At 33.3% G+C, this 69,300-nt stretch overlaps 10 protein-coding genes and 1 long non-coding RNA gene across 20 annotated transcripts; 2 read left to right on the top strand and 9 right to left on the bottom strand.

Annotated features, from left to right (window-relative positions):
* The first annotated feature begins 11,119 nt into the window (after nt 1–11,119).
* LOC107644809 (RHOMBOID-like protein 2) lies at nt 11,120–13,870 on the top strand. Its single transcript, XM_016348736.3, has 5 exons — nt 11,120–11,582; nt 12,036–12,199; nt 12,344–12,507; nt 12,682–12,932; nt 13,567–13,870. The coding sequence occupies exons 1-5, from the start codon at nt 11,248–11,250 to the stop codon at nt 13,679–13,681; spliced, it is 1,029 nt and encodes a 342-aa protein (XP_016204222.1). The 5' UTR covers nt 11,120–11,247; the 3' UTR covers nt 13,682–13,870.
* A 6,368-nt stretch (nt 13,871–20,238) lies between these two features.
* LOC148566371 (uncharacterized) lies at nt 20,239–21,859 on the bottom strand. The gene has a single exon (XM_088487673.1). It carries the CDS (start codon nt 21,857–21,859, stop codon nt 20,348–20,350), a length of 1,512 nt encoding a protein of 503 aa, XP_088343799.1. The 3' UTR covers nt 20,239–20,347.
* A 170-nt stretch (nt 21,860–22,029) lies between these two features.
* Nucleotides 22,030–24,789, top strand: LOC107644808 (cytoplasmic tRNA 2-thiolation protein 1). Of its 3 annotated transcripts, none has more exons than XM_016348733.3 (7): nt 22,030–22,216; nt 22,893–23,486; nt 23,560–23,652; nt 23,778–23,818; nt 23,906–23,972; nt 24,072–24,183; nt 24,495–24,789. In XM_016348733.3, exons 2-7 carry the CDS (start codon nt 22,909–22,911, stop codon nt 24,654–24,656), a joined length of 1,053 nt encoding a protein of 350 aa, XP_016204219.1. In that variant the 5' UTR covers nt 22,030–22,216; nt 22,893–22,908; the 3' UTR covers nt 24,657–24,789. The 3 variants fall into 3 exon arrangements, with proteins under 3 accessions (XP_016204219.1, XP_016204221.1, XP_016204220.1); XM_016348735.3 differs by having other exon boundaries at nt 22,036–22,216; nt 22,898–23,486; XM_016348734.3 differs by having other exon boundaries at nt 22,040–22,216; nt 22,890–23,486.
* A 116-nt stretch (nt 24,790–24,905) lies between these two features.
* LOC107644807 (protein IQ-DOMAIN 24) lies at nt 24,906–29,928 on the bottom strand. The gene is made up of 4 exons (XM_016348732.3): nt 29,194–29,928; nt 26,283–26,480; nt 25,927–25,995; nt 24,906–25,839 (listed from the first exon to the last, which is right to left on the bottom strand). The coding sequence occupies exons 1-4, from the start codon at nt 29,551–29,553 to the stop codon at nt 25,156–25,158; spliced, it is 1,311 nt and encodes a 436-aa protein (XP_016204218.1). The 5' UTR covers nt 29,554–29,928; the 3' UTR covers nt 24,906–25,155.
* Nucleotides 29,929–32,420: 2,492 nt separating this feature from the next.
* On the bottom strand, nt 32,421–32,720 carry LOC107641515 (protein MEN-8-like). The gene has a single exon (XM_016345002.3). The coding sequence runs from the start codon at nt 32,718–32,720 to the stop codon at nt 32,421–32,423; it is 300 nt and encodes a 99-aa protein (XP_016200488.2).
* Nucleotides 32,721–36,234: 3,514 nt separating this feature from the next.
* LOC148566370 (uncharacterized) lies at nt 36,235–38,587 on the bottom strand. 2 transcript variants are annotated; one of them, XR_015883770.1, is made up of 3 exons: nt 38,282–38,587; nt 38,107–38,202; nt 36,235–36,326 (listed from the first exon to the last, which is right to left on the bottom strand). It is a non-coding gene; the product is annotated as an uncharacterized LOC148566370 (long non-coding RNA). The 2 variants fall into 2 exon arrangements; XR_015883769.1 differs by having other exon boundaries at nt 38,107–38,199.
* Nucleotides 38,588–39,069: 482 nt separating this feature from the next.
* Nucleotides 39,070–39,897, bottom strand: LOC148566369 (putative methyltransferase PMT15). Its single transcript, XM_088488990.1, has 3 exons — nt 39,626–39,897; nt 39,457–39,534; nt 39,070–39,313 (listed from the first exon to the last, which is right to left on the bottom strand). Exons 1-3 carry the CDS (start codon nt 39,895–39,897, stop codon nt 39,070–39,072), a joined length of 594 nt encoding a protein of 197 aa, XP_088345116.1.
* A 4,192-nt stretch (nt 39,898–44,089) lies between these two features.
* Nucleotides 44,090–46,878, bottom strand: LOC107644804 (putative F-box protein At5g60060). Of its 2 annotated transcripts, none has more exons than XM_016348727.3 (2): nt 46,520–46,878; nt 44,090–45,495 (listed from the first exon to the last, which is right to left on the bottom strand). In XM_016348727.3, the coding sequence occupies exon 2, from the start codon at nt 45,479–45,481 to the stop codon at nt 44,276–44,278; it is 1,206 nt and encodes a 401-aa protein (XP_016204213.1). In that variant the 5' UTR covers nt 45,482–45,495; nt 46,520–46,878; the 3' UTR covers nt 44,090–44,275. The 2 variants fall into 2 exon arrangements, with proteins under 2 accessions (XP_016204213.1, XP_016204214.1); XM_016348728.3 differs by having other exon boundaries at nt 46,527–46,875.
* Nucleotides 46,879–48,318: 1,440 nt separating this feature from the next.
* Nucleotides 48,319–52,535, bottom strand: LOC107641514 (putative protein phosphatase 2C 30). 6 transcript variants are annotated; one of them, XM_088489170.1, is made up of 9 exons: nt 52,199–52,535; nt 51,856–51,964; nt 51,044–51,080; nt 50,861–50,905; nt 50,438–50,532; nt 50,276–50,345; nt 49,573–49,654; nt 49,362–49,451; nt 48,319–49,038 (listed from the first exon to the last, which is right to left on the bottom strand). In XM_088489170.1, the coding sequence occupies exons 1-5, from the start codon at nt 52,399–52,401 to the stop codon at nt 50,477–50,479; spliced, it is 450 nt and encodes a 149-aa protein (XP_088345296.1). In that variant the 5' UTR covers nt 52,402–52,535; the 3' UTR covers nt 48,319–49,038; nt 49,362–49,451; nt 49,573–49,654; nt 50,276–50,345; nt 50,438–50,476. The 6 variants fall into 6 exon arrangements, with proteins under 6 accessions (XP_088345296.1, XP_088345294.1, XP_088345293.1 ...); XM_088489168.1 differs by having other exon boundaries at nt 50,481–50,532; XM_088489167.1 differs by having other exon boundaries at nt 49,573–50,345; nt 50,481–50,532.
* Nucleotides 52,536–53,468: 933 nt separating this feature from the next.
* On the bottom strand, nt 53,469–55,465 carry LOC107644806 (uncharacterized). The gene is made up of 4 exons (XM_016348730.3): nt 55,174–55,465; nt 54,740–54,817; nt 54,439–54,631; nt 53,469–53,891 (listed from the first exon to the last, which is right to left on the bottom strand). Exons 1-4 carry the CDS (start codon nt 55,377–55,379, stop codon nt 53,718–53,720), a joined length of 651 nt encoding a protein of 216 aa, XP_016204216.1. The 5' UTR covers nt 55,380–55,465; the 3' UTR covers nt 53,469–53,717.
* A 4,734-nt stretch (nt 55,466–60,199) lies between these two features.
* On the bottom strand, nt 60,200–66,101 carry LOC107641513 (putative methyltransferase PMT16). The gene is made up of 6 exons (XM_016345001.3): nt 65,287–66,101; nt 62,044–62,254; nt 61,658–61,943; nt 60,996–61,388; nt 60,826–60,903; nt 60,200–60,672 (listed from the first exon to the last, which is right to left on the bottom strand). The coding sequence occupies exons 1-6, from the start codon at nt 66,028–66,030 to the stop codon at nt 60,444–60,446; spliced, it is 1,941 nt and encodes a 646-aa protein (XP_016200487.3). The 5' UTR covers nt 66,031–66,101; the 3' UTR covers nt 60,200–60,443.
* Nucleotides 66,102–69,300: the final 3,199 nt, after the last annotated feature.

Raw genomic sequence — 69,300 nt, 5'->3', positions numbered from 1 at the left:
CCGGCACAACCTCTGTCCAGCCATTGCTGCTGTCGTAAGGTCCGTGGAAGTCACTTACCATCGCAAGTTCCTTTCAGCCAACTTTCCGTTCGCACAGCCAGCTTTTCTTTTAGCTGTTGAAATTGCAGCCACCACAGCACCAGTTCCACCGCCGCAAGAATTGGGCCACAGCCGTTGTCCGTCGCACTCAGGGGTTTCTCTCTTCGTCCTTTCGGCGTTCTTCAAGTCCCTGAACCCTGTTCCCTCTCACGCAGGTGCGCAGCTTTTTCCTCGAAGACAATGGCGTAAATTTTTTTAATTTTCGTTCTCTGTTCTTCATTTTTTTCTCATAATAATTTTTTTGGGGGGATTTTGCTAGTGCTAGTGTGCTACTCATATTGAAATCTATCTCATTGAATGATTAGTTATGCGCATGTGTTGTATTATTCTCTTCTTTGGATTGAATCATTGATTTGAATGATTAGTTGATTTTAGTTTTTTGGTGAATGTTTGTTAAAATTGTGCTGAAAATTTTGTTAATCGTTTCATTTTTCTTTAAAATTTTCGTTCTCTTGTTCTTCGTTTTTTTTATTGTAAAGGAGAATAACTCTTTTGTTTTAAAGAATTAAGATGATCAAGAACAAAATTGAAAGAAGTGTAATCAGTTGAATTAGTTAACCTTGTGTAATCTTTAGCTTATTCCTCCACACAATACTCATCTCTTCTATTTTCTTGCTACATAACTTTTTTTTTAGTGTTGCTGTTATTATCCTTTCAGGGTTTACTAGTGTTAATGTGCTACTCAAATTAAAATTTGCCTTATAGAATGATTATTTATGCTCATGTGCTGTATTGTTCTCTTTTTTGGATTGAATCATTAATTTGAATAATTAGTTGATTTTAGTTCACTTGGTTAATATTAGTTAAAATTGTGCTGAAATTTTTGTTAATTTTTATTAAAATTATGCTAAAAATTTGTTAAAAGTTTATTAGGGAAGAAATAAATTATGCAAAAAATTTATTTATGATCAACCTTTGTTAAAAAAGAAATAAATTGATCATTACTAGCCTTTTAGTTTAATGAAAAAATATATAAATTGAATTAGCTTAATTAAATTAATCAGTCTTTTAATTTAATGAGTTTTAATTTAAATTGATGAGCTCAAATATTTTTAATATATTTTATGATTTAAAACAATCAATTTAGTTATAATAATGCATATGTGAATAATAATTTGATTGATGTTTTTACATGTAATATTTTAAATTTAAAAAATATTTTAAAATTTATATTAAATTATAATTATATTATGCGATGTATTTATTTATAATTTTTTATTATTTTATTATAAAATAATTTTTTTAATTAAATTTTAATTGAATTAATTAAACCAATAAACTAATAAATCAATCATTAAAATAGTTTGATGATCGATTCAATTTTCAGAACCTTATTATATGTTACTCATCACTTGCGCACATCATTTGGAGAGACGGAAGAGATGATTTTAAGAATCCAATTCATCAGACGTGATTACTTAATATTTTTTATCTAATAAATTTGGATGGATTTAGAGGAAAAATTAGTTACCTTCAAAATACAACGAATCCATATTCATGAGAGATTATGTGAACATAACCGTGTCCAATAAAGCATGCATATATATATATATATATTATATGAATCTAATTTTAATGTATTATCGATATAAAATTATTTTATATATGTATTAAATCATATAACGTTATATTAACAAAAATAATTATTTTTTAATCTTTTATATTAATCGCATGAATAATCATATAAGAGAATAATTATAATTATATGATTGTATAAAATATTTTATATTAAAATTAAATAATATATATTCAGACATTTGTTGTTGTTGTTTAATAAAAAATTGTAATAGTTAAACCTTTGTGTTAAAATATTGGAAAAATATAGGTAACCAACAAGATTTTTGAACAATGTGTAAACAATGTGAATTATTAGGGTTAAAAGAGTAAATGTAATTAGTAGCATTAAATTAGAGTGTAGTATATTTTCATGTGATTGGTGGTTATTCATGTTGTTCAAAATTTTTATTGTTCCCCTAACACTCCCCTGGGTAATGTTAGGTAATTAATAATTTTTTTGAACAATATGAACAACCACTAATCAAATCAAAACATACTACACCTCTAAATTACTCACCTAAATCTTAATATTAGAATAACCATCCACACACCTAGTGAAATAAATATCCGATATATCAATTGTTCACATTGTTTAATATTTTCATTATCTACATATACTTTTTCAAATATTATTTCACTTTACTATATTTCACAAATAATGTTTTACAATAGAAAAATATTATATTTTACAAATGAATAATGCATCTAATAATATACCCATAGGAGATCCAAGAATGCTCTTCAGTCTTCACAATAATATGCACCTTACATCTCAATAATTAATGATAACCTGGCCTTGAACAAATTCAGCAATCTTATCTTGTATTTAAATTAATAATATCCAAAAAATCTAATAATAACACACTGTGAATAATCATTAAAAATTTTAATTCACCCTCTTAATTCAAGGTTATAACTCAAATTAATAATTAATGTCCAGCAAAGATAAAGCTCTTTCTACTTTAGTTTGTAAATTCATGGGACTCAAACTTATGTCTAATTCAAAGCAAATAAGTAATTTATTTAAATCAACCAAATCTATTTAAAATCGTACAAAATGAGTAGTATATATGTAATAATGTTAGCTAATTTTGCTGAATTAATCTAAATTTTCATAAGTATTAAATTAATTTGTATCATTTATAATTAGAACTGTATGTAGATGTTGCAACCTTTATATGATAAAAAATAACAAGTTATCCAATTATGACAAAAAAAAAGTACACTAATTTTTAGAAATTAGATTATGACCAAAATCTAAGTACACCACCATCATCATAAGCAAATTATTACAACGGTACCATGCTATTGGATGCAAGACAGAAGTTTAAGTTTCATAGTATTTCCCTTTGAAGAACTTGATCCACATAATTTAGCAAAACATCATTAGAGAAACTAATTAATAATTCAAGTGGTTAAATTTTATAACAAGAATTATATGGTTTTTTTATATCAATGATAATGGAAAGTATGAATCATCCAAGTTTTGTTTGCTATATATTTGGTTAGGGTAGTTGGAGGTGTTAAATGGGCCAACTTAATTCATTTAGACCCAACTTATAAATTGGCCTATTTAAATTTGCATTATTTATCGGTTATAATTTTTTAGATTATTTATTATTATTAGAGTAAAGGACATTTTTATGTCTGATTTTTTTTTTCTTGCAGACATTTTCGTCCCTGATAATTGAAAAACACTTTTAAATTTCTGACGTTTTAAAAAGTTGGACGGATCAGTTCCTTCGTCCAAATGCCTCTATTAGACCCTACGAAAAAACTAACGTAACTCCCGTAATGCTTGTCACGCGTACGCGTAGGTCACACATACGTATCGTATGACAAACTTCCCACTCATGCGTACGCGTTTATTGGTTCGTTTATTTATTTATAAAAATACTTTGACAAAAAAGATTATTTTTGAGTCAAAATTTTAAATAAATAGTTTTTTTTTGTGTGTGTATGAATTGGATTTTGGATTTAATAAGTGATGCGTTGAAATTTTTTTAAATACAAAAAAATAAACGAACTATCCATTTAGTTTGTAGATTGATCCCTTTAACCTATAATTTTTTAAATTAATCAGACTCATTTTTTAGACTGAAATTTAAATGATATCTAATTTTAAATACAAAAATCTGCTCATTTAAACGAGTAAATGATCTGATTCGATAAATTTGATCTATTTTGACGATCTTAACAATAATTAAGAGTGTTCGTGCAATTTAGATTGATTTTGATTTAAAAATTCATTCGATTCAAATACTAATTTTACTTAAGAAGTAGTTTATATTTGATATTTTTTGTAGAGAATCTGATCTAATCCAATCCAATTATAAGTGCTTGTTTGAGTGAGCTTTTAATAAAAGATATTTTTTCGAGTTATCTTTTTTTTAAATATCTTATAGAGAAGTAAAAGTAATTTTATGTTTGGATATCTCATGCAAAAAGATCTTTTTATCTATTAATTATATTTGGGTATAACAATTTAAAAGTACTTTTTTGTTTATTTATTACATGAAAAATATTTTTTTTTAAAAAAAATCTTTTAAAAAAAATATAAATTACAGCTTCTCAAAAAAGATGTTTTTTCCTAATACTTTTACTTTTACTACTAGAAATTTGTCAAACACGCAAAAAAAATAAAAAAAGATCTTTTTTCATTAAAAAAGATATTTTTTAAACAAAATAATGGCGCCCAAACAAGTACTAAGTAGTTTGGATTAAATTGTATTTGTAATTTTATAAAATAAAAAAATTAAATAGATATAAAAAGTCTCAACTTCAAATTTTAAATAATAAATACTTGAAAAACCAATAATAACAATATAAATAAAATTATAAATTAATTAAAATAAATATATAAATAAATTTTATTTTAAATTTATACAATATTCACCAAATAATAATAATATATAAATAATATAAAAATATATAATAAATTGAATATATTATAAATAAAATTTTAAATATAACAACGTAATAATATTATATTAAATTATATAATTTAAACTAGATTAGATAAATTTTAAAAAATAAATTTTAAATTTAATTCAATTTATATAATTTATTAAAAATAAATTTTAATTAAATCTAAATTAATATCATTTTAATTAATTTTTAGTTTAAATTAAATTAAAAAAATTTAATTTAGATGGATTTGAATTTGGACCTCTTACACCGAATCTTGTTTGCTTTAGAGTAAAAGGAGTTTTTTTTTTTTTGAAAGGAGAAAATTGTATTCAAACATAAGAACTCAAAATATCTAAATGGGCCAAATTAGTTACATGTTCAGGAGCTTCTTCCAACCATATAACATTTGGTTGGGTCAGAGCTAATTTGGCCAAAGCATGGGCTACCTTATTTCCCTCCCTTTTTACATGGGAAATGTGAATAGATCTAAATTTACCTAAAGCCTCTTTACAGTTTGACACTAAAGTTCCAAAATAATTCCTGTGAGTGTCATTCCCCTTTAAAGCTTTGATAACGTCAACGTTATCTCCTTCTAAGGCTAAATAAAAAAAACAGCACTCCAATGCTAAGTTAAGGCCCAAAAGACAAGCTGTGGCTTCCGCTTCAATTGTAGATGTGGTTGAGAATAACCAAGTAGCTGCAACCATAATTTCTCCTTCAGAATTCCTAATAACAGCTCCTCCTCCATTCGCTCCTTCATTTGAAATTGCTGCATCCACATTCAATTTGAAGAGATTTGGCTCCGGCGGCACCCAACACATTAAACTACGACTCCCTGGTGGTGGCTCTGCTGTGAAGTTCTCTGTCGGCCTTGACATGACTGTGAATTCCTGGTATCTAAGAGTTGCTCTGTTCACTAATTCTTGTATGTCTATTTTCTTATCTTCAAAAATTAATTTGTTTCTTCCCCACCATATTGCATGTAGGCATTCCAGAAAAAGACCTCTTTCCCCCTTTCTGATTTGGTTTAGTAATTCTTCAATCCAAGCTCCAATTGGGTGGTTCTGTGCTCTCTCTGTTCGGAGGTTGAAAGGGCTAGCAAACCAAAATCGTTGTGTCCAGGTACAATCTTTGAATATGTGTTCTTCTGTCTCTTCCTTTCTCCAACATCTTGGACAAAGTGATGTGCTTGTGATACCTCTTTTTTGAATGTTGATTCTAGTTGGCAGGGATGATGTTAGCAGTCTCCATGTGAAATTAAGAGTGCGGTTCAGTGCTTTTGTGTTCCAAAGAAGTTTCCAAGGGAATCTGTTCTGGTGCTCCTGGTTGCTGGACTGAGCATGGTTTTGTGGCTGAGAGCGGATGAGGTGGTAAGCTTTCTTGACCTCATATTCTCCCTTCTTTGATTTTTTCCAGTAGTAGCAGTCTTCTTGTTGGTTTTGGTCTAGAGGAATATTAAGTATTTGTTCTGCTTCGAAATGATAGAAATTCTGTCTGATAATGTCCTCTCTCCATCGAATAGTTTCCTGATCAATAAGTTGTTCCACCCTGGTTTCCGAATCAAAACTTGAGCAGGTACTCCAAATTCTGAATCCGTTTTGATTTGGAAGCCATGGGTCTTCCTTTATACTAATTGATCTGCCATTACCGATCCTCCACAAGCCTCCCAAATGTAGAACCCATTTAGCATTCCAAATACTTCTCCAAGTGTAGCTTGGCATGTTTCCTATACCTGACTTTAGAAAAGATTTTTTGTTGTAGTATTTGGCTTTCAATGTCCTTGGTGCTAGTGAATTAGGAAATTTAATCAATCTCCATCCTTGTTTGGCCAAAAGTGCTTGATTAAAAGCTTCAAAGCTTCTAAAACCTAGCCCCCCTTCTTGCTTTGCCAAGCTTAATTTTGACCATCTAACCCAATGCACTTTTCTTTCTCCATTTTTGCTCCCCCAGTAGAATTTACTGATCATGCTCTCTATGTGTTGACATAAACTTTTGGGCATTTGGAAACATCCCATAATGTATGAGGGGATTGCTTGAGCGACTGATTTTATAAGAACTTCTTTCCCCACCTTGGAAAGGCTATTCTCCTTCCATCCCTTCAGCTTCTTCCAAACTCTATCTTGGACAAAATCAAAGATTTGTTTCTTAGATCTTCCAACAAAAGTTGGAATCCCCAAGTACTTTGAATGGTTCTCCACTGCCTTAATCTGTAACCAATCTTGGATAAGCATCTGTCTGAGAGGAGGCACGTTTCGGCTAAAAGAGATTTCCGATTTATCCAAATTGATCCTTTGGCCTGAAGCTAATTGGTATGTTTGTAGAATTTCCTTCACTTCAATGATGTCTTGATCTGTTGCTCTTATGAAGAGAATGCTGTCATCCGCAAAAAAAAGGTGTGATATTTCGGGTGCATTCCTAGCTATCTTTATTCCTTGAATCGCTTGTCTTTCCTGAGCCTTGATAAGGAGACCTGAGAACACTTCCGCACACAATAAAAATAGGTATGGAGAAAGGGGATCCCCTTGCCTTATGCCTCTAGTAGGTTTGAAACTCTTGGAGGGACTGCCATTGATAAGTACTGAGAAAGACACCGACCTGATGCATTTTTGGATTAGTTTCACCCACTTTTGTGGGAACCCCATACACTTGATAACCGCCAAGAGAAAACTCCATTCGATCCGATCATAAGCCTTTGCCATATCTAACTTTATGCCCACATAACCCTTTGCTCCGTTTACCTTTTTCCTCATATAATGGAATATATCAAAAGCCACCAAGCCATTGTCCGTAATTAATCTACCTGGAGTAAAGGCGCTTTGGTACTCTCCCACAATCCCCGGAAGAATTTGCTTTAGTCTGTTTGCAATGACCTTCGTCGCTAGCTTGAAAATCACATTGCAAAGAGATATCGGCCTATATTCTCTAGTGTGCTTTGGGGTCTTTGTTTTGGGGATTAGACACAAAAAGGTGTTGTTCATCTCTTCAAAGTCTCCTTCCCCATTTAGACAGTTAAGGACCCACTTGGAAGTTTCCTCTCCCACAATATCCCACATTCTTTGGTAGAAGAGTGCCGGCATCCCATCCGGTCCGGGGGCTTTAGTTGGGTGCATGTGCTTTAAGGCTGTTCTGACTTCCTCTTGTGTGAAGTCCTCCTCCAAAATATTAAAAGCCTCCTGCGAGACTCTGCCTCCCACTACTGCAGCCACTTGTTCTTCCTCCATTGTCCCTTCGGTCTTGAACAAATCCTCATAAAAGTTCACTATAATTTCCTCTATTTTCTCTTCATCTTCAAAAAGAATTCCTGCATCATCGGTAATCCTCTCTATACGGTTTCTTTTGTTCCTTTGTGATGCTTTCTGATGAAAATATTTAGTATTTTTGTCCCCCGCTTTAAGCCACGTTGCTCTTGATCTTTGTGCCCACTTAATCTCTTCTTGGTACAACAAATCGTCTAACTCCCTTTGTGTCTCTTTTAGTCTCATGATGGTCGATTCAGATTGCGGGAGGGTTGTGAGATGTTCTATAGAATCCTGCTTCTCTTTGATCTTCTTTGGTAGTTGTCCAAAATTATGTTTTCCCCATTGTTGTAGCTTTCTTCCACAATTTTCCAGCTTCCATTTCAAATGTTCTGCACTTCCCGACCAGCTCTTGCAAATTACTTCTTTACACTCTTGGTTTTGAAGCCACATTTCTTCAAATCTGAAGATATTTGGCCTATTCCTCCTTCTTTTGTTCTCTTGACCTGTTACATCTATTAAGAGAGGACAATGATCTGATCTGTACCTCTGCAAGTGTCTTACAATTGTCTCTGGAAAAGCTTCCTTCCAGTCAATTGTTGCAACTGCCCTGTCTAGTCTCTCTTGAATGTTCATTTCTCCTGGTTGGTTGTTTGTCCATGTAAAAGAGTGCCCCACAAACCCCAAGTCTAGCAGCTGATTCATTTGTAGTACCTCTTGAAAGCCTTTCATTTGGCTATAAGTAACTGGCAGTCCCCCTGTCTTCTCTTTCTGTTCCAGGATTTGGTTAAAATCTCCAAAAACCAACCACGGCATGTTTTGAGATTGACCAAGCGAGCTCAAGAGATCCCATGATTTTTTCTTGTTGGCTGCATCCGGATTCCCATAGAACCCCGTAATCCTCCACTGCTGTCCAACTTCTGCTGCTTTTACCCTCATGTCTATATGGTTCAAGGACATTGATGATACTTCCAAAACAATAGAGCTATCCCACATAACCGCCAAGCCGCCCGCTCTACTTCTTCCTTCCCCTTCACAGTCAATCCCCGCAATGTTTCCCATTCCTCCTCTATTCCTAATACGATTTAATTCGTCAATCTTTCTCCTCGTCTCCATTAAGAATATGAGGTTGGGAGCTTGCTGTTTCAAGAGCTTGTTCAAAGCTCTCACTGCCCATGGGTTCCCAAGCCCACGGCAGTTCCAACTAATTATCTTCATGGGATTTGGCAGGGCTGCCCTGCAGCCTCTGCCTGTGTATTTTTGCTCCTTGCTTGGTAGCGTTTGCTGCTGCCTCCCATCTCCCTGTCCTCCATTTCTGTGTCTTCTTCTTTCCTCTTTTTATTTTGTTCTGGCTCTTTAGTTTTCTGGCATGTTATTCTTAGTGGAGCTTCTCTTGCCATCCTCTTCCATTTCTTTTGATTTTTCTGAAGTTGAGATTCCTCCTCGTCCTCTATTTTATCTTTGTCCTTCTTCTGTTCTTTTAGTTCCTTATCTACTTTCTTTCCTTTTTCTTTGTCTTCTTCCCCCTGATCTGTAGCCTCTCCGTTCGTCTCTTCGATGATAATGGTTTCAACATCTGCTGTTTGATGTGGTGCTTTCTCCCTGTTTGAGACTTTGCTTCCTTCCTTGTATTCTATGAATTGCTGGCTCTTTTCCTTCATAGTTAGCTTTGCCATTTTTTCTAACACCTCTCCCTTTCCTTGTTGCGTTCCTTTCTCAGTTTCTTTGTCTCCCGTTTTAGTTGGCTTCTCTTGTTCTGCTGATTGCTCCACCTTATTGCCTATTATATCTGCTCTTAGCCAGGCTCCCAGCCCTTTTTTTGAACTACTGGTGTGCTCTTCTTCTGCTTCTGCTATCTCACAGTTTGCTACATCATGTCCGATCCTGCCACAAAAGTAGCAAAATGTGGGCAGCCTTTCATATTTGAACTCCACCTTTGTTAAACCATCTCGCTTACTCCCCATGTTTAAGCCTTCTTTCAGTGGATCCTCTATCCTTATCATGACTGATGCTTTAAGAAAGTTTCCTTTTCCTGGACCCGCTGAGAATACATTGCATTCCATGACTTCTCCCACCCTAGCAGCGATTTTTCTTCCTAAAGTTGTTGTCTTACAATGCTCTGGCATGTTCCATATTTGAAGTTTAATTTCTGTTCTAGAGAGTAAAAGGAGTTTATACTTTGATTAGAATAACAAACAATGTAGCTTTCCCGGAAAGTGAAACACATTACAATCTCTGTTGACGTTGTTCCATTCAACAAACCCTCCAAACTTGAACCCAATCACCATTTGCCACGTCACTATGATGACCAACAAAGACAAAGACTCCTTGGTAAACACCACAAATCCTCGTAAATAATTCACTGTCGTTCAAAATTCAGATAATATTTAATTTGGTCCCTAAATTTTTATGCGAGTCTTAATTTAGTTCATGAAGTTTCAATTGCTTCTATTTAGTCCCCAAACTTTGTGAACATAAATCATGTTAGTTCTTGAAATAATTTTCAACGTACAAATATTAACAGAATACTGTCGTGACAGCTGGATGCCACACTAAATTTTGTAAAATGATGTCGTTTTGGTTTTGGCACTTAAATAACCTAAAAACAATATTCTAAATGGTGTTTATTAAAATTTTACCTAACAAAATAAGTAATACGATGCCGTTTTTGAGCTATTTAAATGTCAAAACCAAAACTGCATCATTTTACAAGTTTTAACGTGACATGTGATAGTCTACAACAACGTTCTATTAATGTTTTTATACTAAAAATAGTCTCAGGGACTAATATGAGATACGTTTATAAATTTTGGAGACTAAATAGAGGCAATTGAAACCTCAGAAACTAAATTAAAACTCGTATATAAGTTCAGGACCAAATTAAGTATTATCTCTAAAAAATTAGTCATCTAAGCCTCTGTCTAGAACAAGAATTAAAATGAGATAGGACATTGAACTTTATGTCTAAAATAGAAATCTTAGGATCTTCCTTTTTAAATACAATTGAAGTATTATATTTTAACTAATTATATATTTAAATACAACTAATTATATATTTTGTAATGTTAATAAACTAGAATTATAGATTAGAAAATAATAGCTTGAGATGGTTCAATACTTCATTATTAGTTTGAAAATTTTGAACAAAGAAAAATGAGTAGAAAACAGAAAAATATATAATAAGTTTTATAATACTAGATATGATATTTTATAAGAAAAATAATTAGAAATCTGAAACTCATGTTTTTGATTAATGGGAGTGGGGCACAGCACACGAACACACGTTTCTTAGAAGGTTTGATTTTAATTACTTGGTTAATAGTTAATGGTGTGCAAGTTACAAACTTAACTAGTAAACAGTAACTCCCCCTCTTCCTCCAAATCTAATCTACCTCTGCTTCCGCTTCCTCTCTCCAAATGAGAACTGAAAGACAACAACTTTAACATGTCTGGGAGTTACAGAGATCTAGAAGCTGGTGGGGCTAACAAGAACAACATGGCACCGATACGGAATTCCAACAGGAATTACTACTATGCTGCTCCTACTACTTCTACTACTGCTTCTCATCTTTATCATTCAGAAACCACTTGGACATCCTGGCTTGTTCCTATGTTTGTTCTTGCCAATTCTGTTGTTTTCATTGTCGCTATGTACATCAATGATTGTCCCAACAAAAATTCTGGTATTCGGGTTCGGGGTCATTGTGTGGCTACATTTCTCGGTAGATTCTCCTTTCAGCCTCTCTCTGAGAATCCATTGTTTGGACCTTCTTCCATAACGTAACAACTCTCATCACTGCTCTTCAATTTTGCTTCAATTTCAATGCTTTGTTCTTTCTCATTGTTTGTTGTTATTATTATTATTTTGGGAATTGTTGTGTTTTTGTTGATGTTGGTATTAATCTCATGATCTCAATTTGGTAGTATAGTCTAGCATTTCAGTTTAGATAAAAGTTCCTCTGGTTGTGTTTTGGCTTTGAAGTAAACATTATGTTTAAGAGTTTATTAGGTTTTCCAAAATAATGTCTTCAAAATAATGGAATGTTGTCCTTTGCTGCTCAATCCTCTTGTGAAAACTTGAACAAAGAGGATTGGATTTTCCATGGCATAATAAGTTGCAGTTATCTGAATTACTGATAATAGTAGTTGTGGAGTAGTCTAGTAATCAACTAATCATGTTCCTGAAGGACTTTTATTGATTGAAACTACTTTGTTTTCTTTTGATTTCTGAAGGTTGACTAAGATGGGAGCCCTTCAATGGGATAGTGTTGTTAATCATCATCAGGGATGGAGACTTATCACTTGCATTTGGTTACATGCCGGAGTTGTTCATTTGGCAGCAAACATGTTGAGCTTGGTCTTTATCGGCATTCGTCTCGAACAACAATTCGGGTTTGGTATGCTTCCTTTTCCCGAAGGGGTTATTTTGATCATCATGTTTCTAAAGAAAGACATAGATAAAACCATTGAACTTTAGTTTGTGTTATTCAAGATCAACACTATAGATGACTATATCCAACATTTTCATTTATATTTCGCAGTGAGGATAGGAATCATTTACCTGTTGTCTGGATTTGGTGGGAGTGTGCTCTCGTCTCTATTTATTAGAAACAATATCTCTGTTGGTGCTTCTGGTGCTCTTTTTGGACTTCTAGGAGCAATGCTTTCGGAACTTATTACTAACTGGACTATTTATACCAACAAGGTGATCACATTGGTCCAGTCTTATTTATCTGTTCTCTATGCTTAGGAGTTCTTTAAGTTGAAGAGTTAATTACATTCAAAGGACTTAGTTTTGAAACAATACTTGATTCTGTTTATAGTACAGTAGGCTCAATTTTCATTTGACTCACTTTTCTTCTTCTTCTGCATTTTGTAGGCTGCTGCATTACTCTCACTTTTGGTCATTATTGTCATCAATCTTGCCATTGGCATTTTGCCCCATGTTGATAATTTTGCTCACATTGGGGGATTCCTAACAGGATTTCTCCTTGGCTTTATCTTTCTTCCTCGTCCTCAATACGGTTGGCTAGAGCAGCAGCGTCTTCCTTCTGGTGTTCGCTTCAAGTCAAAATACAAGGCTTACCAATATGCTCTATGGCTTATCTCTCTTGTTCTATTGATTGTTGGGTGAGCTCCTTTCTAAAATACTTATTAGTAATGTTATTGTTTTTAGTGGTTTAGGCGATATTACCAACAGCATCGTTCTAATTGGAAAAATATACACTAATCTCCCTAAGATTTAGGTTATAAAACACTTAGTCCCTTTTGTTTTGTAAAACATGACATTAACTTGCTCAATGCATGGCCACTACGCAATGACATCTTTGGATCTATGTAGAATTGTGTTAGGCCTGCTACAACTAACGCAAAACTTCGTCACCTTCCAATGCATGGACACGACGTAGTGACGTCTTTGGTCCATGTAGCCGATGTCATTTAATGGGAAAAGGCTTCCCTAAGAAGATGACACTAACTTGCCCTCCGGTAAACTAGTATAGGCATGACAAATCAAGGGCAGTGCATGTAGTATTGCCTAACTTTACAAGAGGTTAATGTAGTTTACCCATATTTTTATTTCTTTCTTGGAAAAGGGAGAACGAGTTCTATTTAGTAGAACATTGTGAAGCTTGTTACTTGTTGATTAATGTACTTTCTACCAACCAATGCTGATTCCATCATTGGCTTTGCTGTGATTTTAATAGTTTGTGATTGATCTAATTCATGCGCTTCTGTAGTTATATCACAAGTGGTTGGATTGCAGGTTATTGATTGCTTTGGTGATGCTATTCCGGGGTGACAATGGCTATGATCATTGCCATTGGTGTCACTATCTAACATGTGTTCCAACTTCTAAATGGAAATGCAATGACAGTTAATAATGAAGGTTTGAAGGGGGCATGATCCTGTTTCTGTTCTTTTATGTATAGTTATATTAATAGCTTGGGAAATTCGTTTATTTTATTTTCTTTGCTAATGTCTTTAAAAATTGACTAATGGTTTGACTATGTGGACTTATGAATACTTCTACTCTTCTATTTTATATGCAAAGAAATTTATTTGTACATGAATTCATTTTCCAATAGTCTTCTGGGTCTTTAACTACAGAAAGCTGAAATTTACACTAGTAATGTGTATAATCATTTTTCAGTTTGTTACTTAACAAGTAACTTAAACTTAATATCATCTAATCCAAAACTTATAACGTGTATGGAACTTAAACAATCATCAAATCATGTCACCCTAAACTTATTACATATATGATATATGAATCTTAAAATCGAACTGAATTGCACAAAATTCAAACCATAATAATCGATTCTTAAAACCAAAACCAAAACCGTACACTCTTAACACTATAATGGTTTTGCTTGAAAGTATGAGAGGTTATATGAGAGGTTTGGTTCAGTGAATGAAGAGCCGCTATTTTTTTTCCCGTGTGAAATGATGACAAGATGCTTGAATTGTAGCTACCAAAATATATCACTATAAAGTGTAAAAGCTGTGAAATATAAATAGGGTTTATATTTTATGTTCCAGCCTACATGTTAAGATTATAAATTAATTTGCTAATGAGTAATAGCTCAAATGGCATAGTCTCTCCATATTCAATTAAAAGGTTGCGGGTTCGAGTCTCATATCTTTGGTAAAAAAAAAAGATTATAAATTAATTTTTTTCTTGTTAAAAATATAAAAAATATAATTTTTTAATATATTTATTAAAAAAATTTAAAACTTTCTACTAATAATAAATTTATCGTGTGTCCGTATTAGTTAAATTCATATAAATAAAAAAAATTACATATTAGCTTTATTGTTTTGAAAACCGAACCAAACTAGTCAGTTCAATCGGGTTAACCAGTAATCATAGGTTGGTTCGGTTAGATTTATAAACTGTTTGGCAAAAAATTAGTTAAAAAATCGGTCAAACTGGCGGTTAACCGGTGAATCTCCGGAACCGTCCAGTTTTTTTAAAGGTTTTTTTTGGTTCAGTGCACTCCTCCAAAACGGCAGTGTTTTATACCTTAAAAAAAAAAAAAACCATAAAATCCCAAATCCCCCAACGCAGCCCAGTCCCACTCCTCTCCTCTGAAACTGAAAAGGGAACAAAGAACCCTAGCAATAGCAAAATAGAAAACAGAATTGAAGAGTGGATCAAAGTGATTGAAGGTTTAAAATCTAATAAGTGCATCTGTTGAAGAATGTTTAAGACCTTAGGCAGTGGTTGATAGCATAAAATGGTAGCATTATCTTTGATGTTCTAGTATATTGTCACCTATGTTGTATATATAACTATAAATATGTTCAAGTCATACCATTCTTTTAAATGTTAATCAGAGCTTCTCTTGCTGAATATATTTACTTGAAAGTTTTCCTTGTGCCCACCACTTTTTGAAACACAAAACAGAGTTTTCATGTTGAAGCTACATCCTATATTTAGTTTGTACTTTATGGCTGGAAATTTTATGGAAGTGGTGGCAAAAAGGGTAAGTGCCTGCATACCTAGGACCTTTGCTGTTGTTCAAAAGTAAAAGATTTGATTAATTGTCATGACTCCATGATTTAGAAATCCTATATTATACATCTTTCATGCATTGCTTAGTGTTTTCCAACATGAATTGATGGTGCCTGCCTCACCTTATGGACAAAAAGTAGACTCACCAAGTTGAGGTAAACAATAAAATAAACTGCATTGATGAATGAGAGTAACATTTACAATAACAGAAAGTCTTAAGCAATAAACATGGACTGACTTGATTCAATTCAACTTAATGCGCCAAATTGTTTATGCTGGAATCAATTCTGAGTTGTTTATGCTATGATTTTGATTTTAAATTGTTTATGCTGATTTTTCTGATTTGTTGATTCTGGTTGTTTATTTTTCTGATCTGAGTTGTTGATGGTGCTGTGGTGCAGAGCTTCACTCCATTATTTATGTTGGAATTTTTCTTTGTTTATTCTGATTGAGTTGTTTATGCTGATTTTTCTTATTTAGATTTGTCATTTATGGGTATTTTGATTTTTATTGGTTATAAATTTTGATATTTGAAGATGTTTGTAAACTTTTAATGATAAATTATGGATAATTAGATAAAATTGTAAAATTTTAAATTTTATCGACTTAAAAATCATTAAATTTAAATATTTAAAATTATATATTAAATTTTTAATAATTTTATTTTATAATTAGTTAAACCGGTTGAATCTCAGTTGAATCTCGGTTGAACTTCTGAACCATTAAATCAGTTACTCTACCAGTTCATTGACCGATTCGATTCTCGCACCCTTGACTTTAAACATTAATGATTAATTGTTGACAATAATTTTGATGGTTCTCAACATTATTCAATTATTTAACCTAATATATAGGTACCTTAACCATAATTTTCACATAACTAACAATGCGTTTTTTTTTTGGTGACTGAAATAAATTAAACAAAGAAAAACAAAAGAAACAAAACAAGGAACTGCTTAAATAGAGGGACAGTCCCGTTTAAGACTACTCTTAAACTCCTTCCAAGGTGAAAGAAGCTCCACATGCGAAAGTTGTAACTTCATCGCCATCTTTGCCATAGTATCTGCCACCGTGTTTGCATCTCTCATAATCAAACGAAAGTCAACACGCCAATTCCAATGCATGATATCTCTTATTTTGAGCACCAGTGGATCAATAAACCCAAAACCATCTTGAGTAACAAGATTAAATGCTTCCACACAATCCGTCTCACAAATAACATCTCGTTGACCCACATCCCAAGCTAAGAGATATCCTCTCCAAATAGCAAACAATTCTCCTTGAAGAATACTATTACTCTCAATCATTCCCAAACACCCCCTTTGCCAGCTCCCATTACAATCTCTAATAACACAAGCAAAACCAACACTATCACCCGAACCAAAATAACTAGCATCACAATTAATCTTAAAAGTACCAATGGATGGGGGATTCCAAAAACCATTTAGAGTAGAGGGAAGGGACATACGTTGTAATTCAAAAATATTTCTAAGCTCCTTTTCTGAAGTTAATGCCAGACAAATGACTTTTTCCGGAGGCTAAGTTTCATGGGGATTAAAGATGTCGTTATTCCTTGCTCGCCATATCCACCAAAGTCCCGAAAAGAACTTGAACGGGTGCTCTCTGCTATGATACAAGAACCAGTTCTTCAAATCCAAAGGATGACAAGGAATATCCAACCTTTGCCAGACAAGCTGAGCTTTTGGACAATCCCGAATACAATGTATAACCGATTCCTGGCTAGAAAGACATCTTGGACACCTATCCGATGACGACATCCCTCTTCTAAAGCGAAAACTTGCAGTAGGAAGAGCCTCCTTAAGACACAACCAAGCCAAAAACTTATGCTTTTCCGGAACAAGCTGACGCCAAAGCCAAAGCCAATTCTCCCTCTCCTCCCAACCAAACAGCTGCTTACACAACCACAAGTAACCATTGCGTGAGTCATAGACTTTGGCAGCAGACCCACTCCAATACCAACCCACTTCCGGACCTGCTTGTTCATCTGGATTGTAAGAGAGAATATTATCTTTCAGATTTTGAGATAAAGGAGAATAAAGAGTATCCAAATGCCACCTACCAACCGACCAAATATCCTGTATCCGGAGATTCGAATCAGAAATGTGGACATAATCCATCTCATTAGATAACCGTCCTTCTCTCCTCCAGCTAGAAAACCAAAAATTCTGGTTCAAATCTCCAATACACCAAGCAAACCCATCCTTCAACACTTTCCAAGCCTTGCAAAGACACCTCCAAATGGGAGAGTCCTTGTTCTTAGGATAACTAAAACAGTCATATAGAGATGATCGGTATTTGGCATCCAATAATTGGACCCATAGCTTGTTTGGCTGCTGGAAAAAAGTCCAAACTAGCTTCCCAAGAAGAGAAATATTTACACAATAAGGATCTCTAATCCCCAAACCTCCATATTTTTTTGGAGTAACCAGTACCTTCCAACTAACAAGATTCAATCCTCTTCCATCAACTTGTCCTTTCCAAAGAAAATTCCTCATCATAGACTCCAATTTACTAATGATTCCTTTGGGAAAAATAGAGACCTGCATCTGGTACGTGGGAATAGCAGCGGCAACAGAATTAACCAAGCAGAGTCTACCAGCCCGATTGAGTAAACTCCCTTTCCAGCTTGCTAGCCTACTCCGAATCTTATCCAGGACACCATTGAAAGCTGAACGAGTCACTCTAGAATGGCTAAGGGTAACTCCAAGATACTTGCCCAAATCCTGGACAAATCTGATAGAGGATACCCCAGTGAAAACCTCTTTCCTTGTTGCAGAGACATTCTTGGAGCAAAGCGCTTTAGACTTCTCCACATTAATCTTCATCCCAGATGCTTTGCAAAAAGTCTCTAAAACCAACATCACATTTTGCACTTGTCTCTTTGTAGCTTTACAGAATAGAAGCAAGTCATCCGCAAACATTAAATGGGATATTCTTGGTCCCCCTCTAGAAATAGCAACCGGCTCCCACAAGCCCAAATCAACCTGATGACTAATAAAGCATGCCAGTCGCTCCATACACAACACAAAAAGATAGGGTGACATAGGGTCTCCTTGTCTAAGACCTCGACTAGGAGTAAAGCCATTCAGACGACTCCCATTCCAAAGAATAGATAAGGAAGAAGCAGTGACACAATTCATAATCAAATTAAGTGTAGGAATAGGAAAACCAAAGCTCTTAAGGGTATGAGCTAAAAACCTCCAGTCAACTCTGTCATAAGCTTTCTCCAGATCAATCTTAAAGGCCAGTGTGCCTTTCTTTGATTTAGTCTTCTTCATAAAGTGGAGGACTTCTTGAGCAATAATGATGTTGTCAGGAGTTCCTCGTCCCGGAATAAATCCTCCTTGAAGCGGGCCAACAATCTCTGCAAGATGAGGACGAAGCCTATTAACAAGGACCTTCGTGATGATCTTGTAAACTACATTGCAGAGACTAATCGGCCTGAAATCTTTCATAGATACCGGTGATTCAACCTTTGGAATGAGAACCAGTAAAGTCTCCAACATTCTCGGATCAAGAGTAACACCGGAGAATGCCTGCTTAACCATCTTCCAAACATCAAGACCAATGATCTCCCAATATTCTTTGAAGAAGAAAGCTTGAAACCCATCCGGACCTGGAGCTTTAAAAGAGTTCATGTGAAAAACAGCTGTTTTGACTTCCTCCATAGTAACTGGTGCCGTAAGATTATTGCAAGCTTCCTCATTCAGAGAAGGAAGAGGCACATCACCAAGGCAACCCAAATCAACATCATCCAAATGACAGAATAAGCTTTTATAGAAAGACTCTGCTTCTTGACTCAGAACTTCTGGATCAGTTTCCCACACTCCATCCTTGAGAAAAAGGCCATGAATCTTATTATGCTTCCTTCGCGCAAGAGTTTGAATATGAAAGAATCTTGTATTCCTATCCCCGAACCTTACCCACTGCTCTCTGGACTTTTGGAACCATAGGAGCTCTTCTTGCACTAGAGTATTATTATAATCATCAAGCAACTGTTGCTCTTTCTGACGCAAATAAATACTATCCACCACTTCCAAACGCTTTTGTAAATAATTAATCTGCTGCTCTAATTCACATTTCTTAACAAAAATGTTACCAAATACCTTCGAGTTAAACTCTAGTGAATTCTTCTGTACTTCTGAAAGCTTGCCATGAATTCCTCTATTACCAGACCACCATGACTGGTTCACAATATCTTTATACCCAGGATGAGTAGCCCAAGCAGCAACAAATCGGAAAGGTCGATTCCCTTTAGGCTGAGGACGACCTTTACAACGCACCAGAATAGGGCAATGATCAGACTGAAGCCTATTTAAAACTTCTGCATAAGCCTCTGGAAAGATAGATAACCAACTACTATTTATACAGACTCGATCAAGCTTTTTTGCCACGTCAACATAATTTTTCACCCTCCTGTACCAAGAAAACTGCCTCCCGATAGTCTTCAGATCAAACAAACCACTATCCCCTAATGAAGTAGCAAACATGTCTGCTCTTTGATGAGAAAATTGACAGCCCTTAGATTCATGAGAGAATTTGACTTCATTAAAATCACCAAGAACAATCCAAGGTCCTTGAAAAACCATGGATTGTGCAACAAGATAATCCCAAAGAAGAACCCTTTTATTAAATTGAGGACTGCCATAAATACCACTACACCTCCAAATTAAATTATCAAAGTGAACCTCAACAGTAACACCCTGATCAAAAGCATCAATGAACTTACAACAAACACCCTTCATAGAGGATAGAAACCAAATACCTCCCTTATGCCCCTGTGCCTCTACTATACCAACAGAGTGATACCCCAACCTTTCCCAAAATAATTTTAAATGCTGAAAAGGGGAGTGAGTTTCAACCACAATAAAGAAAACAGGTCTAAATTTCCTAACAAGTTCCTTACAATGCACCCGGGCTAACTTATTAGAAGCACCCCTAATATTCCAAACAATCATATTTAAACTATCCATAAATAATAGGGACAGAATAAATAAGAACATAAACTCTAAACAGAATCACCAACCTCAATAGGTGGTTTGTCCTGCGGTACTGGCACACTCTGATCCTCAATAATTGCCACCTTTGGACCCCCTGACACTGCACTTGCCATGCTTCCATCTACTAAGGTTTCCTCCGTTGTGCCACCATTTTTATCAACTGGCGAGTTCTGCAAGGAGGAAGGCCGAGGACGCTTCCGTAGAGAAATTCCACGACGTGCAGGAGTTCTGCGCGATGGAGATGGCGCAATTTCATGTTTTTCTTGCTTCCCCATCCTAATGCCAGTTGATTTGCCTCCATCACCATGCAAATTGGGCCTTGGAACCCTTCTCGAACCAAACTTGTGCTGCTTTCCATCTTGGTCCTTCAAACCTGATGACTGGCCCATTGTAAATTTTTTCTTACGCAGCACTTGTTGCCAGCCCTCTCCATCATCCATGCATGCCTCATTAACAAGACCATCAGGCACGTGAGGAGCCAATGATTCCGTAACCACATCATTCCCTTTAACAACTCCTAATTTCTCACCCAAATCACGAGCTTCTGATTCAACTTCTTTTTGAATCTCATGATTGTTGTGTGGCACTAGTGTTGGGGCTTCATTATTTTTTCCATCACCAAAGGAATTTATGTTTCCTTCCAAGGACTCCTTCTCCATGCACAACGATTTATCATGCCCATACCGTGCACAAGTAGCACAAATCAACTGTAAACTCTCGTACTCCACTTCATAAGTCACACCCTCCACTATAATATGTTTGATTACAGGCAACTCAAGATTAATTTGAACACAAGCTCGGGCATATTTTCCTCTTTCTGCGAGCTTAGTAGCCAAATCTACTTTCATCGGAATCCCAATTGCAGAAGCAATTCGCAGCATTGCTTGTTCCTGGTAGCACCAAATTGGAAGTCCCGAGACTCGAATCCATACCAGCGTTGATCCAAAGGATTTTTCGCATGGCCTAAAATCCACATCCCATGGCTTTACTGCAACATAGTGACCGTCTATCAACCACGGGCCACCAAGAATGACTTTCTCACGATCCCCAGCAATATCAAATTTAACCAAAAAATATCCAAATCCCACATCCAACAAATCAAACCCTCCTTTGATGCGCCATACTATCCGGAGCTTATGCATGAGAGCCGTGTAGCCATAATACTTATCCAACACCTTGATCACGATGGCTTCCTTATAAGGTTCAGCTAGACAGCTCTTTGCCTCCTTGGTAAAACTGACACTTGGTGGACGAGAATCACCCTGCTTACCTGTCACCGTTGCGATACCATCCCCAGATAAAGACCCTACTAATGCAAAGGCCTTAGACTTTTCTGCACCAATGACTTTATCTCTAAAAGAGACCTTGGATGGCTTTCCTAACCCCTCTCGAGAAGAACCCTCCTTAACACCGGATACACACCCACCCACGCTCTCCCCCTTATCTCTTCCGATGGCATGGCCATCTTCCTCACCGTGTTTCACCCTCAACCGCTCGCCCCCGCTTTCTCCTTCTCTCATTCTCTTTGAGTACGGAGTACGTACTCTTTCTCTGCTAGGGTTTTTTCGAATGGATCACGTTTTGAACTAACAATGCGTTTAGTTTGTGTTTTTATTTTTTTGTTATTATTTTTTTTTAAAATAAAAATAATAAAATTCTGTTTTTATTTTTTATAATTTGTAAAAAAAAGTAATGAAATTGAAAATAGAACGGACCAAAGGAACTCGCTTTACTCTCTCAGAACAGTAGAGAGTAGAGACACGGAAAACAGAGATAACAGTAAGGATACTCCAGCAGCCTCGAAGAAGAAATCCAAAGCTATTGAATATCCTGAAGCAAAAGCAACACACTGCGTTTCATTCCTTTTTCGATTCAAGGTCAGACCATCTTCTCCTTCATGAATTCGTATCTATAGTATCCAATTTCTGACTAGGTTTGTCTTCGTTCCATGTTTTATATTGGGATGTATGTAATAATGTGCAGTATCTATAGTATCCAATTTCAGCCTCTGTCTTCTATAGGCAAATCATGTTACTCAAACTCCTTAGGAGTTAGTGTTCATGTGCAGTATGATGTATGTAATGATGTGGAGCAACTTTTTTACAAGGGGAGAATCATAATCTGATAACCTAATTTGTCTGGTGTAAAATTTATTAGAGGATAAGATATGGGAATAAAATTTTTCAACAACTAACTTAACTGTTTTTGTTGAATTTATTAATGAGCAATGTATATGATCAGTAAATATTATCATTTTTTACCAGCACTTGGCCTGAAATAATTTGCACCCTTATTTACATGAATTTTGCAGATAAGAAGCATATAGTTTGCACCTATATTTACCAGAGTTTGCACACATGAATCAATACAGTTTGCACCCACATTTTTTAGAGTTTGCCCACATGAATTAATAAAATTTATTTGTTAAAGACAATTTAGTATTTGTGCTGGTCAAATGATGACTAAAACTATTAAAGATTGCTGGCCACCAAGAGTTTCTCTTTATTAATTACTCTTTCTCATGATAATACACATTTCTTTGGTTGAAAGTAGAACAGAAGTGGAGACTATGGAACAAGAAAGGGAGAGAAATGGGCGATTGTGTTGCCTGTGCAGTGGGAGGGCCGCCTTGAGAAGGCCGAAAACCCTCCAACAGTTATGCAGGGAGTGCTTCTTTCGGGTCTTTGAGGACGAGATTCACCAAGTCATTGTCTCCAATGGCCTCTTCACACGTGGGGAGCGTGTGGCAATCGGTGCTTCAGGCGGCAAAGACTCCACAGTCCTGGCCTATGTGCTAGCTAAGCTTAACCAAACCCATGACTATGGCCTCCATCTCTTCCTGCTCTCTGTTGATGAGGGCATCACCGGCTACCGTGATGACTCCCTTGAAACTGTTCACAGAAACCAAATTCAGTATGGACTGCCTCTCAAGGTTGTCTCTTACAAGGACCTCTATGGTTGGACCATGGATGAAATTGTTGCCACCATTGGTAAAAAGAATAATTGTACCTTCTGTGGTGTCTTCCGTCGGCAGGCCCTTGATCGTGGTGCTGCACTCTTGAAAGTAGATAAGCTCGTTACCGGTCATAATGCCGACGATATTGCAGAGACAGTTCTCTTGAATATACTTAGAGGAGATATTGCTAGGTAGCTTCTTATCTTAGCTTTTCCCTTTGAATTCACGCCGGTCGTTGTGATGCTTGTCTCTCTTTGTGATCAGATTGAGTAGATGCACTTCCATAACCACAGGTGAAGATGGGCCCATTCCCAGGTGCAAGCCTTTCAAGTATACATACGAGAAGGAGATCGTAATATATCCTTTTAGTTAGTTAGTTGAACAAGCTAATCTTATTCGTAAAAATATTTGTTGGTTCTTGTCACCTTTCTCCAACTGCAATGCAAATTTGCGAATCCTTGACTCACTTTGATGTCTCTCACGTATGCATATTTCAAGAGGCTCGACTACTTTTCCACTGAATGTAATGTTTATCATTCCCTATCATAGTTAGTACCATTCCGATTAAACTCTATAACATAATACTATATATTCTCTCAATACCCCACAGGCATCTATTCTCCAAATGCTTATCGTGGTTTTGCCCGAGAGTTCATCAAAGATTTGGAAAGACTCAGGTGGGTTTATTGTCTAGGTTGCTGCTCGTGCTTGATAGGCTATTTTTTTTCTTTCTTGTGTTGAAATTGGAATATTAATGGTTTCCTCTTGAAATGTAGACCTCGGGCGGTTCTCGACATCATTAGATCGGGTGAGAATTTCAGGATATCTACAACTGCAAAAATGCCAGAGCAAGGAACATGTGAACGGTGTGGTTATATTTCTAGCCAGGTATTACCTTCAGTGTGCCCCATTGGATGAATATCAGATCTCAGGGAAACTTGTTTCATATATAAATGATGCATTTCAACAAAACCTGATGTTTCTTTTTGTGATATTTTAAGTACTAAGATATAGATTGATCATAGAATGGACTAACCTCCACTCTGCCTAACTTTCTTTCACAAAAAAGATATACCTGTTAGATATAGTTGTTTCCTTTTATATTTTAACATTCAATTTTCAGTTTGTTTCATATTTGGATTGCCTAGATGTTTGGGTTTTCACTTTATCAGCTGATTGACAATATTTTTCATGTACAGAAATGGTGTAAAGCTTGTGTCCTTCTTGACGGATTGAATCGAGGTTTGCCTAAGCTTGGAATTGGACGAAGTCATGGTGTCATTGGTGCATCCGGGGACAGAAATGAAAGGAATGGTGGAAAGACCATTGAGAGTAAACAATGTGGAACTCTAGACTTCTAATTTTACATATATGACTACAATTTATCATGTATCAATGAACAAATTAAGAGCATGGAAAAAGTATCTAAGGGGACAGGATTATAAGTTAGGCCTTGCATATCTGAAATTATAGATTAATAATCCCTTCATAAAATTACATGGTGGCTATGATACGTAGTTTTGGAAGAGAATTTGAACATGATTCGAGTGTTTTTGGTTAAGAGTGTCGAGATTAATGGCAATCATCAAGAAAGCAAGAGAGATGGTTGGTAAAAAAAAAAGTTATTTGTTCATTTTTGAGGATTTTTTTTTTCTACAAGAGTACAAGTCAACTATTGAACTACTTACAATCTAAAACCACTGTCATACAAATAAAAACCAACCAAAGCAAAACAAAACAATGCCTCTCCTTTCTTTCTTCTTTTTTCTCTTCTCTTTTTTTTTTTTAATGGGAAGAAAGAGGGTAGAGATAATAAAATTCACCATAAAACTTGAATAATCTTAATTTGGTACTCCCAATTCAGTTAAATTGGCTTGAGGTAGAACTTGGGTTAGGCCTTGCATCCCAAGGATTCTGAAAACTCCTTCTTGTTGAACCATATCTCTCAAACTCAAGCCTTTGCCTTGGAGCACTTTGTGACCTAACCTTAGCTCTTGAAGATTCAGTGTTAGCCATGTAGCTTGGGTGACTAGTATATCCATTGAAGAAACCCCAAGAACACTCGCTCTTTGTTGGTGTGAAAGGGCCTCTCCTTCCACCATTACTGAGCCTAGATGAGGCCGAAAATGCTTGGGGACTATTCTCTGCGGTTCTTGAAGCCATCACCACTTCTTTTCCTTTGTGGAATCTAGGAGAACCTAAGGGCAACACTTCCCTAGATGAGAAACTTGTATTTAGCGCTTTCGAGGAACGTTTCGATGGAGATTCATATGCCATGAGAAAGTTGTCGCTGTAATCTGGAGCGAAATAATGTTGTGGTGCCTTGAATGAGCTGCTACTGTTATTGTGGGAATTCATGTGTGGCTTCCAAGTATCAACTTCAAGAATCTTGTCACTCTTCTCGTCATCTATGTGCCCGTTTTTCTTTGAAGCATTGCCAGTTTGGCTCCACGCACTTTGTTCCATCCAACTGTCTAACCAACTGGAACCGAATCGGGCTCTCTCTAACTCAATGTCCCTAAAATTTGAATTGGAACAACATCTCTGCAAGTCAAAATGGCCAATTCATCATTCTAAAGTAGTACAATAGAAAACTTTTGGTTACTTAGAGTTCCCTATAAATTTTTGTACCTTGAGGATAGAAGATCCATCAAATTTCGTACTATAGGCACGAAGTGGATACTCATACTCTTCAGGAACCTGCAATTAATCATGAAAATGAAAAACCTGACAGATTGTGATATAATCATAAGCTATTCTTTGCATAGTAGTTCTCATCTCAAAAGATACGCACATTCCAACCTAAAAGCCAAATTTTACATTAACCTTTGTTTGAAACATGCAGTTTGTGACAGGGCATAAAGTAAAGTACATTGTTAAGGAGTTAAGGATAACATAAACAAGTTAGCAACAGCTTGTTAAGATAAGAAAAAGGACAACAAATTAAGAATAATTATAAATAAATAAATAAACATGTTTAGGCTTACAGGGTAATGAGAAAGTGAAGACTTGAAAGAAGGCATGTTGTCAGACAAGTGCACGCGACTCGCACGTGCACGAGCCTGGAGGCGCACCAAAGTTTGCATGCGCCTCAGCATATCCGCACTCTGCTTCCTCACAATGTGGCCTCTCACCAGTGCTTGTAACTTCACCAATGCTTTAAGTGCTCTCAATGCCCTCCTTGCCTTCAACATTCAAAAGATCCAAGAAGAAATGAATAACTGAATTAGGCAAATTAAGTATAGGATTAACAATATCATATTTTAATTAAATATATATCAAAAGAGCTGGTAGAAGAGGGTTGTCCAAATTAAATATTATGATTCCCATTTGTGAGATCACTACCATGAGTCTAAAACAATAATAAGATATACAAGATAGGGTACTATAGATAAGCATGGAATGTCAAAAAGGTATAGAATATTAAAAGCAAAGGAAAAGGACATTAGAGAGAGAATGGTGGGTTAGGGGGTTATGGAGGTAATGATTAAGAAACACAAATACATAGTGTAAAGTCACCCCTTATTGATATATCATTCCTTGTGTCACATTCCCCACCTTGACATGACACGAAATAATGAGCATGATGGCAAAAGGAGAAGACATATATAAATAACTAAGGTTAATTAACATAGTAGCCTTGCTATGTTTGAACACTATAAGAAAAGAAAGTAATGCTTTACAGCCTAACATGTTACTATAATAGTATCCTTAACAAGTGTTTACTTCGTTCAAGTTTCACGTGAAGGTTAGAACATCAACTTTTTCCCCCCTTCAAAAAAGTAAGTAAATTAGTAAACCCTTTTGGTTTTCACTTGTCAAATGACAAGAAACAACTTGTTCACAAATCACAAATCATAACCTTTTCATACCCCTTACCCAACCAAAATGAACGGTAGTTAGTAGTTACCATCATGCACGTGAATCTCCTATTCTTACATTCACTTATGAGTAAAAGACCAAAAATAACACATAAAAGGCCGAATGTATTTGTCAAATATGTTCCAAAAATGAATTCTGGTTGACATATTCATCCGATCAATAATTTGACTTTTTGACAGGATTATTTTGTTAGATAATTAAAACTTTGCGTATAAATCAGACAAATATTCAATTTTTCATGGATCGATTTTCCTTATCTTTCAATACTATTTTAACACTTCACTCTTTTAGTAATTAGTAAAAGAGAAATAATATTTGCATCACTTCACTCTTTTATACAATAAAGTAGCTAGCTAGCACCTAAGACATGGATGATGATGCATGGGTTGGCGCATGGAGGGCCACTACAAGTTGGGTGTTATTTTTGGGTACAAAGGGACATTCTAATTTGGCAAAAGGAAAGTAAAGTATCATAAGTAGCCAAGTATGTGGGGCCAATCTTAACTAAGATGACAATATTCACACACAAGGCTCCCATTTTTCCCAGTTAGATTTTATTGGCTTCACCTACTCTACAAGCCCTTTTGGTATGAATGAATCATATAATTCCTAGATTTCTATCACACAATCCTAATACTAGTAGTCTAGTACTACTCTCTTCCCATTTCTCACTGTAAAACCATGAGGACCAACATCACTTACAATGGGGTCCCAACTCCCAAGTACAGGACACAGGGCAGAACAAAAACACAATACACGAAATAATGCAGCTAGCATGTGACAACAATACATGTGGCACTCAATACTGTGATTTCATTTAATGAAAAAAAAATTAAGATAAATTAAGCACTACTAGTCTTCATTAACTGTGGTCCCTTTTCAGAAAGAGACCTTACTTCACTTCAATTCCTACCAATGCTCATCTTACAACAATTAGTATTATCTTTGGACAAGGGTTAACTTCATCACCACATGATAAGATAAACCAATGTTTTATATAATAATAATAAGAGAAAAACGTAGTTTGATGACCAAATATATTGAAATGATAACATGCACAAAATTTGTCGGCGCATCCGAAAGCGCGGACAAACAAAATGAACTTTCCAGAATCCAACCATCAACAAAAGTTTTATTCAAAGCATATTGCTTAAGAATATATATTAAAAAAAGTGATTAGTAACACAATTTTTTAAAAAAATAAATTTCTATAAAAACACTTTTACTTATTATGTATTTTTAACCAGCAATTTCTGAAGGAAATTAAGGGCCTGCCTAAGAAATCAACCATTTTTTTTAAAACTAATAATCAAGAAATGAAAAGTAAAAATAAAGTTGATTGAATGTTAATCGAAAATAATTGGATACTAGATTTCTTCTCAGAAAATAAAAACTCTTATCTAACAAACATCAACAATTAAGAGAATTTGGTATAAGATTTTAACTTTCTCCGAAGCAGGTAATTATTAACTTTGGGTCCATTAACTTTCTCCCAAGATAATAATAATATTCGGAAAAACGAAGATAGATGTGACATTTTGAAATTTGATTATCGCAGCCACAGAGAAACAGTTTAAAAAATATATAAAATACGATTATACTAATAATAATTAGAAACTCCCTTCAATTAAAAAATTGATTAACAAACGAAAAGTGAGCATACATCATGATTCACAGAGTGTGTCAATATGTTTGAAATTAGTAGTCCCGCTAAGAACACATAATAATAATAATAATAATAATAATAATAATAATTCCAATGAGTTATAGCTCAAATGTCATAGTCTCTCGATACTCAATTAAGAGATTGTGGGTTCGAGTCTCCTATCTTTAGTAAAAAAAAATAATAATAATATAATAATAATAATAATAATAAATATTATTTTGAAAAAGAAGAAGAGGTGAATCCAGAAAACCATGCAAAGAAAAAACAAGAAAAAACTCAGCATAACAACATTATTCTATGTTCATGATTCCGAGGACATTCTGGTAAAAAAAATAAAAGCTGAAATTTACCAAGTAACCACGGAACGCCGACTGTATTTTCACGGCGGCGATTTCCTCCGCCAGCCGGAGTTGAACCTGCGCCGGCGTGGCGGCCCCGCCGCCGCTGGTGAGCCTGACAACCTCTGCTGCGGCATGTGCGGCTGCGAGAGCTGCCTCAGCTACGGCGGCGGTTGCGGCGGCGACGGCGATGGCGTGCCTGTTGGGGTCCAAGTTGTCGGTGAAGTTGTCATAGCCGTTATTGTTGTTGGATTTGTTGTCTCTGGTGCTTTGTTTCACAAAGCTCCAGCTCCGTTTTTCCTTTCCCGGCGGCGGAGTATGGTGGTGGTTCTTCTTTCCTCCGCCGCCGAAGAGTCGCCGGAGAAACCCCATAATGATATGTGTTTTCCACTCTCAGCTCATTAGTAGAAAATTTTGACTGAGAAAGAGAGAGAGAAGGAAGCAAGTAAACGAAAAGAATTTAGATTTTAGAATGAAAGATTATTTACTTTTTTGGAGGACAAGGAGATTGGAGATAGAAGAGTTTGGGGAAGTGTGGAACTCTTATATGGAGTTTTGTGTGTTTTCTTTTTGCAGAGATTTGGATTTGGGAAGTGGTATCATGTTCAATGGTGTAAGCCCACGCGCTATTATAAGAGTTTGGTGCCACGCGCTGTTTGAATTGGGAATTTACTGTGCTGAATGCTGATATCAAAATTGAATAGTAATGGAGTAAAGCAATAATAGGCTTTATATGTGTTATACTTCATTCCTTCCAAATAAGCATAAGGAATAATCAAACAAATCCAATTGGCAAGAAACATGTCACTTGAATAGTAATAATACTATAGTTTAACGTAAATTAAGTGAATCTAATAAAATACTAGTGTTTCTTTTGGTTCATTGTAAAACTAGCACTTGAAAGTTTAATGGACAATGAAAAAGTCTTAATCTACTCCCTAGTCTCAACTATGATAAATTTAGAGTCTACCCAGGTCTATAGCCGAAAGGCTTTATAGTTACATCCATACTGAATTGTCCAACATTCTCATATTTTAAATTTAAGCAACATTAATTTAAACCTTATATTAAAATATACTACAATGTTGTGAATTGGTAGAGTAAAAAGGTCAAACCCATCAAAATCATCACCATCATATATATATACACACACATCAAAGAAAGAAGATGAAAGCTTTTAATATATCAAGAGTGGACTTTTAATTCATTGCAGAGTAGTAATTGAAAATCCAACTTTTCTTGCTCATGCAATTGACAATTAAACTTGATGAATACTTCAATTGTCATGGCGTAAGTGGGGCTATTTAGGGTGGTAGAAGAACCGGACCTACACACATTAAATTCATGAAAAACAACAAATAAGTATTAAGTCAGGGTCCAATTTTTGTACAGTGCACTCATCCATCAAGATGTAGCATCCCCCTGTCCCAACAAGGAAATTTCCAAATAATACTTTCAATATGATAAAAAATATATGTGGAAGAATTAGTATAGTTTTGTTTTTGGGTTGGGTCAGTTTTATCATTTCCCAAAACAACAATAATTATGTCAATGTTTATATATGTCACAGCCCATCTTATTATCATTGCTAAAATGCTAATTCCCTAATGTTATTTTATGTACCATACTTATACCTTTGATTATTTTAATAAATGAAATAAAATATCTCATTGATTGCTTACTCTTGTTTTATTTATTTATTTATTCTATTATTTTACTTCTTATTACATTTTTCATAAATGATGTTATAGTATAGTCCTTCAAAAGGTACAAGAAGAAACTATCTTAACTTGTTGGATAAAAGATTACAGAAATCTTCTTTATGTTCATTGAAACATTAGGAGTGGAGAAAATAAATGGCTTCTATTCTTCGGTCATTAATGGCTTCCCATTTCTTGGTTGAAATTTGTGACACCCTAAATCATAAGGAATCTAAATGTGGCATAGCCCCACAGGTACAACTTTGCAGAGCATGGAATTGCACTAGTTTTTCATGTACTAGACCCTTAAATTGTACTCCTCCCTTAAGTTAAACATTGAGGGGGCCTAACATGGTATTTAATATTGGACCCAATGCTTCTTCCAGGAACAACCTCACATACCCTACTTTGATTAGAAAATAAGCTATTTTTCAATCCATTTGTTTAATGACCCAAATAAAATAGACCAAAAACTCGTGAAAAAAAAAAACAGACAAAAAAAAATGATTTTTTGTCATGCTCCAATGCTCGTATATACCTTCAGTTTTTTCTTTGTTAATAATATTCTTATTATTATCCTTCGTTAATAATAATAAGTTAATAACAATGTATAAATTACCAAAAAATATATATATATAATAAGTATTAAGAATTCGAATTTCACCTATTATTATATGTAGTAATCTATTGTCCAGCAATATACCTTTAAATGAAGTCTATATCCGCAACAGATTAATTTTTAACTTGTTGATTTGGGAGATCTATAAAAAAAAAAGTATATTAAACTAATTGAAGGCAGTTCAGTTGATATAGTAATTATGATAAAGTATATATATATGGTTTTATTTTATTAATTTATTTTTTGATGAAGGTATTCCTTCACAGAGAGAGAGAGTTTGAATACGCTATTGTAACCTATGAGTCATTTGGTTCTAAAGTTTGCCGAAAATTCTAAAGAATAAATATAGGAATCAATTTTCAATTAAACTTTTAACCTATTTTTTGAGAGTTTAAAATTAGGAATTATGATTTACAAATTAAAATAAAAAATAAGTTATCATATGGTCACCGATATGATTTTTTTTTTTATCATATTTCGTTTCATTTGGTTGCGTCATTGAGAGAATGCGCTCATCACATGCAAATAATTATCGATCCCAAATCATATTGATATGGAAATCATATATTATTGCATTGTTTCCCATAATGTATTATGTTTCTAACAAAGTGTGCAATTGCTGGAGACATTTATCTTCATAATAATCTAAATGGCTCAGATTCAGAACGAAAACTTCAGCAAAAATCAAATTTAAAAAAAAAAAAAGACATTGTCAAGAGTCTTCAGCATTATTAATTCTCTCTTATAATTATTATTCATCTCATTGCATGCATGCATCTTCATATGCACTAATTCGCACCTACAAAATACACGAGACATGAGTGAGATATATCAAAAAAATTAAAGTCTTATTATAAAGAAGTAAATTAAAATAGAGTAAGAATATGTAGATACCTTATTAGAGAGAGAGAGTGAGTTAATTAATTGGCGCAACCAAGGGTTGGAAGATTACACTTAGAGCGCAATTGAGAACCAATCCTAATAGTGCTGCAAAGACATTCAGTGTCAACAGATCCGAGAGCATTGCAGCACCCAGCATTTGGGTTTGTGTTGGATGAACCAGGCACCACAAACGGTGCACAAACGTTTAGGTTACTCAGCTCGTTCGAGCATGTACCTCTCTGACTCTGTGCCTTAGCCATTCCTCCTGTCGCCACAACCAACATCAACATCAATGCCATTTGTGACTTTAGAGACAACAAACACTTCATTGATTCCATGCCTAGGTTAGCTTATTAATTGCTTTCTCTCCTTCTGACTCTTAATTAATGGGATTTCATGTCTCAATTTATAGTGTTAAGTTTGCAAGTTAATTAAACATTGGTGTTATGTTTCATGAGTCACCTACCTAAGAGGATATTCAGTTACACAATTCAAAACATACAACATTGGTGTTTTTTTTTTTTTTTTTTATTACCAAAGATAGAAGACTCAAACCCGCAACGTCTTAATTGAGTATGGAAAGACTATGCCATTTGAGTTATAACTTACTGGCTACAACATTGGTGTTTTCATGGTAGGTTTTGTGGCATGATATAGACTTCTAATATAATAATTTTTCTGAACATCTTTTTTTTAATACTAAACGAAAAACGAAGATAAAGTGTAATTAATTATTTGTATATTTAATCATTATTAGTTTAAAATGGCATTGAGTTAGGATTTAGGAATCAATCATCTTTCTTTTCAAGTGTTCTTTTTGTTTTTGCCATCGATATTCAATTTTGCTTATTCCATATTAATTTTAAAAATAGAATAATTGAGAATATGACGAGTTTATCTATCATTCCACTAATCTAGCTCTTAATACTTCTTAAATGTTACTACAGTTAAGGTCTATTATACAATGTATATTTGTTGAATTCTAATTTAAAATTAAATACACATGGAATGAGGGAACACTAATTTATATGAACCGTTTTTGTAGGTGTTTTATTAAGTTAACCATGTAATTTTAAGTAATCATTACCACACAGAAATATTTAAAATCTGCAAGAAAGTTTTCAGCAATGGATTATAAATGAATATTTAAAAATTTAAAATATTCTTCCACAAAAGACTTGTGGATCTAGCATGCATTACTTTTATAGGGCTATTTGTAATTATGACTGCTCCCTAAAAGTTGATGATAAAGTAATGATAACAGAGCCAATTAAAAAGCATGTTGGATTAGGTGCTCAAACCCTTGAATTATTGAGCAAAACATGACAATGGTTACTTTACTCCTGAATTAGGTGTATGTTCTGCACACTTTGAATTTGCATTTAATGAAAAGTAATGAAAAAAGATACAACAGAATACTAACAACTTTGAGATGAACAAACAAAAAGAAAAGCACTAGAGAAAAGAAATTAAAGGATGCTTTAAAAACTAAAAAGACCTTAATTAATATTTAACTAACTACTGTTTGAAGCTTTAGGAGCTGTCCAATAATTCTTCACAGTAAATAAAAGTTTCTCTCTTTTAAGAGGCCCATCTTCATGGTCAACAATTTGACTTTCCCAATTCAAACCGTTGACTATACTCTTTACTTTTACTAATATATCAACATCATCTCTGATTATTACACTTCCTTCTGGCCTAAGAATCCTATCCATTTCTAGCAGAATGTCTTCTAATTCACATCTGCAACATACAAGTAGGTTAATCCGTACTTGAATCTGTTAGATTACTTCAAACAATGAGCCATATTTCCAAGATCATTTGTTAAAAAGGGACAAGTATGTGTTATATAGTGTATATGATATTGAATTGAATATATAAATACCTTTGGTTGTAAAGGCTGAAGACTGAATCAGCATGAATTAAATCATAGGGTTTTTTACTTAAATAAATTGTTTGCATTTCAAAATTACCTGGTTCCCCTAAAACAGATTCTGCAACGTGATTATCCTTTTTGTATTATTATATAAATCGTTCTAGGGTGCAAAGGGTTATATAAAACATGAATCATCTCACCCTAGGACGATTAATGCATGAACTTGTGAGGCAAAGTAAGAGTAAATCGTGGCAGGGCTTCTTGGGTTAGAAGTAGAGTATAAATCGTCCCAGGGTAGTAGGTTTTACGTGTTAATGGGCTAAACCAAACTGGGCTGCTACGATTTATGAGTTATTGAGACCCTCAGGAGCCTGGGACGATTTATGTGTTACTTTGTAACACTCAAAGGGCTGGGACGATTTATGCCCAAGTTATAACCCTAAGGACTCAAGTCAACGGGTTAACGGTTCAACCGGAAATTCATCGGTTGAACCGATTGACCTGGTGCAATATAATTAAAAAATAAAATATATTAAAAATTTTCAAATTTAAAATTTAAATACATATTTTCACTAATAATCCAACTTCAACTTTTTTAAAAAAATTTGAAACTCAAGCGGTTCGGTCGAACCGGTCTTATCGAGTGATATCAGTTTAAACCATTTCATTCTGGGTTTGACCATACCCAACCGGTTCGTTCCCTCATCTGGTCAGATCATCAGATTGGAGGGAGGTCTTGGAGCCACCATATTTGACCGGAGAGGAAGTTTGGAGGGAGAACTGTTTTCGGGGGTGGGACCAGCCGGTGGCGGAGGTGCAGCTGGTGGTGGGCAGAGGCGTTTGAGTGGCACCGGGGGTGGTGGCAGTGGGCCGTCGGCGGCCGGTTGGTGGAGTTGGGGGATCTCACCGGCGGTGGTAATGGCCGCGAACCAAGGAGATATGTACCGCCTAAACGGCATTGCGCATGTTGCTGGATTTATCGATCAAGAGGTAAGATTTTAAATTTTCTAATGTTTTTAAATTTTGGATGATATAGTATGTTGGATGATATTGTATAGGGTGAATATGCATCTTAGAATATTTTTTTATTAAGACGTTGTCGGATACCATGTATAGTGATTTAGTTAGTTTTTGGTTTAGTATAAGATGTTAGAAATTAGTGTTCTTAATAGATTATGGAATTCGCTCATGATAGGGTGATGGTTCTGACGGTAGAATCCCATGAAATTTGCTGATTTTACTATTGAGTTCGGACCGGACTGGACCGAACCGAACCGGACCGAACAGGACTGGATCGAACTGGACCGGACCGAACCGGTTCGAGAGAAAAACCGGGCAATGGGGTTCTGAGCCGGTCCAATCTGATGATCTGACCGGATGAGGAAACGAACCGGTTGGATATGGTCAAACCCGGAATGAAATGGTTTAAACTGATATCACTCGATAAGACCGGTTCGACCGAACCGCTTGAGTTTCAAATTTTTTTAAAAAAGTTGAAGTTGGATTATTAGTGAAAATATGTATTTAAATTTTAAATTTGAAAATTTTTAATATATTTTATTTTTTAATTATATTGCACCAGGTCAATCGGTTCAACCGGTGAATTTCCGGTTGAACTGTTAACCCGTTGACTTGAGTCCTTAGGGTTATAACTTGGGCATAAATCGTTCCATCCCTTTGAGGGTTACAAAGTAACACATAAATCGTCCCAGGCTCCTGAGGGTCTCAATAACACATAAATCGTGGCAGCCCAGTTTGGTTTAGCCCATTAACACGTAAAACCTACTACCCTGGGACGATTTATGCTCTACTTCTAACCCAAGAAGCCCTGCCACGATTTACTCTTACTTTGCCTCACAAGTTCATGTATTAATCGTCCTAGGGTGAGATGATTCATGTTTTATATAACCCTTTGCACCCTAGGACGATTTATATAATAATACAAAAAGGATAATCACGTTGCAAAATCTGTTTTAGGGGAATCAGGTAATTTTAAAATGCAAACAATTTATTTAAGTAAAAAACCCTTAAATCATAAGTTCTAGGATAAGTGGACATTACTTCGCACCTGCAACATAAGATTAGGCCAAAAGCAATTTACACCACTGTAATAGTTTGTGGGAAAAAAAATAAAATATAAAACAAAAAACAAAAGTCTGGTCCTAACTTCTAACACCACTGTAATAGTTTGTACTACATATATGTATGTCATGCTGTATATCATATATGTTACTTATTATTTTCGTTTATCATGCATAACTAATTATTAGTTTGAATTATAATTTAATATATATTCTTCATATCGTGTCATTTTCATTTAGATGAAAGAGAATTTAAAAAGTTGGTGGAACGCCTTTGCTATCTCTTTTCAAAATCGGAATTTCAAGAAAGCTACATATTCTATTCGCAAATTGATTTACTATAGTCATATAAACATAAAATTGTGAAAAAACTTTGGAAGGTTGACATCATTCCTTTTGCTTTATTCCTTTAAATTACACTTAGTAAGGATGAAAATAAGAAATTTGTAAACAAGAATTGAAATTTAATCTAAATAGAGAAATGAATGTTTATTGAAATTTATTAGACAAAAAAATGTGACACTTAATTTACTATTTTTTCTCAATTAATTCTTTTGTGAGATATTTGTAAAAGATATTTGGATCCTGTCTTTTTTTTTTTTCTTGGATATCTTGGTGAATAAATACATTAATTATTTTTGTATGGTCAACCAATGAAATGCAATTATAATGATTTGTATTTAAACTCAATTCTTTTCAAGCCTTTTTCTATTTGAGACCTCATTCATTTTGTATCAAATATCAATATTGGTATTTTATACATATAAAATAAATTGGTTATAGTAGTTTGTGAAATAACATGAATTTAGTATGAGACATTAAATTTCATGATTTTTTGTTATAAAAGGAGCATTTATAATTTTTAACCTCTTATGAATATTATACAAAAAAATCACTCAATGCATTCTATATTTTGAAAAGATTAAATAGCGTGTAATAAGAATTTGTCTTAAATTTTTTAAAAAGATTTTATTGCTATTTTGCGATTTTAATTAATATACTTTTATATATAAACATTGATATTTATTAAATTTGTAAATTTTTTATATGAGAGTTGTGAAGTAGTTTAGGTAATTGCTTTGTAAGAAAGGATAATTTAAATTTAAATATAATATTTGTTAAAATATATGTTCTTTCCTTTAAAAATGATCAATTAAGTATGTATTATCTATCTTAAATTAGAAATTATTAAAAAAATTATTAAGTAATCTGATTGAATATTAATTAGTATATCTATATACTAAGTAAATTAATTTTTCTCACAAATATGTAATAATCTTTTTGTGGCTAATTTTTTTATATAAAAATTATTGTTATATTATTTTCAGTTATGGAGAAGTGATGTATTTTAATTTAATATGAAAATAATTACAAATTAAAGAGTTCGATTTGTTGAGTTAAAAATTAAAAAAAAATTAAAATTCACAAATCGAAAAATAAGTTTTCTAAAGGTCACAAATAAAAAAAATAGGTTTTGCATTTTAAACATTTTAAAAAATTAAAATTTACAAATCGGACCTTTTGAAGTTGTGATTTCTGTATGAAAAAAAAACACACAAATTTACATGTTATTAAAAAACATTATTATAAATCCAATATAAAATTAAAAATCTCTCTTTTCATAAGTAAATAATTTATAAATATAATAAAATAAATTATTTACGTGACTCGTGCGAAGTGCGGTTTCTACTTTCTACACTAGTTTTTTATATTAGAAAGAATACGTAAAAGTGCGGATAATTAAAGAAAGTCTGAAAAGAAACGAACCTGGATTTAAAATCCACCAAAGTGCGTTCAATATCAACGGTGGCGGTGTTGATGAAGCTCGGCCCTCCGTTGCGGTGGCTGCTAAACGGATCCCTACTGAAAACGAACAAGTAAGATTTCGTTACAGTTGGAAAAGAAAAGAACTGAACAAAAATTAGAAAGAAACGAATGTAACTTCATTTTTGTGTTGATCGTGTGAGGCATCGGTTTCAAATCGATTCCTACAATTGATACAAATGAATCCAAACTTGAAATGTGCTTGATCTGAATGAATCTCCAAATCGATATTTCTGGTGAATTTGGTGTAACAATTAACGCACTCAGACAATGGGGCTTGATTTTTCACACCTCCGTCTTCCACACCTCCGTCTTCATCAGACATGCCAATTCGAGACTATATACTCGAGCACGAGAGAGAATTTGAAATTTGGAAGGTGAGTGAAAGGTACAGGCCTCAAAGAGAATTCAGAGAGAGGAGAAAAAGACGAATGGGGCTGAAAACATGTGTGAATTGTAACAAACTGAATAACTGAATATTGGTCTAGAAGCTTCTGCTGAGTCAGCAGGGTCCGCTAACTCTAACAGAAAAATTGAATCACAGCTTATTAGACTAATAAACTAACTAAAACAGAGTAAGCAACAAACTAACTGAAGCAGAATAAGCAACAGAACACGTGACAGAGCAAGCTATTTGCTCAATCCCTACAAGTTGATGACAAAGTAATGATAACAGAGCCAATTAAAAAGCATGTTGGATTAGGTACTCAAACCCTTGAATTATTGAGCAAAACATGACAATGGTTACTTTACTCCTGAATTAGGTGTATGTTCTGCACACTTTGAATTTGCATTTAATGAAAAGTAATAAAGAAAGATACAAAAGAATACTAACAACTTTGAGCAAACAAAAAGAAACTCACTAGAGAAAAGAAATTAAAGGAGGCTTTAAAAACTAAAAAGACCTTAATTAATATTTAACGAACTACTGTTTGAAGCTTTAGGAGCTGTCCAATAATTCTTCACAGCAAATAAAAGTTTCTCTCTTTCAAGAGGCCCAACTTCATGGTCAACAATTTGACTTTCCCAATTTAAACCGTTGACTATACTCTTTACTTTTACTAATATATCAACATCATCTCTGATTATTACACTTCCTTCTGGCCTAAGAATCCTATCCATTTCTAGTAGAATGTCTTCTAATTCACATCTGCAACATACAAGTAGGTTAATCAGTACTTGAATCTGTTAAGATTACTTCAAACAATGAGCCATATTTCCAAGATCATTTGTTAAAAAGGGACAACTATGTGTTATATAGTGTATATGATATTGAATTGAATATATAAATACCTTTGGTTGTAAAGGCTGAAGACTGAATCAGCATGAATTAAATCATAAGTTCTAGGATAAGTGGACATTGCTTCACACCTGCAACATAAGTTTAGGCCACAAGCAATTTAGACAATGAAGAAGAGAACATTATGTTAAGGAGATAAGGAAAAAACAATGTTGTGCTAACCAATTATGGTATGTTCCAATCAATCCCCTTTCATAAATTGCTCCAAGTGTGTCAACCTTGGCTTGAACAGGAACCACATTCATGACCCAAACAGGGTACTCAACAAGAGAAGCAGCAAATCCACCCAAGTAAGCATTCATGTCAAGAAGGTTTCTGTATCTCCCAGCTTTACCTAGCTGACTGTTAACTTTCTTGTAATATGATATCCTTTTCTTCCATAATTGATTGTCCTTTATGAAGGTTGAAGGTGTAACCCCTTTTATGGTCTCCATTTAAATCCTTGGTGGGGGTGGCTGTTGGCTGAATTTTTTAGTTATGGAAGCTGAGTATGCGTTGTGCTTCGTTATGGATGTTGGAGGTGTTAGACAAATATGTGGGACAGCTTTTGCTGCGTTTTGGTGTGAAGAAATCGGACCATTCGATTTTTTTGAGTGAAAAATTTTGTAAACAAATCGGAGGGTCCGTTTTCAATAGAAGGGAGATTTAAATTTTGATGAAAGCTAATCGGACCGTCTGTTTTGTATATGTAATATTTTTTTTTATTTTCCAAAAACTAAATCGGACGGTCCGAATTGATTATTATATATTTTTTTTAATGAATTTAAACTAATCGTTGGGTCCGATATATATATATATATGAATGTGTCTAACGCGTAAACAACTTATCATATTCAATCTTCTTCTTCTTCGGCTTGCTCTTCTTTTTTATGCTCCTGTATTTCTCTTGTTGGGTATGAAGAAAAAAAAATTGATAGTGAAGTTTCTGTTTCTGTTTAAGTGAGTAAGAGAAATGGATGATAGAGTCCTTTTGAAAGTGTATTGTTTTGGTCAGATTTTATTACAAACATCTGAAAGAGTAAAATTTATTTGTGAAGATCTGTTAGATGTTGTTATTCCCTTCATAATCTCATTTAAAGAGCTCAAAGATGTGATTTGTAAGAAGATAGATTCGAAGATGTCAAGAAAAATATAAAATACAGATATCCCATACTAGTATTTGGTGGATTCTTTCAATTTCAAACCAAATATATAACAGACGAAGCGAGTATCCAAGAGATGTTTGCAATGTATATTGAAAGTCGTTCTCAAATCTCGTTCATCGAATTGTACATTGAATTCGAACAATCTGAAGCCGACCGAAATATTGTACGGGAAGATTATAATAGTGACATTGAGAAAGAGTTTGAAAGCAATTACAAAGTTGTTGGTCCAAACGGAGATGAAGATCAAGGCGACGGCACTGTGGCTCCAAATGTGACAGACGTGACAAATGCACTCGCAAACAAAGTGCCGTTTGAGGAGTCATCTTTCATGCGAGTTTTGAATTTGGAAGCTATGCATGCTCCGGAGTTTTCGGAATATATGAGTGCAGGTACGTAATTGTCTATATTTATAAGAAGGATTAGAATTTTGTAATAGTTGATATTGATGGATGGATCAAATAGTTAAGTGACATGTGAAAATATACTCAATTGACATTTGTAAAAGTGTTTATTTAGTCAAGTTTAAGATAATAATATTTGTCCACTCATCACCAAAAATAAATGAGTCGTGGCTGTGGCACAATTAAGATTTTTAGGACCAGTCAAGACTTCTCCGTGTGCCTTGTCTAGATTCCGTTCCTGATGAGTAACTCCCTGAACGAAACCGAACTGTCGTCTAAACCTATCGGTTGCATGTCATTCAATACATTCAAAAGACACCAACGACACCGTAGTACTCCACACAACCGAGTACATGTAGATGTATGTAGAAATTATGTTCGAATCAATGCGATCAACAATAGAGGTGCACATGGGCCGGGTGAAGCCGGATGTGATGTGATTCAGACCCGACCCGAAACATACACCGGCTCTATTTATTAGACCCGAACCCGACCCTAGACCCGATGAAACCAATACACTTTTAGGCCACAATTATACCGAGTAAAAACTGGGCCGTTAACATTACATTACGTTGATACCTTCTTGTAAGCTAACATGTAAAAATATCCAAATTTACAAGACTCCAACCATTATTTAACATGGTAAAATTTACTTAGAAAAATATAACAAGAACCAACCCTTCTTCAAAATTAAAGCATAACCACAATCAATACTAAAGCAAAACCACAGTCAATACTAATATTGTCTAATAATACTAAATATTTAAATCAATACAAATAACACAATATTATGCATTAGTCTAAAGTCTTATGCATTCTAAACATAAAACATTAACTTATAGTCTTATAATGACTAATAACACAAAATATTAAGGTTTACAATACTTAAATTCCACATAAGAATAGTCATGATACATCACTAATAACACAAAATATTAATTGTATATGATGACCGGGTCACCGGGCCGACTTCGGGTGACCCGAATTATGGCCCGGACCCGACCCGAAATAATGATCGGGTCTATTTTTGAGACCCTTACGCGGCCCTAAACCCGATGAAATCACACCAAATTAGCCCCTAAAATATTCGAAACTGGGCCAAACTTTCGAGCCGGACCAGGTCATGTGCACCCCTAATCAACAGCACACGCCTCCATTGATAGTAATAATTAATAAATAAATACTGAAATTTATTTAATTCTAAATAATATTTATCTATCTACGCCTGCATTTATAATTTATTTCTTCTAAAATTTTGTTTGTCCTTCAATTTTTTTTTTATATTTCTATTCTAAAATATTGACTAAACAGAGTCTAGCTTCTACGATTTTGTTGAATGAAGCATTTTGATATTAAAAATAAGAGTAGAGTATCGTTTTTATCTTTAACATTTGGAGTAAGTTTTAAAATTGTCCCTAACGTTTGAATCATCTTATTTAAATCTTTAACGTTTCAAAATTGACTCAATGTTGTCCTACCGCTAAAAATATGTTAACGAAATTGATGACAGAATAAAATTGAGACGATTTTAAAACGTTGGGGATTTAAATAGGACGAAAATATTGGGGACAAAAACGATACATAGAAATAAATTTTAATTTTATCCTTCACTAATATCAATCTTTTACTGTACATAGTTATTCAATTATTTTTTAATCACATTTAAGTAAATTACACTTAATCACATTACTTTGATTCTACGATTAGTAATATATAATTTGAAAAAAATATTAATTTATTTATATATAAATAATTAAATATATATTTATATATGGATATATAATTATATATACATATTAAAATAAGTAGTTATTAATAAATATTTGGGAGTTAAGTTTAATTTTTCATATGTGAATAAAAGAAATTAATTCATGAAAAAAGAGAGTCTGAATTTTATGCAAGTTTAGTGGAGTTACTTTAATGAATACATATAGTCCTTTTGCAAGCTTAACAATAGGTTAATCCACAATCAAAATTTATTTTTATTTTCTCAAAATAGTTTAAACTAAAAACACAACTACAACCAAGCCCAATATCATTTTTAATAATTAATCATAACAAACACAATTAAGTAGCTTCTTTTATATACCACCATCACGTGATATTGATGTAACATATGAAGTCTGTCAGAGTATCAGTTACTATGAATAGATTATCTTTAACTACATTCTCTCTCTACACACTTGTCTCATAACCTTTTTTGACAACACAAATATATAGGTATAGAAAAAATCTTTCTTCTACATCATAGAATTCACCTTTAAGTATATACTCAAAATTTAAAATATTCTTGCACAAAAGACTTGTGGATCTAGCATGCATTACTTTTATAGGGCTATTTGTAATTATGACTCCTCCCTAAAAGTTGATGACAAAGTACTGATAACAGAGCCAATTAAAAAGCAAGTTGGATTAGGTGCTCAAACCCTTGAATTATTGAGCAAAACATGACAATGGTTACTTTACTCCTGAATTAGGTGTATGTTCTACACAAGTTGAATTTGCATTTAATGAAAAGTAATGAAGAAAGATACAAAAGAATACTAACAACTTTGAGATGAACAAACAAAAAGAAAATCATAAATAACCTTAACACCTTAACACAAACTTACTTTTCATATAAAGATTACTAAACATAAATCACCTTAATACAAACTTACTTTTTTATAAAATCAAGTTTACAAAATCAATTTTATGCAAATTTCTATTTATAAACTATAATCCAAACACCTAAGTGTAAACTATAATCCAAACACACACTTAATATCACACACACTTAATATCTCGGTTCATGAGACTTGTAATGGTACATACAACCCCTTATTTGATATTCCATAAAAATAACTCCTCACATCATCTGGTTTGACATATACCAAATGAATTTTGAAAGGACATTTATTAAAATACAAGACATGAGAGTTTTTTAAAACAATAAATGTTGAATCTCTCACTCTAGCATCCCTCAAAAAAGTTATACACCAGATTAACCAAGTCCGGCATTTTCATTTCATTACAAATGTTGGCTAAAATTAATAAAATTATACTCGCCCTCTAATAATTCTCTAAATTAAATCTAAATCTGAATAACGCACAAACTAGTGCTTTAATAATAATTTGAAAACATATATTCAACATACATGGAGAATGGTACAGTTAGAATTTGAAGACCTAATATTCAAGGATATATAACAAATCGTCTAAATAAATTAAGAGACTTGAAATTTGACAAGATTAAAGTACAAAGACAAAAGCTTAAAGAGTATGAATTAGGGCAACAACCAAACAGGAGGACAAAGGAACTTCACCGCTAACAATACTCTCTGGAAACTTCCATGGTCCAAGTCAAAGATGCCGATATCTTGAGCAACAGGACCGTAATATAATGATAGGTTATCCGTAAACCAAATCTGATTTCCTTTGCTTAGATAAGGCACAGGAATTTGAACAGAAGAATTAAATCCAATCACTAGTATATAATTACCTAAATTATCTAATGTTGACCATTTTTTCCTGTTTCTTTTTAACTCATAGATATCGAATTTAGAAGTTTCAAATTCTTTGCCTTTTTTCTCTATATGTCTTACCAACATCAATAAGCTTCCATTGGGGCACCCAATAAGATATTTATGCCTGAGAGGGCTTAAGAAAATTTTAGATGGAGGTCTGGTTTCATGGATTCCTCCCTTGAGCCCTGCTCTTGTCTTTGTATCAAATTCATATAGCTGCCCGTAATTGTTTATGGCATATATCTTTTCTTGGAAAAATATTACATCATCAAACCTCTTATCTCTTGTCGGAAATTCTACCCATCTCATATTGCCAGGCTTGTAAAAGGCCAGTCTCCGGTTAGGTCCGAATATCACTACCGCCATAAAATTTTCAATGTCATGCTCAGGAGATGAGTTTATAATAACCTTATAAACATGGCGTCTATGCACTAAATCTCTTTCCATGGTGCTCCTAATGTCACGAAAATCCCACAGTGTGTATTCATCCCCATGATTATCAGGCTGGTAATCAATTATATCGGGAAAAGCTGAGACTGGAGGAAGATACGATCTACGATTTGTAAATGGATTTAACATTTGCATAGTGCCATCAGATATGGATTGGACAATAAACCATCCATGACCAGAACCGCGGATGAACTTGTTGTCCGACTGCATCTCTGGCAGCTTGACATGGTAAATATCTTTCTCTTCAAGGGCGCAAGTATCAAGAGTTTCATCATCTGCAGCAGCTAATTGCATGAGATGATAAATCTCCTCGTCTTCGTATGAATGATTCTTGACAGTTTCGTCAGGTAACAATAACCACGGAATTTTGTTTCCATTGGGAATCTTTGGAAGTTTCAAGCTCCACTCTTTGCAAACCAATCGAAGTTGGATGTAATCATCGTAGGCATGGAACCGTTTTGAAATTTCTTTCAACAAATTTTCATCGATGTCTGCCCATCGATTAATCTCGTCCATGTCTCTGACTCGAGCTATGTTGAGTTACAAAGAGTCAGATCCAAGAATTTGAAAATTCATAGAAAATAAACGTCAATTCACTCCCACCCACAAATAAAACTACAAACACGAAAAAGGATTCAGAGCTTGTTTGGGTGAACTTCTAAAAAATATCTTTTTTTTGAGTTATTTATTTTTAAAAGATTTTATGGAAAAGTAAAAATAATTTTATGTTTGGATATTTCATGCAAAAAGATCTTTTTATCTATCAATTATGTTTGGATATAACGATATAAAAGTACGTCTTTGTTTATTTATTACATGAAAAACATCCCTTTTTTTTAAGGAAAAAAAGATCTTTTAAAAAAAAGATGTAAATTACCACTTTTCAAAAAAGATTTTTTTTATTTTTCTAGTAGCTTTTACTTTTACTAAATTTGTCAAATACGTTAAAAAATAAAAAAATCTTTTTTTTATTTCTTTTTTTTATTGAAAAAAAAAATTTTTTTTCAAAATAATGACGTCCAAACAAGTACTCATAATAATCGTCAAAACCAAACCCTAGAAAAAAGTCACTCTGTGCTGCATCAAAGAATCATAACCATAGTTCAACCAAATCATATATCCAACGAAATCATAAGCATAATTCAACCAAATCAAATGAAGCCATATAGGAAATTCAATTCAGAATTGTGGCAATGTTTTCATTTTGAATCAATAACAGCAAAACAACAATTCACCAAAACAAATTTAACATATTGGATTTAAAAATAAATCTCAGCAGAATTAATAAATTAAACAACCAAAACAAATTTAACATATTGAATTTAAAAATCAATCTCAGCAGAATTAATAAATTAAACAATTGAATTTATAACTCAATCTCAGCAGAATTAATTCAATATCAACGGACTCAATTCAAATAAAAATTCAAAACATTAATATCTCAAAATTCAGCAGAATCTTCAATAATACATCATATGCATGTTTAGAATAAATTTCAAATTTTAGAGGGATAGAGTCAGGGAGATAGAATCAGGGAGAGTTAGAGACTGAGACCTGAGACCTGAGACCTGAGAGGGTTGAAGCAGAGACTAGAGACTCCACGCCGGCGATGAGGGGAGAAGCAGAAACGACGCACGGGGAGGAGGGGAAAAGCGGCGACGACCCACGGCGAGGAGCAGAGAAGCGGCGACTACCCACGGCGAGGAGCAGCGACAGAGAGAGCTCGGACAGAGAGGGCGACAGAGAGAGAAGGGAGAGAAGGATGGTGGCTGTTCTTCGTATTCGAAGAGAAGATTAGGGTTTTCTGCTGGGTGCGAGAGAGTGAAAAAGGGTTGGGGGTAGGGGTGTTATGCGCTGGGTTTTCTTTTTGAAGAAAAAAAAAACGGCGCCGTTTCAAAGATTTGCAAAGAAAGATGTCGGTTTGATTTCGGTTGCTCAAAGATATATACATGTGTTTTGAATTATTTAATTTAAAAAATATAAAAATATATTTTTTTAAATTTAAAATTTATTACAAAAGAAGATAAATTAAACAAAATTTAAATATTAACTCATAAAAATTATAAAATTAACTTTTAAAATTTAGAAATTAATATCTTTTAAAATGAAGTTGACAAAATAGTAAAATAAAAAAATTAATCACTTTTAAATTAAGATAGTTAAATAAATATTTTATAAAAGTTACAAAATTAATTATAATTAATTTCTTATTTTATTAATTTTTTTATTTTAGAATTTAAATTTAAAATTTAAATAATATAAACTTAATAATATTATACATCTAAATTTTTTTATTAACCAACTCTAATTAAATTAATCTAATATAACAAAAATAATTTTTTTTTTTTCAAAATCAATGATATTTCATTAATAGAAATAGAACGAAACAGGTGTCTATATTGATATTATAAGGACCCAACAAAGCAAAAGAGATCTCCCAATAATCACGAGAAACGAACAAAACGTGAAATCGAAAAGGGAAAGTGAACATCCTATATCCTATATCCTATCCTATCCTATATCATCATTATAAATAAAAGACAGCATGTTGTAGGGGAATTCCAAGCTGTCAACCCTACTAAGTATGGTGAGTTGGTGACACCATTGTTAGTAAAACTGGATCGGTCGGTTCGACCAAAAATTTTTTTGGTAAACCGGATCCTAAGCCAGTCTAACCCGATAATTTGACCGAATAAAACAACGAATCGATATGAACCGGTCAAATTTAGAGTAAACCGGTTAAAATTGATCAAACTCAATAAGACCAGTTCGACCGAACCGCTTGAGTTTCAAAATTTTTCTGAAATGTTGAAGTTAGAGTTCGAGCCCCCTCATCAAGAAAAAACATGATACTCACAACCATCATATTGTTAAGTATATATATATATATATATATATCTTTCAGCAAATAATTTAGTTTTATTTATTTTAATTATATTTTTATTTAGCAATAATTATAAATTTACTTATTTTTTTATAATTATATAATATTTATTAATATTATTTTTCAATAAATACTTGTAATATATAATAGTATAATAGATATAAACTAATTAATAAATTATTAAAATTCGAAAATAATAATTATTTTAATATAAAAACAAAATAAAAATATTTATAATAGAGTAAAATTAACAAAATACTTATTGTCCCTGTTTCATATTGTTTTAGAATAGCTAGATATTTTTAAAATGTTAGTAAAAATATGTATTTTAAATTTTTGACTATATTTTATTTTTTATTTACATAGGACCGGATTAATTGATTCAACCAGTGATCCACCGATTGAACCAATGATCCAATAACTCAGTGACTTGACCGGTTTGATTATCAGTTCGGTTCTGACAACTATGGGTGATACTGTTGGTGTCATGTTTATCATTCCACCTGCCATACCATGGTATATACATGCATAGGAATTGGCTACCAGCATCTCTCAATATCATAATACTCACATGTATCATGTTCAGATAACTGGTGCACACCATACAAAGATTTCTAAATGTTTTACCTCCTGATTTTTCCTCTTTCTGATGCCATGCTTAATTACTAAAAACATCTTCCTGTAGTTCCTCTTCTTAACTAATAAGATCAATTGCTTATATCCCTTACCCCCACTTTTCAGTCTGAAATCATATACATTTTCCTCATTCACCCCCATTTTCATCCCATATTTTTTAAATTTTGTCCCTCATTTCAAAATTTAAAGTTTTCCAGGATCATTCTTTCATATATTATTCCCTCACATTTATATAATCCCTTGTGCGCATTGTTCATTTTAATCGCGATGCAAAGACGTCAACTCCGGCAACGACGACGATCTCCCCTCAAACGGTGCGTGTACTCAACGGATTAGGCAAGAGCCATTCAAGAGCTATGACAGTGGTGATGGATACGGAGGAGGAGGAGGCGGTGGTGCTTGCTGCAGCTGCGGTGGGATGGATCACATGACCACAGATTACAACCACGGAAGAGGCGGATGCCGTGGTAGGTACGACGGCGGAGGCGGTGGTGGAAGCCGCAACAACTGTGGGTATTCTGGGCTTTTGCAAGGGACTGCCCAACAAGCTCTCCTGAAAAATGTAAGTATAATGCTTTAATTTCTCTGATCATTACGTTGTGTTTCTTGGGGTAGTTTTTGGATTTTAATTTTGGAGTTTTATATTACGGTTTTATTTATTTTAATTTTCGAGTTTTTGTGTTTGACAAGGAAATATGTGATTGAATATTTTCTGTTCTGTCTCTTTTGTTGATAATTTAACTTCTGAACAAAATCAACAGCATCACTGGGACCAAATACCTAACATCCGGAAAATCTCATTTCATTTCATTCATAACAGTTAATCAAACCAGCAAAACAACTAAATAGGACAATGATGGATCCTAGAAAACATACCCCCCACAAGCCATCACAGCCAAGAATGATGAAATGCTCTCTCTCAGTAAGATCAAAAGAATGGATATCTGGGGTTGCACTACAACCCACCTGCAAATGGTATTTTTCTTTAACATTAAAATCCTGTTTTAGGCCTATTTCATGGTATGGATAAATTTTATTGCCTAACTGACAAAGAGAACAAGGAAGCATTTCTAAGTTAGCAGCAAACCTTTTTGAACTGCCGGTCTCCAAAACCCCTAGAAATTTTAGACGCCCTTGCAATCGCCCATTTGACTTACAACACCACCAACCTGCAAATTGAAGTGATCAGAATAGAGAACCAATTGATGAAACTCAACACCAGGTCTACATAGATAAGTCACGTAACCAACAATTCTAAATGTAATGCATCACAGATAATGAATGCTTCAAGGGACTAATGAAAGTTCTTCAAAGCACAGCTATACACAGACACATAGACATACAGTCATGGGCTTCTCATTAATTCAAATTTTGAACTAGTTTGAATTTGACACCTTACTAGATAAGCTGATCCTAATAAGATTGTGAATCATGAGTTATTAAAGCTTCTGGCAACATAAGACTGAATGCTAAATCAAAATTCTTATTATGGATGCTTAACTTTATACCAGAATGTTGCTGTGTCCAATTATGTGCGAAAAGGTACATTAGTTGGAAGAGTGTGGAAAGTTCTATATAAAGAGATGGATATGGTAACTTGAGTTTTTTGCATAGAGCCAAAAGTTATAGATCAACTGCACGTCCTGATAACTGTCAAGTAACAGGTATATATAAACCCAAAGATCTAACCAATCATCATTGAAGCATTTTGAACCTTCTGAGTGGAAGGATAGGTTTGTGCTCTCTCGTCAAAACAATAGCCTTTAGTGCATGGGCTCCATCAGAATTACCTTGGGATCCATCACTTATAGTTGACCGAGCCAAAACTGCTCTGGCATCTTCTATGTTTGCAACGAAAACCTAAAAACAGTCGTCAAACAGTGTTAAATAATTGGGGAAAAACAGGTTATGAATGAATTGGCAGAATAGAGAATAAGTAAACACAAGCTTACTTAATGAATTGGCAGAATAGAGAATAAGTAAACACAAGCTTACTTTTTGTCCCAATACCCAGACAGAGACAGCTGTGGCACCATCCTGCCATCCCCTGGTAGCAGTACATAGACTCATAAAGATATAGATAACATGAAAGAAATCTCTAAAGATTATATTAATTATTATTAATTAACTTGTATCGAAATCTATAATTCAAAAACCTAGGCAAGTGGCCTGCAGCATAGTGTGATACATTTCCCTTTTTTAATACCAAGGGAAAAAGTACATTGTACTGCTAACCAATTATAAAACAAAAAATCACATGGACTTCAAACCAATAAACTTTAAAACCCCAGTAAAAACTTGATTAACATCAAAATTTAAGCACAATCTAGCCACCTATAACGAGAGATTAACAAATCGAAGCAATCAAACTGTACCTTCAGAACTTTCTTGAAGAAGAGACTCATCGGTTTTACGAAAACCTAAATCAGAGTAAAAACATCAAATGAGAACATTCTGTAACCAAAAAAATAGATGAATATAAGTATTCGTCCACAATTCAGTTTTGCAATAAACAAATGGGGGATTGAATAACGAAAATCATAAACTTGAATGCTTACCATCAAGTATAGCTCTTTTAGCTGCCTTTACATCCAACTGAAACAAAGCAAAGCAACCAAGATATTAGAGGCAAAAATATATAAAACTGAGAGCAATAGAGGGAAAAGATATCAAAGACTACGGAAGTTGAAAGCAATATATTTTTATTTTGAAAAAGAAGAAAAAGAAATTGCCCAAGAAGACCAGAAGAATTCATTTTGATAGAAACATCCATTTTACTTATGAGCTTATGGTCAAGAAAACTGGCTTTCATGTTTCCCTTAATTGTTTTATTGACTATGGAGACTCATCTCATCAACTCAACTATACAAATCTGCTGTAAAAGGCCTAACAGACAATATATGGGTTCCTCTCGTGCCCCATCATGTTCTTCAAAATAAAATCTCAGTTAGAACAAGGGTACACACCCTACGGTTCAACGGCTTTCAACAAAACTTTGCAAAATGATACTGATATTTTTGCTACTTCATAACTATCTTCCTTGATGATTCAGTCAACCAACAATAAGAATGGTTGCAGTTGAATAGTTTCCCTTAACTGTAGTTAACTTCAACTGTATCTCATATGACAATCGAGAAAGAACAGAGGCCTGATGAGGATCATAGAAGTTTGTAATAAATGAATAGAAGAGTTTGAGTTACCCTGTGTGTAATGTAGTGTTAACTCTATCTAAGCAACTGAGCCTAACTAAGTGAACTAATAGATTCTAGTATCTGTACATGTAGTAACTAATTTAACTGTCTAAAAAGTAAATACAGAACAACTATTATTTTGCTACAGTATGCATAAAATTAGACCAAGCAAAACACACCAACTCACGTGGTAATCCAGCTGAGATAACATTCCCATGCAAATGCTTCTGTGCATATTCTGCAGCCAACCGTCCTCCATGCCCATCATAAATTGCAACATGTGCACACCTGAAAACCAAGCTCTCATAATCATTAGTAGAGAACAGAAAGCAAAAGATCAAGAAATGAATTTGATTTCAGGAACAGGCAACAAATTATCCACAAATCACACCATTTATTTGTTAAAAAATAAAAGAGGGACAAATACTAGTGATAAATCAAAATGATTATTCATCATCTATAATAATAATCATAATAACTTAATTTTCCAGGGTAATCTAAAGTTGCGTCTAAGGGAACAACCCAAGCATCTTCCATTGTGTGCCTAGAACCCTTATCCTCAGCTGCATCAGCATCAATTTCGAAAGAAGCTTCGAAAACCGAAGAATCTTCCGTCTTTGGCTTCTTCGAGGGAACATCAACAAGATCGTCGCTTTGCGAATCAGCTTCGCGCTTTTTGGGTTCAACTTCACCGTTACGGCTTTGCCCTCTGTGGTTTCGTCCATTTTCGCTCTTACAAATTCCAATCACAACAAAGGGTTGAAGGTTAAAATCGTTGAAAGTGAAAACCCTAAGCCTACTACACTGATCTCCAATCTCTGCTACTCACCTATAGTCTACAGTAGTAATAATTAATAAATAAATACTGAAATTTATTTAATTCTAAATAATATTTATCTATCTACGCCTGCATTTATAATATATTTCTTCTAAAATTTTGTTTGTCTTTCAATTTTTTTTATATTTCTATTCTAAAATATTGACTAAATAGAGTCTAACTTCTAAGATTTTGTTGAATGAAGCATTTTGATATTAAAAATAATTTAGAACTTAATTAGAAAATATTTTTTTCCCTAAAAATTTAAATGCTTTTATAGATTTCTTTATTTGGATGTATCCATAATATTCGAGGATTATCTTAAAAAAAATTATAACGTCTGAAAATAGACCTCTCAATTTCTTTAATTGTTTTATTAAATGTATTTTTTATTATTTAATATTTTTTATATATTTTTTTAGTTTTACTTAAAAAAATATAATAAAGAATCATACTTTATAATAATAATTGAGAGAAAAATTGAAGAAAATCCATTTTCTAATTTCTAAGGGTTGCTTCCTAATATTTTAAAATTCTCTATATTTTTTTTGTTGAAAAAATAAAATGCAAAAAATAAGATTTAATTATAATTTTATCAAATTTTTAATTAGATTTTTATTATTTAAAATTTTGTAATTAAATTCTTATACTGGATAAATATTTTTAATAAGGATTTAATTAAATTTTTTTATCAAAACCAAGAATTTAATTATAAATCTCCAAATATAAAATCTAATTAAAAATTTAGTAGAATTATAGTAATTAATTGCATGGTTGATAGACAATATATTATCGTTATTGTCCTTTTTTGAAACTCTTTTTAAGAAAAAAGTTCAACGTGTCCTCTAAAAAGTAATTTGGTCATAAAAATTTTGGGCAACATGTGCAAAATTCTAGATTTAAATCCCCTTGTCACTAATGAAGGAAGAAAAGAATCGATTTCAACCAAAAAAATAAAAACATCGATTAGGAAGTTCAAAACATGTGTTCTTGGAAGTATTAACAAAGTAAAATCTAGAAAGTTGAAAAACTTTCCCAAACAATGTGTTATCCACCATGCATCAAACAATTGAATTCAGCTACCTTGCTTACATGCATATCACGTTTTACGGTTTTCAAATCTAAATCCATTAAATTTGTCTCTAAGTACATATATCTGAAATTTGACTCTCACATTCTTCAAAAGCATCATGTATTCTCACAAATTTGGAAATCTCATCAGGCTCAGGCATTTTCCCATCTTGCTTCTGAATTACCAGTGTGATTATAGTTTCTCAATGTGATATAATTTTCCTTCCACAAAGGGTCCATGCATGATACTACAAACAATGGCTTTTTTGCGCAGTTCCATGCTCTCACAACACTTGTTAGCAAAGTGTCACAATATCCTCCCGCAAACTACAACAACAGCAATATCACACATCTTTTATATATTAAAGTTAAAAATGAAACATGCAATTATGCAAATAACTCTTTTTTAAGATGCATACATAACATAACAACTCAACTTTATACAAGTAATAAAGATAGACCATGCAAATAACTAAGGGTAACGATTCATGAGAATGTTATATAATTTGACATGTTTGATAAAATTATCATCTAATAGTTTTCAATTATTAACTTTACATGAAGATAATTTACACGAGTTTCTACCATAATTAATATATGTTAGACGCAAACATACATACCAACTTAACATTACATGATTCTTAGTAACTAGGCATTGAGGTAAAAACTATTTCTACCAAACACAGATAGTCGAAGCAAATTAGAATGCTAGCAACACTAGGGGACAGCATGAAGCGTGTCTCCGAATCAAAATCTTGATACAGGATTCCTGGTGAAGTCGAAACCAAAATCCAACCAAAACACTAGGAGAACACATATAGCACATTCATCTAAATTACATATAAAATCTGAAAATTGAGCAGCTTATTGATACCTTTCCAAGGGCATGTACAGATAATGGAGCAATGACCACGGCATCAGCCCACATACAAAGCTCAGCATGAAGGCATAGAACCTCTTTGTTCTCCCACAAGATCCACTGATCATCGTCCATATACACGGCCACCGCTTCGGCGTATGTTTTTCCCCTCACAATATCTGATGAGGCCATCACACTGAGTCTTGTTCTGCAAGGCACAATACAGGCCACAACTTTGGTTTGTACATATCTAACAAAATGTATAACATGATCATAAGACTTATGATGCATGAAAGAAAGATTAAAGAAAAGGAACCTAGATTCAATATCAACGGCGGGGATGACGCTTGGCTCTCCGCTGCGGTGGCCGCCTAAATGGAGCCCAGTGAACGCACTGAAAAGAATGAATCAGATTCGGTTACAGAATTTTTTCCGCACATCTTAAGCTCAAAAAATCTGAAAAAAAAAATTATGATTCACAGTGATCTTAAAGAGGGATTAATGTGTTAACAAGGGAATATGTATCAATCAAGTTGGTATCGCACACAATATTTCGAACACTATTTTCTAGCACCAACATCAATTCACACCAACTCTGTGTGGAGCACAGTTGAACCATGAACTTTTTCTGCACTCCCTGAAATCTATACACCATTTTTATCACGAAGAACACATTCATACTTGATTTTCTTAGAGTTAGGAAAAACACTTCCGTCACAATTAATTTTTACAAATTCAGTGTTCGGTTACCTCAATTTTGTGTTGATCATGTGAGGAAGAGGTTTCGAACCTATTCCCGCATTTGATGCAAACAAAACCAAATTTGAAATGCTCATTATCCGAATGAATTTGCAAGCCAATCTTCGTGGTGAAGGTGGCGTCACAGTTGACGCATTCAAACAATGCGGCTCCGTCTTCCACACCTCCACCTCCGTCTTCCACGCCTTGGTCTTCATCAGACATGCCAATCCGAGAGAGAGAAATAGAGAGATTTTGAAATTTGGAAGGTGAGTGAAAGGTACAGTCAGAGAGAATTCAGAGAGAGGAGAGAAAGCATGTGTGTATCACTGTATTGCAACAATCTGAATAACTGAATAGCCTAGAAGTTTCTGCTGAGTCAGCAGGGTCCACTAACTCTAACAGAAATTAGACTAACAAACTAACTGAGGCAGAGTAAGCAGCAGAGCAAGCTATTTGCTCAACCCCTAAAACTATTATATACATTGTATAAAACATAAATTATCTCTTCATAGTCTCATACTTTTCCTTTTTTTTTTTTTTTTACTTTAATGATAGTTTTTAATTATGATGAGTAATATCTAAATGAGTTTCTACACGTTTTTTAATTAGATATATATTTTAATTCTCAATAAATTTTAGTTATTAAATTAATTTTCAAATTTTTAGTTTATAATATAAATTAATCTTCACATCGAGTCACCAAAAAAAAATTAATCTTCACATCAAATTGTTTATCTTTATAAAAGATTGATTTAAATTTTTCTAAAAACTAGTATATCTTTATTCAATAACTACAAAAGTGTTTTATCTAATTTTTTTTACTAAAATATTAAAAACTAATTTACTGTTTAAAATTTGTCGAAAAAAAAAAGTATTTGACTTGAAAATTTTTGAGAGACTAAAATGTCATAGAGAACAACATAGGCTTCTTCTAATTATTCTATAATTAAAATTTAAAACTCAAATTTCATAAAATCAATTGAGAAAAAAAAGAATAGTGTGTGGCCAGTGTGGAATAGGTTTGGTTGATTCTTAATAAAGAGAAATATTATATCAGTCGGTCCTATATAGAGATGTGAAAAGAACAGTAGTGTTCTGTATATATATACACACGCATATATATTCATTTTCTTACATATGATTCTCAGATTTTAGTTGCATAAGAAAAGAAAACAAGTAATGAATTCGCCTGTCCAAACACATGGTTTTGGTTTTTTGCACATTTTATTACTTTGCTTTAGCTTGAAGATAATCAAAGTTACTCCATTCTAATAATCTTATCTTCCAGCTTTTGGCTCTAACTTACTGCGGAAAAGTTAACATATGTACTATGTCATTAATTATTTTGGAAATTATACTTTGTGATGCATATGTGATACTAATGATATATGTGCAGCAATAAACTCTAGAACAAATACTAATTAACTATGATATGAAATTTTTTCTTTGTGCTTCATTTCCAAAAAGTTTCTATGTTTATATCACAAATTGACATACACCAACACCACCTCACTTATAATCCTTATTATGCCACAATTTTGTATATTTAGAGTTATGAAGGCTATTGCCCACCTTCTTTGTGGATAAAGGACAATATGTAAACATCATTATTCATTAGTGTTTAGTTAGATAGAAGATATTTTTAGCCGGGCCTAGCTAGTGTAGTTTTTTACTTTTTGTCATCATTTTAATTTGATTTTGCATTGGAACAAAAAAAAGACTTTGGGGGGGGGGGGGGGGGGACTAAGGAGTCAATTTTCAATGACGTGTAATTCAAAATCAAAATAGCTAAACAAAACCCATCAAAGATTCATCATCAAACTATAATAATTTGGCTCAAACCGGGCATATGATTAGAACAAAGAGGAAGAAATCGATTTGGAAGAACCAATATCATAAAGAAATAAAAGGATAAACATGGTAAAAATTAAAATTAAATAGAAAAAGATAAATTATAATTAAAATAAAAAAAATTAGTTAAAATTGAATATAAAGATAATTATTTTATTTTTTATTTAATTTTTTTAACACAATAAGAAAGAGATTCTATAATCTAACTTGTCAACGTCAAAATTTAAAAAATAAATCGAATGAACTTCTCAATTTTTTACCCAATTTTTCGATACAATAAGAGAGGAACTTTTTAACTTCAATTGTTCATACTATGGTTTTATTACGAAATCAAAAAGAAATTTTCAAACCTCTAAATCGTTCTATGCTAAGAATATCCTAGTTTATAAGATATTTATAACTTCTTATTAAATTAAAGAGAAAATTACACTCCTCTTCTCTAAGAGATGCTAAAATGACACTCTCCTCCCCTCTATTTGTAAAATATACACTCCCTTCCTTTATAACTTTTAAAAAAACCTCTTTTCTAATCCATTTTAAATTTTTTGTGTTAACTTTATCCGCTTTTTTAAGAAAAAAAATTATTTTTTACAAAAATACTCTTTAACAAAAATGTTATTTTTTGTGATTAAATTTTGTTTACTAAAATATTATTTAACAAATTATTTGTCTATTGATTAAATTATTTTTTTCTTAAGACACCCTTCAATATTTTCTTAATTATTAAATTGTAATTTTACCAAAATTTTTGTCAACAATTATTTTGTATTTTACTATTAATTTTTTGATATTGATGTATATTATTTTAATATTAAATTAAAAAAATCTTACCACTGTTATATATAACAATAAATATTAATAAATAATTTGTTTCATAGAACTATTTAAAATTATTAAAAACTTTATCAAAACTTAAAAATAAGTCGACATGGATAAATCCCAAATTTAAAAAATTAACATCTCATTCCTTCACATCTTTACAAAACAAGTTTCTTAATAATTAAAATATTATTAAAGGGTATTTTAAGAAAAAATAATTTAATTATTAAAAATGAAAAAAATATATTTTAAAAAAATACAATTTAATCAATATAAAAATAATGGTTTAATTACTCTGCAGGTCCCTATAGTTTCACCGAATTTTCAATTAGGTCCCTATACTTTTTTTCTTTTCAATTGGGTCCCTATATATTATTTTTTTTTAATTTAGTCCTTGTTAACGTTAAACGTTAAAAAAATGTTAGTAAATTGTGAAATTACTTGTATACTCCTAGGGACCTAATTAAAAAGAAAAAAAAAGTATAGGGACCTAATTGAAAATTTAGAAAAATTATAAATATTCAATGAAAGATATTCCTATAATCCCTTTTATTTTATCACTATCATTCTTTTTCTTATTTATATACAAATTGTACCAAAATACCTTCTCTTTATTTTTTTAACTTTTAAAATACCTTATCTTAAGAATATACAAAAAAAAGTAATGAATAAAATGAAACAGAAATAGTAGTAATAAGTATAATATAAAATTTAATTTCCATCAGTCAAGTATTTATTATGACCAATATAATGAAAGAACTTGCATATGGCATATAGTAACAAGAACCATTGATAGAATAATAACTAAAATTGTTTACAAAAATTGAGTTCTATATAGTTCCTCAAACAAGAGAACCAATTTGACTGACAAAAACTCAAAAACAAGTATATTGAAAAAATAATTTTTCCTTATGGTAACAAGAACCATTAGAAAGAAATCCCTAAAGGCTGCTTGCTCTAGCATAAACAGATATTCCATCTCCCTTGAATATGATCTTTGCCAATGCAACTGATGCCAAGTGACGCACAGGCCGTCGAGCATTAAAAGTGAGCAGGGAATACAATGCATTCTTACAACGTCTTTGCCACAACAAAATATTTTCTTAGAAGATATGATAAATTGTAACATCAGAAAACATACTAAAATTTTTAATGGAAACACAAATCAACAACAACAAGTAATATCAAATGAATAGCACCAAACCTTAATTAAAAGCAAAATCTCAAAAGGTCTTTTGCTAATACCGTCACCGATTTTTCACATAAACTAAGACCATCAACTATTCCAGAAAAGGCATTTGCTACATCAGTTTTGGCTTTATTATCATATTCAACAGCTATTTCCTTTGCTTTATGAAGCTCCAGAACTAAACTCAATGCAAGAATCAAAAATTTTACATATTTAGTATCCTGTCCTTGATTCAAAATATTAGCACCACTGCTTTGAAGAAGCTGCAAAATATATGCAACGGATCCACTATTAAACTCATACTAGAGAATTGATGCAGGAATACCAGTCAGTGCAGCAATGAGTCTAAAATAACTATTATGGACTTAACAAAACTAATATATAACTCAAACTAAAATATGCTGCTTCCAATATTAAGAGTACTTTTTTATTTGTCTTATTTATTTATTTACTTTTTATGAAAGAAGAATACATCAAATAAAGAAAAGAATATTACAATCAGTAACACACATTGCTCATTGCTACAAAGATTTTGCCTCTTTTCTATCCCACAAAACCAGCAAATATGGTTAAGAAAAATTAATTGAAGCTTGCATAGCAGACCCAATAAAGGGATCCATGAGTAATCCACTAATCCTAACTCAAATTGGGGGCGCAAAGCATCATATAACATGATATGAAATCAGATATTAAGGCATGAAGTAACAAAAAAGATTTATCATGAGAAGCTTCACGTCTTCAATGGTGAATGATTTTTTATTTTTTTTTTTTATTCTTTTAAATATGGATTCACATGAATACCAAATAAGTTGTCACATGGTATATAAATATATTGATATATTGATATTGATTGTGTTATCTTTTATTTTTTCTTGTTCATTTAAATTGACAAAATATTTTGTACTAGTGATTAATTTATTATCTTTTTTGCAATATAAATTATATCTAAGAATTAATATTTAATTGTTATTAATATATTTTTGAAAATATGCATTTAACTTTTAATTTTAATTTTATATTTTTATTTAATTATGACCAGGTCAATCGGGTAAATCAGTGACTCACCGGTTGAACCAGTAACTTAGTAACCCAATTATATGACCAGGTTAATTACCGATTCGATTCTAATAACTATGCCTATAAAAGTTGATGACAAAGTAATGATAACAGAGCCAATTAAAAAGCATGTTGGATTAGGTGCTCAAACACTTGAATTATTGAGCAAAATATGACAATGGTTACTTTACTCCTGAATTAGGTGTATGTTCTGCACACTTTGAATTTGCATTTAATGAAAAGTAATGAAGAAAGATACAAAAGAATACTAACAACTTTGAGATGAACAAACAAAAAGAAAAGCACTAGAGAAAAGAAATTAAAGAAGGCTTTAAAAACTAAAAAGACCTTAATTAATATTTAACTAACTACTGTTTGAAGCTTTAGGAGCTGTCCAATAATTCTTCACAGCAAATAAAAGTTTCTCTCTTTCAAGAGGCCCATCTTCATGGTCAACAATTTGACTTTCCCAATTCAAACCGTTGACTATACTCTTTACTTTTACTAATATATCAACATCATCTCTGATTATTACACTTCCTTCTGGCCTAAGAATCCTATCCATTTCTAGCAGAATGTCTTCTAATTCACATCTGCAACATACAAGTAGGTTAATCAGAATTTAAACAGTACTTGAATCTGTTAGATTACTTCAAACAATGAGCCAAATTTCCAAGATCATTTGTTAAAAAGGGACAACCATGTGTTATATAGTGTATATGATATTGAATTGAATATATAAATACCTTTGGTTGTAAAGGCTGAAGACTGAATCAGCATGAATTAAATCATAAGTTCTAGGATAAGTGGACATTGCTTCACACCTGCAACATAAGTTTAGGCCACAAGCAATTTAGACAATGAAGAAGAGAACATTATGTTAAGGAGATAAGGAAAAAAATAATGTTGTGCTAACCAATTATGGTATGTTCCAATCAATCCCCTTTCATAAATTGCTCCAAGTGTGTCAACCTTGGCTTGAACAGGAACCACATTCATGACCCAAACAGGGTACTCAACAAGAGAAGCAGCAAATCCACCCAAGTAAGCATTCATGTCAAGAAGGTTTCTGTATCTCCCAGCTTTACCTAGCTGACTGTTAACTTTCTTGTAATATGATATCCTTTTCTTCCATAATTGATTGTCCTTTATGAAGGTTGAAGGTGTAACCCCTTTTATGGTCTCCATGTAAATCCTTGGTGGGGTGGCTGTTAGCCTCTCTGGCCAATTCTCCAATGCCCCTCCTGCAGTTTCATCATTGTCTGACACTTCTGGCAGACGACTCAAACATGTCTTCATGTCAGTGTACCTGAATACAAACAACTCACCAAAATAAATATACAAAACACTTAAGAAGTAAATCACTATTGCTATGCTGATGTATCATAAGATATCATAAGTGAACATGACATGACAGGAAGATAATAAGTGAAAATTACCATTTAACAGTTTGTAACTATGATCTTCATGTAAATACAACTTCATATGAGTATTCGGTCTGATATATTGCTAGTGAATATGATATGACATGAAAGTAACTAAGAATAAAGTAGAAGGTGGAAAATTGAAGCAACATACCATGCCTTGTCAGGGTTATCTTGTGGGTGGCAAAAAGGCCTACTATTTTGAGAGCATTTCAAATGGTGTTTGGGTTTCTGCCAAATAGCAATATCACCCTTCTCTACAAGCTTCTTCCAACATAGACTTTGAGCCACCTTCTCAATTTTGGTCTGCTCTTCATTCAGATCCTCCTTTGTTCTTTCCCAACCTCTCCAATATCTCTTCCAATTGATGGGTGGCCCGGATAGGATCCAATAGCCTCCGGGCCGCAGAATCCGATCAACTTCATTTAGATAAACCCCATCTAATTCAACATTTGAAGGGAAATTAAAAACAACACCACATAAAACAACATATCTTGAGACAGTTGTGTAACAAGTGATATATAATAATAAGGTACGAACCATATTGAGCCCATGGAATTAGGCAGCGAGAGCAATGTGCCATGTCAAAAGCTCTAGAGGGAAATGGGAGCCTCTTAGATGCAAGAACACCAATAATGGCGGGAACACCTCTTTCAAGAGCAAACTGAACTTGTGCTTCGTGTGTGTCTCTTGGTGCTATTGACATTGTTATTATGTCACGGGATAGAAGATATGCTCCCCAACTTGCAACCTGAACCAACCATGCATAATTGCATATGCTAAACACATTAACCTTAAGATTAAATCAACATTAATTATGCAATTAATCTAAATTTGTCAAGAAAGTTAGTATAACGTGGTTAGTGGTGACCGACTAGACAAATGCCTCGTTCGTGGCAAGAATAATACTTGCTGATTATTAAAATATTCACCCTTCACATGTAATAATTAATTTAGTCAAAAGTACAACTATTACTAGAAATTAGGAGTGTGGAATCCTATGGCTTAGGTGGTACAGTATTATAGTAACGCCAGCCAGGTTCATTTTTATTTTTTTTAGAGGGAAATAATAATTAGGTTCTGAATATTTTGATCATGGACTAATTAATTTTTTAAGAAAAAAATTATTAATTTAGTTTTTTACAATGCAAACGATAGATATATTATGTGATTCTATTAATTTGTTACGTAAAATTTAAAAGTGATATTTATATGTATCATTAATTAATGTGACATATCTATTTATGAAAGATAGTTACGTAAATAAATATTTTTGGAACGAAATTTCACCTATTTTAGTAAGATTCATAATAAATAAAAAAACAGTTGATAAAAAATTATATGAAAACTTAAAAAATAATAATATTTTACTATTTAAAAATATATCGTTTTCATGTTCACGACAATAAAATATCTACTATTATAAATAATAAAATATTTTTTTTCCAAAAGTTAATTAGGTCGAAGTTAAAATTTTTAAAAATTTAATTCTCACTTTATTTTTAAATAAGAGAAAAAAAAGGACGAATTTTTCAGTTAGGATTTCGATTTTATATTTTTTTCTAAAAGAGACCATTATGGATTGCACATTTCAAGGCAAAAACACTCCAATGGAAATAAAAAACAGTATCATATTCATAAGCCTTACATACTTTTGTGCTTCCATGTTCCTTGGCCATGGATGGCCCCAAATAATTAAGAAAAAAAATAGCTTAGACGAATAGTAGAAAGTAGGAAGTGCATGCCATGATGCATATTAAAGTAATATTTTTTTATATATTTTTTAATTTAAAAATTAAAAGTGAAAAATAGTAAAATACTATAAAAATATAACCTTAATTTTAATCAAAATTATATAAACACCTTAGTTACCGTAATTATACTTACTAGTTCAAAGGACATAACATAGTACTGGCGGAATATTTGGCTTTTTACATAAACCATGGGTATGAATGATTAACTTGTGTGCTTCGTTTTCATTTCTTTTTCCTGTGATATAATCTTTTTGAAAAACATACACAAAATCCATGCTGGCATGAATCATTATTCCCCTTATGGAAAGCCATGTCTTCAGAAGCCAGTTACTGTTTTGGATCCACTCATTCATGTCAATAAAATTAAAACTGGCAAGTCCTTGATATTTGTGTGAGAGAAAAAATAACAAATGAAATAACGCTCCATTGAAAATATTTTAAAAAATAGATAAGTTATTATTATAAGGGTGTCGATATGTACCCCACCGGCGGGTACCCAACCCGATCCGCAGCGGGTAAGGTAGGGTGCAGGTAGGGTCTCGTGCGGGTCGGGTAGGGTGCGGGTTGAACTTCAACTCTACCGACCAACCCACACTCTATATATGTTTATATTATATACTTATATAAAAATATATTTTAAGTGGATGTTGAATGAAAGACCTCTCACTAAATGTAAAAGATTCTTAGCCACTAAAAGAAAATCATTAATTAATAATTTCATATTTTTTTACATAAAAATCAGTTCTATTTTAAATTATCATCAAATTATATAATAACGTTGTATATTTTTTGTAACTTGTGGGTAAAGTTGAGTATCCTCGGATTAAGAGCGGGTAGGGTTAGGATTAAGGTTAGGATATTTTCAACCTGTAGATAGGGTAGGGTATAATTTATATAAAAATCTCAACATAGGATTAGGGTTGGATCTAAACCCTACTCTATCCTACTCATTACTACCCCTTTATATAAACTTATTTAAATTAGATCTATATGTAAAACCTTGCAGAAATCTATTTGTTACGTCAAATTCTTAAATAAAAATTAGATTCATAATATATTAATTATTAATATGTTAAATTAAAAAATGATTAAGTTTAAAAAATTAATATTTTTATTAAAATATAATCTGTATTTAATTAATAAAAAATAAATAATTTTATATTATTAAATATAATTTTATATTATAATAATTAATTAATGACTACAAATTACAAAATTTGATAGCTGAACACTCCTCCTAAAAAATATAGTAAAAATATATATATCTACGCGCAAAACCCTCCCGGGTGAAGACAAACCGAACGCCCTCAGAATTTGAATTTTGGAATCTATATAGCATTTAGTATTTGAAATATATTTTTAATTTTTAGTCAAATAATCCGTTCATAGTCCCTTCCCTTAAGTTCCAAAAATAGTGAGGAAAACTGGAAAACGTTACAGTCTCAAGTTGAAGACCATGACCCTTTCCTTTTCACAGTAAAATGCAGTAAAAGCCCCATTCAGTCCCAACTAAATTCTCTCCTACCTCCTTTCAGACCTCATTTTATTTTTTTTATTGTTTTAATAACAATATATATTTATAAGAAAGGAAATCTTTTGCAACTATATAAAGTAAAGTGTTGGTAACAAAAATTAATATGTACATTGAATTTCAAACTCATTTCTTATTTTGACAATGTATAATATATACGCGTGTTTCCCATTTTATTACCTCAAATCCGCATAATTATCTTCTACCTATGTATCAAAAGTCTATCTAATCTTTTTTTGGTGGAATTGCCGTAAGCTTTGGCTGAAATTGATGATGAAAAAAAAAAAGGAGAATTTTAAATAGTTTTTTAATTAAAATAAAAAATTGTTTTCTATCCTATAAATAAAAAGAACAAGAAAATGAAAGTAAATATATAGAGATAAAAACAAGACAAGTTTCCTTTTCTTGTTCGAAAATGTTTTTCTCACCATGATTCATGAAAAAACGTATTTTTCTTTTAGAAAAAGTTAAAAGTAAAAAAGGGTAGCGTGTACGTACCCCACAGCCAGTATCAACGGCGGTGCGAACGGAACCATGTTTGAGATCAATCAACTTTCCAATGTCGTCAATGTACTTATCGGCGCCGTTGGGGAACATGGTGCCGCCGCCGGGGAACCTGAACTTGTCGCCGTCGTAACGGATCCAGTTCTGAACGGCCTTCTCCACCGTGAGCTCTCTGTGAGGCACGTTGGCGTACCATGCCACGTCCCTGCTCGAGGGCCATGGAAACGGGTTCTTGTAACCGTGCGGCGCCGGAATGCGACACTTCAAGACTTCCTTCTTCGAAGGGCAGTGTCTCTCTCTGTAAATCATCTTGTCACGGGGGAAGCGGAGAGAGCGAGTGTGGTCCTCGCAGGGGGTGTATTCGCTGAGCTTCACTGGGCATGACGGGTAGTGTTTCGAGGTGGCGGCGGCGGCGGTTGTGGTGGTTGTGGGGAAGGTGGCGTTGTGGTGGGAGGTGAAGTCTAGGTGGGTGGGTTTTCTGGGAGTTGTTGATGTGCGGCTGGTGGTGGTTGTGGGGTTTTGAATGCAGGTGGGGAGGGTGGTTTTGGTGGTGGTGGTGGTGGTGGCGGCGGCGGAGGAGGAGGGGGTTTGTTGGTATGAGCCGAAGAGGTAGGAGATGATGCAGAGGAGTGCTACGAGGGTGTAGAGGTTGGTCTTCTTGCAGGTGGTGGTGGTGGTGTGTTTGGAAGGTTTTGAGGTTGGGTGGTAGGACGGTGGCGTGGAGTCACCGCCGGCCATGGTGGTGGAGATATATGTATGTGTATTAATGTGCGTGTTAGCGTATTACTAACTTACTCTTTATATTGGGAGCAAATGGAGATTTGGGGAAAAAGAATAATATATACAAGGGAAATCATAAAATATTAAATACTATTTTTTTATTTCTATTTTTGTTAATATTATCTTATAGGAAACATTTTAAGTGCACCGCGGAGTACCGGTGCACTAGTTGTTTCAACAGTTGATTTCTATTAATATATATTATATATATTTTTTATAATTCAGATCAACGGTTAAAACAACTGGTACACCGGTATTCCTGGTGTACTTGAAATGTTTCCTATTTTATATAATTTTTTTCGTTGTATATTTGTATTGGATTAGAAGTAACAATAGCTAACTAATTTGAGTTGGTTGAGTAGTCAACTCACTCGTCTATTTAAGTAAGTGTTATTTCGTGACAAATTAATTTTTGACCATTACAGATCGAAAGATAATGTAAGAAACCCAAAAAAAAGTAACAATAACTAATTTAAGACTTATTATACTTTTTTCTAATGTAATATATTAGTAGATTAAAGAATTTATTTTTCTTTTTCAAAGATAGAAAAATTTGAACCTACAATCTCTAAGCAATATTCTAAAAACTGGTTTGAACCGACCGATCGAACCGGAAATTATTAACAAATATGGTTCGAATAGAAGACAAAATCGCCAAATTTAATAATCGAAGTTAAACCGTCGGATTGGCCGAAAACCGATTGGTCGAATCGAACCGTGATTCGGTCGGTTTTTTTAAATTTTGCAAAAAACGTTGCGTTTTGCCCACAGATCCAGAAAGTCAGAAACGAACCCTAGCCTTCAGTCTTCAATTCACTCAGACACCACTCTCGAGCCTCCACCCTGCAGCCATCCACTCTCACCTCTCGCACTCAGTGGCCATGCATGCAGTCCCCACCTCGAGCTTCCGGCGCAACCTCCGTCCAGCCACCGCCACCGTCGCAACACCTCTGTCGAAGTCACTCACCGTCGCAAGTTTGTGGAGCCAGCTTGGAGCTTCGCGCAACCCTTTCCGTCGCGAAGTCAGCCGTGGAAATCGCAGCCACCGCCACCACTCCTTGCCGTCGCACAGTGTCGTCCTAAGTGACGTGAAGCCCTCCCCCCCCCCTCTCGAGTCCCATTCCTAATTCCTCAGTCTCGTACATACTCTCATTATTTCTCCCCAAAATACAACCCTAGCCTCCATCGCGCCGCCGTTGGTTACACTGTCGCCGCCTGGTTCGTCGTGGTCGTTCTTCAATCCTCCTGTTTTGTCGTGCTCGAAGGCCCTTCCATTCCCCCAATGCCAATCCTCCTACTGATTGATGATAAATTGATACCGATAAATTGTTACTGGTTTGTACATGCTTTTATTTTTTTCTGTTGTTAAATTTTGTTAAAGTTTCTTGATGATAAATTTTGTGCTCATTGCCTAAAGGAATACTTGTATCACATAGCTCACTACTATTGCCTGCTGTTCGTGTTTATTTTTTAGTTCATAAATTATCAAATTATATTGATTATTGAATGGCTCTGCTCACTACTGCTATGCTGTGTTGTACTCTGATTTGTGTCTTCTTCGCTACTATGCTGTGTTTTTTGGCTCTGTTATTCACTGCTGAGCATTTTTGTGTTTAATTAAGTCAATTAAAACTATGCTTTGGGCTTAATTGTTCTTATATTGTTAAGTTAGTTAATTCAGCATATGTTCTGCTATGCTGTTGTTGTGCTGATGTTTTGTGTTTTGTGATTTCTTTGCGTAGTGATGTGCTGCTAGAAACTGAATTACTGCTATTTGGTGTGTGTTTGTGTTGGTTTTACTGTTTTGTGATTTAATTATGCTTAGATGGTGACTGTCTTTATGATTATTTATTTCAGTTATGTAGGATTTTGTGATTTCTTTTTGCATAGTGATGTGCTGCTGGAGATTGAATTGCTATTTTGTGTTTGTGTTTTACTGTTTTAACACAAACACAAATTTTAATAACAGTTCACACATATATCCATATTTGTTAAATTTTTGAAACTTGACAAGTTTGAGGTCTTTGTGGATTCCCTGGATTGTAATTTTTTTTTTGTGGATGATAAATTATAAAACTGGTGAACAGATATATACTATATTACGGAATCAATAAGCAAACTGAAAGCAGGAGGATATATATTATTCCATTCCTTAATTTATGACTCCATCCAGAATTAATGGTATGCAGCATTAGTATCAATAACATTGTGATTTATGGCAGATTTTGATGATTGATAATAAATTTGGATTTTGGCATTTTATGTTTGGTTGTTTTTTTTTTTTTTTTTTTTGTTATTTGACTTTTGAGTTTGTATTTGAGTAAGATCATAACATTCTGTTTTATGTAGTACTTTAATTTGGATGATATTTTTTAAGGTTTATATTAGACTATAATTATGTTTTAATGTGTTTATTTATTATTTTATTATAAAACGATTTTTTCGGTTCAACTACGATCAAACCAATTGAACTAATAAACCAATAATTAAAGCGGTTCGATGACCGGTTCGATTTTCAGAACCTTACCTCTAAGTGAGGATGGGAATAAAAGAATTTATAATTATATGACGGTAAAATAATACATGTATAACCATTTAAACAATAATAACACATTTTTTTAATTTTTTTTCTTCTCTACGTCTTTATTCACAACTTTTTAAATAATAATTATAAAAAATAGTATTCGTATGATATATAAAAAATTGTTAAATATTCATTTATAAATATATATTAAAAAATTAAGTATAACATGTATCGTTACATTTTAACATTTTATTAGTTTGCTTTCTTTTCATTTTTACATGGGAATGATTAAACATATTAAACAAAATTAAGATACTATTACACTTATGTTTAATTTTTATTAATTAACGGAAACTATTCTAACATGATATATAACCTAGTCAAAATATATGAATTGTATTTTTTTTATTAAAATTAGGGGTGTGCATGAGCCGGGTGAAACCGGGTTTGGTGTGACCCAGACCCGACCCGAAACATATACCGGGCCTATTTTTAAGACCCGAACCCGACCCTAGACCCGATAAAACCTATACACTTTCGGGCCACGATTATACCGGGTGAAAACCGGGCCGTTAACATTATATTACCTTGATACCTTCTTGTAAGTTAGCATGTAAAAATATCCAAATTTTCAAGACTCCAATCATTATTTGACATGGTAAAATTCACTTAGAAATATATACTAAGAACCAACTCTTCTCTAA

Source organism: Arachis ipaensis, chromosome B5 (assembly GCF_059453495.1).
Source record: "Arachis ipaensis isolate K30076 ecotype BB chromosome B5, ASM5945349v1, whole genome shotgun sequence".
Lineage (NCBI taxonomy): Eukaryota > Viridiplantae > Streptophyta > Magnoliopsida > Fabales > Fabaceae > Arachis > Arachis ipaensis.
Note: the sequence above shows the minus strand (reverse complement) of the source record. Positions and strands in the feature narration are given on the sequence as shown.

What these genes read in the sequence shown, in the direction of transcription:
- LOC107644804 (XM_016348727.3), bottom strand. Translation starts at nt 45,481, where the DNA reads ATGGACGAGATTAATCGATGGGCAGACATCGATGAAAATTTGTTGAAA.
- LOC107644806 (XM_016348730.3), bottom strand. Translation starts at nt 55,379, where the DNA reads ATGAAGACCAAGGCGTGGAAGACGGAGGTGGAGGTGTGGAAGACGGAG. An exon ending in ATGATCAACACAAAATTGAG is followed by an intron (nt 54,818 to 55,173) that starts GTAACCGAACAC and finishes CATTCTTTTCAG; the next exon opens with TGCGTTCACTGGGCTCCATT. An exon ending in GCCGTTGATATTGAATCTAG is followed by an intron (nt 54,632 to 54,739) that starts GTTCCTTTTCTT and finishes TGTGCCTTGCAG; the next exon opens with AACAAGACTCAGTGTGATGG.
- LOC107641515 (XM_016345002.3), bottom strand. Translation starts at nt 32,720, where the DNA reads ATGGAATCAATGAAGTGTTTGTTGTCTCTAAAGTCACAAATGGCATTG.
- LOC107644808 (XM_016348733.3), top strand. Translation starts at nt 22,909, where the DNA reads ATGGAACAAGAAAGGGAGAGAAATGGGCGATTGTGTTGCCTGTGCAGT. An exon ending in AAAGATTTGGAAAGACTCAG is followed by an intron (nt 23,973 to 24,071) that starts GTGGGTTTATTG and finishes CTTGAAATGTAG; the next exon opens with ACCTCGGGCGGTTCTCGACA. An exon ending in GTGGTTATATTTCTAGCCAG is followed by an intron (nt 24,184 to 24,494) that starts GTATTACCTTCA and finishes TTTCATGTACAG; the next exon opens with AAATGGTGTAAAGCTTGTGT.
- LOC148566371 (XM_088487673.1), bottom strand. Translation starts at nt 21,859, where the DNA reads ATGAGAGAAGGAGAAAGCGGGGGCGAGCGGTTGAGGGTGAAACACGGT.
- LOC107644809 (XM_016348736.3), top strand. Translation starts at nt 11,248, where the DNA reads ATGTCTGGGAGTTACAGAGATCTAGAAGCTGGTGGGGCTAACAAGAAC. An exon ending in GGACTATTTATACCAACAAG is followed by an intron (nt 12,508 to 12,681) that starts GTGATCACATTG and finishes TGCATTTTGTAG; the next exon opens with GCTGCTGCATTACTCTCACT. An exon ending in CTTGTTCTATTGATTGTTGG is followed by an intron (nt 12,933 to 13,566) that starts GTGAGCTCCTTT and finishes GTTGGATTGCAG; the next exon opens with GTTATTGATTGCTTTGGTGA.
- LOC107641513 (XM_016345001.3), bottom strand. Translation starts at nt 66,030, where the DNA reads ATGGCCGGCGGTGACTCCACGCCACCGTCCTACCACCCAACCTCAAAA. An exon ending in CCGTTGATACTGGCTGTGGG is followed by an intron (nt 62,255 to 65,286) that starts GTACGTACACGC and finishes TGGTTGGTTCAG; the next exon opens with GTTGCAAGTTGGGGAGCATA. An exon ending in TTCAGCCTTTACAACCAAAG is followed by an intron (nt 60,673 to 60,825) that starts GTATTTATATAT and finishes TGTATGTTGCAG; the next exon opens with ATGTGAATTAGAAGACATTC.
- LOC107641514 (XM_088489167.1), bottom strand. Translation starts at nt 52,401, where the DNA reads ATGGACGAAACCACAGAGGGCAAAGCCGTAACGGTGAAGTTGAACCCA. An exon ending in TAAAAGAGCTATACTTGATG is followed by an intron (nt 50,906 to 51,043) that starts GTAAGCATTCAA and finishes ACTCTGATTTAG; the next exon opens with GTTTTCGTAAAACCGATGAG. An exon ending in TCTTCAAGAAAGTTCTGAAG is followed by an intron (nt 50,533 to 50,860) that starts GTACAGTTTGAT and finishes TACTGCTACCAG; the next exon opens with GGGATGGCAGGATGGTGCCA.
- LOC107644807 (XM_016348732.3), bottom strand. Translation starts at nt 29,553, where the DNA reads ATGGGGTTTCTCCGGCGACTCTTCGGCGGCGGAGGAAAGAAGAACCAC. An exon ending in CGGCGTTCCGTGGTTACTTG is followed by an intron (nt 26,481 to 29,193) that starts GTAAATTTCAGC and finishes TGAATGTTGAAG; the next exon opens with GCAAGGAGGGCATTGAGAGC. An exon ending in CTTCACTTTCTCATTACCCT is followed by an intron (nt 25,996 to 26,282) that starts GTAAGCCTAAAC and finishes GATTAATTGCAG; the next exon opens with GTTCCTGAAGAGTATGAGTA.
- LOC148566369 (XM_088488990.1), bottom strand. Translation starts at nt 39,897, where the DNA reads ATGGAGACCATAAAAGGGGTTACACCTTCAACCTTCATAAAGGACAAT. An exon ending in ATTGGAACATACCATAATTG is followed by an intron (nt 39,535 to 39,625) that starts GTTAGCACAACA and finishes CTTATGTTGCAG; the next exon opens with GTGTGAAGCAATGTCCACTT. An exon ending in TTCAGCCTTTACAACCAAAG is followed by an intron (nt 39,314 to 39,456) that starts GTATTTATATAT and finishes TGTATGTTGCAG; the next exon opens with ATGTGAATTAGAAGACATTC.